This window comes from Diuraphis noxia, unplaced genomic scaffold (assembly GCF_037042655.1).
Source record: "Diuraphis noxia isolate RWA-SAM2 unplaced genomic scaffold, SU_Dnox_SAM2 contig0001, whole genome shotgun sequence".
Lineage (NCBI taxonomy): Eukaryota > Metazoa > Arthropoda > Insecta > Hemiptera > Aphididae > Diuraphis > Diuraphis noxia.
In genome coordinates, this window is record NW_028301711.1 from 50,344,168 (window position 1) to 50,398,489 (window position 54,322).

At 26.5% G+C, this 54,322-nt stretch overlaps 2 protein-coding genes across 4 annotated transcripts; one reads left to right on the forward strand and one right to left on the reverse strand.

Moving 5' to 3' along the window:
- The first annotated feature begins 3,945 nt into the window (after positions 1 to 3,945).
- DNAlig3 (DNA ligase 3) lies at positions 3,946 to 45,957 on the forward strand. Of its 3 annotated transcripts, XR_016189388.1 has the most exons (22): positions 3,947 to 4,140; positions 24,954 to 25,257; positions 25,350 to 25,571; positions 26,315 to 26,433; positions 26,524 to 26,741; positions 26,822 to 26,899; positions 30,416 to 30,575; positions 30,652 to 30,807; positions 31,691 to 31,822; positions 31,896 to 31,975; positions 32,692 to 32,779; positions 32,857 to 32,934; positions 33,893 to 34,016; positions 34,085 to 34,197; positions 36,031 to 36,135; positions 37,324 to 37,470; positions 37,556 to 37,678; positions 39,354 to 39,449; positions 40,659 to 40,741; positions 43,380 to 43,467; positions 44,616 to 44,842; positions 45,692 to 45,957. XR_016189388.1 is itself a non-coding variant. In XM_089215926.1 (21 exons), exons 2-21 carry the CDS (start codon positions 24,963 to 24,965, stop codon positions 44,748 to 44,750), a joined length of 2,640 nt encoding a protein of 879 aa, XP_089072052.1. In that variant the 5' UTR covers positions 3,947 to 4,140; positions 24,954 to 24,962; the 3' UTR covers positions 44,751 to 44,870. The 3 variants fall into 3 exon arrangements, 1 of the variants encoding a protein (XP_089072052.1); XM_089215926.1 differs by lacking the exon at positions 45,692 to 45,957 and having other exon boundaries at positions 44,616 to 44,870; XR_016189389.1 differs by lacking the exons at positions 40,659 to 40,741; positions 45,692 to 45,957 and having other exon boundaries at positions 3,946 to 4,140; positions 44,616 to 44,844.
- LOC107162170 (uncharacterized) lies at positions 6,463 to 18,415 on the reverse strand. Its single transcript, XM_089216530.1, has 4 exons — positions 18,014 to 18,415; positions 7,678 to 7,826; positions 7,390 to 7,588; positions 6,463 to 6,923 (listed from the first exon to the last, which is right to left on the reverse strand). The coding sequence occupies exons 2-4, from the start codon at positions 7,813 to 7,815 to the stop codon at positions 6,811 to 6,813; spliced, it is 450 nt and encodes a 149-aa protein (XP_089072656.1). The 5' UTR covers positions 7,816 to 7,826; positions 18,014 to 18,415; the 3' UTR covers positions 6,463 to 6,810.
- Positions 45,958 to 54,322: the final 8,365 nt, after the last annotated feature.

Sequence of the window (54,322 nt, forward strand, 5' to 3'; positions counted from 1 at the left end):
TCGTCGTTATAGTATTATAATATGTAGAATATAGTCATTAGTCAGTCATTTATATAAAGTAATAAAGCATACACTATATAGGCAATAAGCATACCAGTAAACTGCAATTTCATTTATATTCTTTATTTTACAGACATGAATCATTAAAATAGTATACAACAGTCATCACGTCTAATAATATTTATAATATACCTTTAAATTGTATACGACGATCAATTATGTGTACCGATGAAGGCGAACTGTGCGTACCTACTGTAAACACTACAGTCCACTACGCTTACCTATAGGTTATTCAAAATATGGCCATTGTAAAATATATGCTAAAATACCTTCCAAAATATTCTTAAATAGTTGATTTGTATTTCCAACATATAATGTTTTGTCCTTTAACCTATTCAAACTAAACTAATAAACTATAAGATAATATTATATATTTTAGTTATTTTACTGTCAACACTTTACACATCAGTTCCATCCAAAAACCGTGCACTTATGATTAATTTGGTTCTAAAAAAGTCAATAGACAACAATCACATCACACATAGTGTGGTTCATTGTAGGTAGGTATTTCAAATGGCACATACATTGTGTGGATTAAAGCCACACAATATTTTTAATCAACAAACCTGTAGACATATTATGAACGTTAACAACTTTTACCAAGTTAACCAAAAAGTTTGGAAGAAGCACCAAGTTTTGTTTAAAATAATTGTGATATTCCTCCCATCTAAAATTAAAATATGAATTATGTTTACAAAGAAATATGAAATTGTTATTGAACATTTAAAAAAATATATGATGAATAAATTCGTATTATTGTGATTAGTAGTTATGTGATGGTATATATTTATAAACGCTTTTATTTAAATAAATAAATAAATAAATAAATAATATAATATAAGTAGATATATGATATACCTAATATTTGACTTTTAAGTAGATTAATATAAAGTTTTTGATTTTTTTAAATTCTTGTTTCTGGTTAAGATATTTTTTGGGAGGAGGTATGTTTATTATTAGACATTATAGCCAATACTGAATTTAGCTTTTGATATTTGGCCATAGAGTAATAATCAATTTTTAGAGAAAAAATAGCCAAAAACTAAAATTTGGATTAAATAAAAAATATAAAACATTTGAAAATATCCATAAAACTTATAGATTCTGAACTGAGAAATGAATACATTGATATTGATATTACAATTATGTGTGTGTTCTATTAATTTTTTTTTGTGTCACCTTTTTAGATACCAAAAATGCTTCTATTTTCTGTAACAGCCAACTTTTCGATAGAAAAGTGAAACTAGTCGATACTTTATTGGGTGGTCAATATTAAAAAATTCCCTATAGTTTTCAAAAACATCAAGAAAAACAAACAAAATATGAATGAAAACCTGATATTTTTATAGTAAATCAATTTTGTTTTTTTAGTGTAACTCTAAAAAAAATCAAACCGTAGTTACATGAAATATTCAATGATGATTAACATAAATTCAGAATATTTTTTCATAAGCGTCTGAAATTAAAATTTTGACAAAATTCATAAAAATACGAAAATTGACAAATTATTTTTATTTATTGATTGATTAAATCAACGGACGCAAGTCCTATTGAAGTTTTTAAAAACAAGTGTACAGAGAATGTATTATATAATATATATATATGTATATATTATATAAACAAATAATTGTAAAAAATAAAAACAATATTACGAAATTAAAACTAATAACCTATTTAGTATTAAAATGAATATAATGTGAAATACTATACAGGTAGGTACAATAAAAATAATTGAAAAGTTGTATAACCAGAAGAATCTGGGAAACGTGAAGATTTAAAATTCATAAGGTGTTAAATATTTTAAACATGGTCTAAAAAAACATTAGAACCAATTAAGTAAAAAAACTGGAGAATATAAATGAATGTAACTTTTTAAAAATAATTAAATTATTACATGATTAAAAAAATCCTTAGAAAATGTAGTATCTACTTATAGTCTATAACTTTGCGAATTAGATTCAAACGATATAGGAGTACCTTTTTTTTTTTTTTCCCGTTTTAACCGACGACGCCGCGGGATCTGCTTTTGCATTGCTTAATTGCGATATAGGAGTACCTATCATGTTTTACTTTTCATTTTTGACAAAAAATTGCACAGCAATATTCTATGATGGTACTATTATATTTGAGAATTACTTAAAATATTTTTGCGGTTGTACACAATACATGGGTTCAAACGTAATTTCTATAATTCATCAATTATCATTTTTTTTTTAGATCCTGAGCGGAGCAAGGAACGTATTTAAAGATAAAAGCAAAAATAATTACATTAAAATGTGGGAATTTATAAAAACAATTTGTTTTGAACTGAGTGCATGTATATTGAATTTGAAGACACTTCAAGAAGATTTCGAACTGACTATCCACCAATCAGCAATAAATAATAATAGTATTCCCTGATATCAGTATAAAAGGATGCAGATTTCATTTAAGGCAAGCATGGTTGAGAAAGATAAGAAATGTGTGATACATTTAGTTATTTAACACACTCAGGTCTTTCAACTAAATATTATTTTTTAGATTCAATGCTAGAAATATTTTAAAAGAAGCCTAGCTATACTACTGAAAATAATGATCTTGGAAAATGGTTAACAACATTTTTTTGGATTATCATTTCTATATCATGCAATGAAGCTGTAGATGCTTTTGTAGATGTACTGATGAGTCTGGTTTTTTATATGCTAACTGTGTTTCAAACAATTACATTGAAAATATGACTGACGTACGTTTCAGGGTTTGTGTGTAATAATAATTACTACCACATGTCCACATATATATTAAAAAATTGTTTTTGCTTTTTATATTATTATTGTATCATTGAATTTGTAATTTTAATTGAATAAAAAATATTACCATATTGTCATCGATAAAAAATGTATTGTTTTTTATGAATTTAAAAATACTACGGTAAAGGGAAAAATTTGAAAGATAGCTTCTTTATGAATCTATTTATTTGTAACAATACTTATCTTCTGTTATTATTGTTTTAAACATTTATTTTTATTAATTATCGAGGTTTAACCAGCGGCGTATTTACGGGGGGGGGGGATTAATTCCCCCTTGGTCTTCTTTTCTATTATTAAAGAATTTACCAATATATAACTAGACACTAAATCGTGTTTAGTATTTTTATATGTTACTTTTATGTGTGATATTCAATGGGTCATCCCCTCCCTATAACAATTCTTAAATACGCCGCAGGGTTGAACGTTTGTTTAAGTGAATAATGCTACGTTGTTCTATACATGTAGACTGTAGAGTATAGGGGACAGTTAAAACTGCTGCTCCGCGACAATAATAATTGTTTCTATTTACAGAAAATGACACAAGAAAATTATTGCCATTATTCGCAGAGAAAATCCGAAAAAGAATGGTTTGAAGTTATAGAGAGCGATATGAGAATGACTGGTGTTTGTAAGGAGGATGCTAAGGATAGTAGTAAATGGAAATTGAGGACCAGGGTGGCTGACCCCATTAGAAGGAAAAGAAGAAATTTTTCAATTTTATCAAAATTATAACGTGATAAGATACTATTGACCTACTAGTAATGGCGAATAATATATCATATATTTATATGACCTCAAACGTTTGCATAGTAAGTATGGGGAACCTAGCAATCTAGTTTATTATCTATATCTGCGGAAGATTGTCTTTAGAAGATCTTCTTAGACCGTGGCCGTGAGTCCGTGACCACGAATTAAAATGTATTAATTCATTTATTTATTACGATATCTTAATTCATGACAGTGGCACGCAACAGTTTCTACAATTCTACATTCTGATACTATTGTTATGGTTTGTTATCAATTCATAATTCATAGATTGATAAGGGAATGCTAATAGATGATAACGCGTACGGTAATCATTTATGTGATAACCACTAAACGACGGCATGTAGTTCATAGTGTAGACACTACTCACTAGACAGACAGTTAAGTATGTATGGACTATGGAGAAAATTATTTTCATATTGTGAATTGTGATCTGTGGTATAGACTATTATATACATATTATAGTGGACAGTTGTGAGTAGATAAAAAAATAACCAACTGAAGTACTATCCACACTGGCCGGTGACTGGTGAGTACTTACTGTTTAGTGTGTAATGTATGTTCTGTTTTTAAATTTTCTTGTTAATTCGTTTTCAATCATCAACATTCGAAATTTCGAAATTTCGAACATATTAACATCCATCAGTAACCGTGGACCCTTGGATGTGTGTTTTATACCTTAAACTTCAATAATAATTGTGTTGCACTTCCAATTTTATATTATATGAGAAGCACTAATAGGTAACTCTTACACACTGCTTTTATTATAATTCATAGGTTTAATCTATACCTATTCAGTCTACTTATATGCAAGCTTTGATTTAAATTTTAAAAATCATTCTTCATTATACTATTACAGCCCAACAATTTCATAAAAATAATTTAGTATAAACATTAAACAATTTAATAGGTAGGTACCAAATATACAGTGTGTTTCCTTTTAAAGGTAACACTAAATAATTCTGTCCAGTGACATTTTAGTTACATTTTTAGTTCTATCTGTGTGCGCATTCGCAATACAACTTGCATTTTTTTAAATGGCAACAGGTGTTTTGAATACCATATTCGGATAGACCGAATTTTTTAAAGTCGATTTGGTCCTTTTTACCATAGCTCTAAAATCAAAATTGACTTAATGGCAACCAGTCAAAGTTTCGATTAATATTATTGAATTTTTCACCAATCATACTAGAATTTTATGAATTATTATGAAATTTTATTTATTATTTTTGTATCCGTAATAGGTTTGCAGATATTATTAAATCATTTAAATTTAATTTTGAGGAATTAATTAAAATGATTAAAATGATTTAATAATATCTGCAAACCTATTACGGATACAAAAATAATAAATAAAATTTCATAATAATTCATAAAATTCTAGTATGATTGGTGAAAAATTCAATAATATTAATCGAAACTTTGGCTGGTTGCCATTTAGTCAATTTTGATTTTAGAGCTATGGTAAAAAGGACCAAATCGACTTAAAAAAATTCGGTCTATCCGAATTTGGTATTCAAAACACCTGTTGCCATTTAAAAAAATGCAAGTTGTATCACGAAATGTGTATTTATGTATTCCCTATCCCCTCCCGAAATCCGAATATTAATTCAATGTCACTGGACAGAATTATTTAGTGTTACCTTTAAAAGGAAACACACTGTATACATATTTGTTCATATTTTAATGTTAGATACATTTTGCTCTTCACTAAAAATGTCTCATGTAAAAATAAGTTTTTGCACAAAACTAATTACTGATTTTCTGTTATTATTTTTTAATAACATATATGATATCATGATGAAAAATACTTATAATAATTAAATTGTTATAACCGCATAATTTAAATTCATAGATAAGTATTTCTGCTGTCAGGGAATTTATGTAAAAGCCTTCCTGTGGTGTATACAAAATAGTTGACTTCTTAATTTTGATGGGATTTTACTTACATAGCATCTATAATTTATCGTATATTGAGAAAAATAAGAGGGTCCTTCTTAAAATTAAGGTAGGTGCCCATAGGTGCACATAGGGTGTGAATTTAGGGGGTGCTGAAATAATTTATAGTACACAGACCCATGGGGAGTGAAGCCCCCCACTACACCACCCTAATACTATAATAATTGCATTGCAATAATTATAAATTTTATTAAAAATAAAAATAAATATTTTGTAATTATATTAAAAGTTATAATAACATGTAATCATTAATTATTAATGTTAGACAAAATTTAATTTTCTGTTTGATATTGAAAATGTTTGCATTATAATTTCCCCCTCTATTTTATTGGTAAGATCTCTCTCAATGCTAAGCGTAGATAGCTTGGTAAATCTTTCTATCTTTCTTGGCCCATATTGGTGCGTAACCAGTTTTTCAATCTACGCATAGCTGAGAAGGAGCGTTCACACGTTGACGAAGAAATTGGAATTGTTATTCCCAATAGCTTACAGACATTTGGAAACGAACTTTTATAACATTGATTTTTCATGCCTTCATATATAAAGCTGGCTGGTAGACTATTCATTAAAACCATCATTTCTGCTGATAAACTAACTGTTGATATTTTCAAAATATTCTGATATACATAAACAGATTTATATAATAATATTTCAAAAGATATGACTATGTAATAAATATTTTAAATAGTTTATGCGGTGCTAATTTTAAACCTGGGAGTGCTAAGCACCCCCCTATATGCGCCTATGTAGGTGCCTAAGTTTTACGATCTACTTAAGTGATCTGAAAGTAAAAATAGTAAAATAAGAACATCAGAATATTTATGGTATATGTGGTATCTTGTCTTTTTTAAGCATTATTTTTTTTTTTCTGTTCTCAGTTTATACCACAATATAATATATAAGCACATTCTAGTATATTTTATTTCAAGCACATTGATAAAAAGCTACTAAAATTTAATAATATAGTAATGAAAACTATTTAACTTTATTACATCAATGACAATGTGCATCAATGAGATTCATAATATCTAAATATCTAATCTATTTAACTAATAGGTACATTAAATATTTACTATGTTTTAATTATTTGTATATAAGTATAAATCATAATAATACATTAATAAATTATGATAAGTAAATCTTCACTATATCAAACTACTTATTATTAATGTTATTATTTTATTGGAATAATATATTTTGAAATTAAATTTTTTTTTCCAATAAAATCAAAAATGATAATTTAAAACTGTTGTGGATTATAATATCTTTTTGTCACATAACGGATGAATTTGTCATAGTCGTCTACAGATTTTTTTTTGTTGCAGATCTTAAAATAACATAAGTTTGATTTATCTGTAAAAGAAAATTATGTATTATAAAATAAATAATTAAATAAATACTTAGTGTAGCTATTCATAAATTTATACTATTCAGGCATATCATTTCAGTTTCTAGTTAGTCTCAATTAGAATTTTTTGTTCGTGTCCCATAGCTGTAATTTTTACAAAAAATTATGTTGTGCCATCTATATATTATATTATTATTGTTATTTGTTCTTTATAACATAATATATTGTGATTTCAAATTTGGCTTTGTTAATTGGTCAATTGTCGCATCACAGAAAAAATGTATTTTAAAAAAGTAGAAATTTGATAATACAAAATACTGACTCAATATCAAAAATAAAAATAAATGTTGTCATTTTTGCTTTATTTTGGGCATGTACACTCCCTACTCACCAAATGATGCGCCTGTTACTATATTATGCATAGTATATTAAAATATTCAACATAATTTATGGACTTATGATTTTTCTTACCTCTTTTCTTGTTAAAATGATCAATACTTTTCATATTTTGAAGGTTTTCAAACGTTGATTGCTGTAAATCTTCATTTTTCAGTTCATTCTCTATGAATTTTTCTAAATATTTGCCATTAATTGATGTTAATGTTGGTTGATAAAAATCTTTTATTTTCTCCAATTTATCATTCTCTTTAACAGCATGTATATTCATATCCTATTTACTCAACAAATAAATAAAAAGTAGCAGGTGTAATTATTTGTTCATTACGAATTCATTTTCATTTCATTGCTCATCAGTATTACCTCTAAAAACTGTTTAAATAATGAAATAATATTTTCATTTGATAATTTTGAATCATTACCAAGCTCCAGTCCATTTGAACTGATTACTGTAGTTATCAATATTTGCAAGACTATTATTTTCCACCAATATGTTGACATATTTTTATTGTCTGTAAATAAATTATAAAATAATTATACCTATAAGTTATTAATTTGTCATTCTTAATTGTACATGTTGATACAATTATAGTTATATGCATTTTAATTTGTTCCTAATATTCAAATTAATGTTGACAATCACTAATATTAAATATTATTAAAATTTATGTCTAGGTTACCAATTATAATAAATTATGTAATTAATTAGTTTTAGATGGGTGTGTGACATTTAAAATAAATGATAAGTATGATTAATTTTAGCCTTAATTAAGTCCAATTTAATTCACACGGTGAAAGAGAATAATTAAATGTATAATTCTACACCTTTATAATTTTATTTAGAATATAAATTTACTGTATAGTTAGTGGTATGTCATACATGTGTGCATATATAGATTCTTGGATAGTGTTGCCCATTATGAGAATGTGATCCCTGCAAGTGTTTTCTTCATCTTACAAATGCATAACATAACAAATTTTACGCTCAGCATATCACATTAAGCTCTGTTAGTTTAAAATTTAGAGTGAATTGATCTCTTATAAAAATTAAAGGTAACATTATTATTGAGGGATTCTCGTGGGCTTTTTATTATATTTTAATTTTAAAGTGAGTTATGAGTATTTTAAGATATACAAACAATTTACAATTTTAAAATACTTATAACTCACTTTAAAATTAAAATATAATAAAAAGCCCATGAGAATCCCTCAAAAATAATGTTACCTTTAGTTTTTATAAGAGATCAATTCACTCTAAATTTTAAACTAACAGAGCTACACGTGTTCTGCTGAGCGTAAAAATTGCTATGTTACGCTCTTGTAAGACAGAGACAACACATGCGGGTATAATGTCTTCTTATTACTCACTATTAAGATTTTAAATTGATATTTAGTGTGATTTTCATTGGTAAAATTCTGTAAACTGTAAATGTTGAATTAAAAATTCTCCAATCTCCTAAACATAAACTAAGTACAGACATTACTTTACTTAATTCTATGTTGATAAATCTTCAAGAATATTTATTAAAATACAGTGTTTTTTTGAAATAGCAATAGAAATAATAATAATAATAATAAAAATGTGGCATACCACATTAATTTCTAAATCAAAAATAAATCGAAGAGTATCTCAGCAGAAGAACATTTTAAAATTAATATATTTTATTTAACACCCGATTTAACATTAGATAATGTACTGAACTCATTGATTAGTTTAACTGATGCACACATTTATTTCTCCGCTTATGAATTGATGAAATAATATGATTCTGATTTATCTGATGCTCTTATTGGTCAAATTGTATTGTTCAGATTTTTTTTTTAAAGAAATTACAATTGAGAAAATGTTTAACATGAAGAAATTACAAAATGATCATCAGTTAAAACAATTACTGAATTACTTATAGAGATTTCAACTAAAATATTTTCTGAAATTTTTTATAGTATGTAAGATATTTTTAATACTCCTTGGCACAGTAGCAAAAGCAGAACATTTATTTTCTAAATTAAAATTAATAAAAAAATTATTCATGGAGCAAACAAAATATCAATTAAATATTATATTATTACTTTTATGTAAGTAATTCTATTTTATTTTGACAATACTCGTAATTTAAATTTTAACAAAAATGTATAGTATTTAACTAATTAATTTGCATTAGATTTTATTATTTTATCATGAACCATTTGCATTACATTTTAATTATTACCTGGTACCTCTATATTTAAACATATTATTAATTAAAAAATGAAGGAGAGTTTCTTAATTTTGTGCATGGGCCTATTTTTCAGATAAACCGCCATTGTATATAGTGTGAATCATATATTTTCCAAGAGATATAATAATTGTTAAATGATAAATATAGCACATTGTTATAGTTTATGGTCTATTTTTTTAAAACAGTAAAAATATTTTAAGACTACAAACAAAAGACTAAATAAATCAATTGATAACTTTCTCTTTCATCACTGTATAGTGATGTATGATTATTTGTGCTTTGTTTAAACTTTGAAACTGAAACTTTTATACTATTAATAAGTTGTTATTAACTATTTTATAAAATTATTTACTTGATTAAAAGTATTTGGTATTAGGATTGCGTTTTCAATTACTTTTGTAACCTTTTAGGTGTATTAATATTTTATTATTTCATTTTCATAGAGTTAGAGTATAAAAAATGTAATTTTAAGATGTTTTTATTGTTAATGACAAAGTTAAATAAAATAGCTTGCAAAAACTTTATCTTTAATCTTGTTCTCATTATTTTAGTTTTTCAGTTGATGTCTTTTTTATAGCTTGAATTATATATGTTTTCAATGTGTTAATGTGTATACACACTAAGGCAATAATCAAATATTGTTATTGCAGATATTAGCAAATTGTTGCTTATTTATTAGTTAACCATAGTTCATTTTAGTTCTAGATTTAGTTAAATACATATACAAGTATGTGGCTGCTGTTAATGTATTATTCATAACATAAATTTAAAAACGTTGAATAGTTTATTTTATTTTTTTTTATAACTTATTTTTTCCTTACAATAGGTTTAATCTTATTTACTTGAGGACTTTTATTTTTATGCATTTTGAGAATAATCAAATATTTTTATATATTTCATATTTTTTAAATGTTAGATTTAAATTAGTGTGAGTAAGTTGATAGAAATTGGAAGAATTGAAGAACAAAAATGTTTGTACCCATTAATATTTAATGTTATGATTTCTAACTAATGTATAGTGAAATGCATTGATTTACAATTATCTGCTTTTTAAGTTAGTAGTTTTGATCACTGTTATCTACATTTTGTAGATATCCTTCGTTTTGACTAACATTTTTTTTAGTAGAAGGAGTATTCTATAAGTTTAATAATATATTATATCCCTATTCTTTAATTATAGATTTTCTTCATTTGTTATTTTTAATTTGAGTGTAAAAAAGTTGATAAAAATGTTCAACATGTTAAGTTTTAACGCAATTGTTTGTCAACAGTTTGATTTATCAAAAAAAAAAATATTATCTTAACATTTTAAACACACAAATTTATTTATTATCTCTAAATATAAACAATTTTAAGTTATGTATATACATATATGTATATATTAGATTGATAATTTTTGAGATTTTGATATTTATATTTTCAATTTTGTGTTAATTCAGTGGTGTAAGCAAGGGGTGTTATGGGACTGAAGCCCCCCATACAATTAAATGTATTTGATAATCACACTCATTAACTTAAACACATAACGTAAATTATCTAAGTAATGAAGTTGGTAAAACACTTAATAATAAATAATAATTTTGAACAATTATCCAGATATTTTTGTAGATTAGAGTTTCTATAAATTGTTTAAATAAAATACTTTGCTAGCAATGTAATATTCAATTTTTTAATCTTTGTTAGAATGTTTTTTATTTATGTTACTTCTAAAAGAAGACATTATAACATTGCTGATGCAGGAGTGTTGGCAGTGATGCATACTTGCATGATTTATTATGTGAAACTGCTCTTTTAAATACCAATTTATTAAAAATACAAAAAAAAAAATGGAAGTATGATATAATTTTAATTTCGTTAAACAATCAAATTAAAGCATGTTGAATGATGATTTAATTATATTTTCTTCCTGCTCGTTTTTTTTTTTATACTAATCCTGCTGTGTACGTCAAAGAATTAAGTAAAGATATTAATTTGGAGTTGATTGTTTTTTTATTATGTTACTACGGAAATTGTTAAAAATTAAATCTCCTTATAAATTGTTTCTGTAGGTGCTTATTATTGTGGATGTTTTTTTGTAGGTAGGTATATATAATATAATATATAGGCTTTTACAAAAAAGTGAATAAAAATAACAAGTTTTGTTTGAAATATACAAATAGGTTGTTTTTATAACTTCGCTTATATATCTATACAATGAAAGGTTATTAAAATAATAGTATTCGGTGCCTTTTAAATTTTACTATGTTAAAATTGGCTATTAAATATAGATTCAGTATTTATTTAATGTTTTTTTTTTTTATTAAAAGGACAGTTTTAATAATTATTTAACTTATAAAATGTGTATCGTATGTTTGTTTAATTTGTTAACTGTTATCTTCAAGTAATTTATTGTTTTTGAGACGTATAAATTTAATTTCAAGGACTATTTAAACTGTTACTTTTTTGATTCTGAGAGGAGCCATAGATGTATTTTTTGGTTATACAATGTGTTTGTATTTTTTTGGTTTATTTGGTACGTTTAAATCATTGGTTGGGGAAAAAAAACTGAAAAACGAGAATTTATGCAAAACTGAGTTTTTAACAAAATTAATAACTAGATACTTAAATTACCTAACGTAACTTAAAAATGTTAATTTTTGACATTACGTTTAAGCATCTACAACATCTATAATATCAACATATATTATTATTTTCTATAAATAATGCCGTTTTAAAACATTTATGACTTATTAATATTTACACCTGTTCTAATATTATGAACGTACCTCGGATGTATTAACTTATAGCTTTATAAGTTAATAAAAATAATAATATAATTTAAGATATGATAATAACAATTATTTAATGTACGTCTTGTTTTTTTCAAAAATTTGTTTTACTTGTTTATTAGGATAATATAAAATAAATGATTCTCCACTCAAAATTATTTTAGTAAAGAATGATTTTTCATTGAATTCAATATCTATTAGGGTGATATATAATGAAAACGCATACCTAACACCTACAATAAAGCAAAGAGTTTTCTCTAGGTTTATTCAATGCATTTTTGTAATTCAGCTTAATTTTCTATAGGTCTAAAATTATGTGTTTCTCTTTATTACAAAAGTACACAGTACCTAAAGTTAAAAGCATTTTAAATGATCATTATTCATTAGTTATGATTCAAAATCAAAATATGAATTAAAGAATCCGAGGCGATCTAGATAATGATCTTTATCTTAAAAATTAAAAATTGAATACAGGTCAGTTAACTCTAGTATTAAAAAGGTGAGAAAGTAGTGGGTACGCAAGAAGTGGTGCGTAGTATATAGGTTTCTATACTCAAGATCCGAGATTTTTAAACTTTTATGAACATTGTGCCCCTGTTTACCAATACATTTTTTGGTATCCCTTCTTATAGTTACTAAATTAAAATACATATATAGAAAAATGTAAAGACTTAAATACATTTTAAACCTTAATCGTACCCCTTAAAAAATGTCGAGTACCTCCAAGGGGTTCGCGTACTACCGAGAATCCTTGTTCTAGACTCTAGAGTCTATAAAAGAAAAATAGAGGTATCGCTGTAATGGCTGTGTAATCTAAAATAATTATATACGAAAAACGGTTCTTAGCGAAGCCACTCTGTCAACTAATCAGCTATAGCGTATCTGATATAATGTGTGTATTTTATTCGCTTATGGTAGCAAGTGAGTATCTAGTAATTGTTACAACTTAACATTGAAAAAATAGCTGATGTGTTGATAAATAAAAAAAATGTGTTAGAACAGAGCCTCATTTGCTGTCGGTTAAACACGACTAAAAGTATATTTTATGATATAAATTTATAATGGCTATTAATAGAGTAATTTCTTATTCTAAACACATTAATAATACACTAATACTAGTGCTATTCAAGTACTCATGAATGTTTTTAAATTACAACAATAAGATAACTAAAATTGTTATTATTTGTTTATTTATTTATTAGATTTTATGATTACAATGTCAACTACTTAATTTTATTGACATATACAGAGAAAAAACTAAAAAATCTTAAAATTTTAAATGTTTCTAAATAGCCTAAAATAGCTCCAACAGTTTGGAAATTTGCCATGTGAGTAAAAATGATAAAACAAACAACACTTGTATAAAATGATTGTGGTTTTACGCTCAAGTTTTTTGATCGACCGAAGATGTTAAAAAAAAAAAAAAATATGGCATATGAAAAATGTCAGTATTCGGTAACATTCGGTAAAAATGTTATGTATCTACTGCTTTTTAACATTTATACGGACTAATAAAGTTTGTTTCACAACTAGTATAAGCTGAGTATGAAAATGTGTACCTAGGTATTATCTAATATAGCAATTAACTAAGATGTATGTACCTATTGAAGTTTTTAAATTTCTATTGTTGTTTATATTTGTTTTAAGAATACCTTCATTATTGTATGGTTTTTGTTATAGGTACGTGAAGTACAATTTGTTACGTTTTATATAATATTAAAATGTTAACATTTAAACAAAATTGGGGTTTGAATAGAATTTATAGTTAGTTCAATGTTACGCTAGTCAATCAATTTGTCCAAAGGTAAAGCATTACTTATTCTCAAAATTAGATACACAAAAATGTTGAAATAGAAGAGAAAACAAATTATCCTAGAAGCGATGAGTAATCACTTAGCGTCTCGCTGATCGAAATTCGAATGAAAAGTGGTCCCAATCCTGTGCTGGCGCCAAATAACCAATTATTTTTTTTTACTCGATTGTGAAATCGAGTAAAATGCAAAACATTTTACTGGTACATGTTTTCTATTAAAAAAAAAAAAAACTAAAATTGCAAACTGGCATTTACAGTTCAAAATAAGGATCTGGCTTATTCTTTATAATATATTTGTTCTATTTTCCGTAGAAGTGTCGGGTAATATCTTATTTTAAAGGTATTGCATGAATAGCTTATGCAAAACAATTCAAAATTTAAATATCTTGTTTATTCAGTTATAATATATTATTGTTTATAATTCAAATGATTTTAGCGAAAGGCATTGTGTAAATACTAAATTGTACGTCAACGATTAAATAAGATATATTATTTCATCTAAGAAAATTTGACATTATTTTTTATTAAAAACAAATTATATGTTTTATTTGCTAAATAAGTTGTGTTAAAATATTGTGCTTTAGAATTTAGAGTTAACATTTTGTATTGCATCCGATTTTATTTTATTACAAAAATAAAATATATATCCCAAATAATTACTATAGGTATGAATGTTTATGTTTTTTATCGCACATTTGTCATAGAATTAGATTTTTAAACTTTAGGAGTAGTATTGTTAAAATAGATCTCCTTTGATGCCGGTTAACAAGGGTGAATGATGTTTTAACTGAAAATTTAATTTTGTCTATAAATAGAAAATAAAATTGGGGAATTCGAATTGCTGTATAGTAGGCTTCGTGTATACCTTGCTACCTCGCTATTGAGTAGGTAACTGTTATGAATCATGGATGTGTTAAATTCGAATTCATTGACAAAACAGTATATAAGTATACGTAAAAATTATTCTAAGCGGAGGACATGGATCAGAATCTATGTCAGCATAATTTTTTTTATATATATATGATACCTACCGATCTAGTTGTTATAGTTGTCACAGTTTTTACTATATTTTTTTTAAGCAATTGCTATTTTCTTTTAAGTGCCGTTTATTAAATTTAATAAAAATATTTGGGAACATCCTATAAAAATCGAACACTTAAGTTAAGTTATGCAATTTTTGACAACTAACCACTAGTCACTAGATAGTAGGTACCACAATATTTTATTTACATTATAATTAAAATAATTATCTTCTTAATTTGGTTAATTGAATAATATTTTGCTAATTAAATACCAACCTATCGTAGTCTATATAGTAAGGTATGAAAGGGAAAAAATATACATTTAAAAAAATGCATTGTATATAGAAAATAATATTATATGTATATAGTGGTGAAAAGTAATATACCATTTATATTTATTTTTGAATTTGAACTTTAAAAAAAATATGGCCTTCGTTTTTGATATTTTTAAATTTTTGTAAAACTGTATGACAAATCTATTGTATCAAAAATACATTGTTTATGTATTTGACCTAGAAATAATAGTTACACGTTACTTAACTTACTAGGATTATTCCTTCCTGAATTTAAACAAAATGGATTTTGCGCAAAACTAAAGTTAGATAAAGGTTCTCGTTTTCTCTTGGTTATTTGTGAGCTTTTAGTGCTTTTACTAATGATTAAGAAAAGTAGGTACTAAAATTTCCTTTCATTGACTCCTCTATGTACCAGCTACATCAAAATGCTTATTACCGTGAACCTTTTCTCAAACTAAAAGATTGAAGCAATTTTTTTGATTTGAAATGTGCGGTGACGGACACAAAATATTATCTCGGCGTAAAACCAATTTTGAATCTTTTTTTGTACTTTGAAAGTTATTCTTTCAACTTCATTATGTGTTACAACTTTATTTTATTATACCTATATTTCGTGTAATTGAACATTGTTAAGTACCTACCTATTACCTACTGTAAAACAATGAAATAAATATAACGTATAAATGCTTAGGTAACTTTTTTTAATATTGAAATATTGAAAATCTTATGGATAATTTAGTCGATAAACCAAAGATTCTCAATTTCGAATTTATGAAAACCAGTTGATGGTTTTTGTTGGAAAAAAATATCTATACCTATATACTCTACTGCAGTCGTGTTAATTGTTAGAATAATCTTTTTAAGAAAAACACTGGTACATAGAAAATACATACTATAGCTATACCTTTAAAAAAATGTATTCTACGTAATTGTACTTATGCTGTAAATTTGTAATATTTTATACTAGCTATTTATTAAAACATTTTTTTATATATTAGCAGTTTTGTACAATATTTGATTAATGAATAATATTAGAGTGCGATTAGATTTAGATCCTTAATGAAACAAATTTTTTTTTGCTTTAAAAATAACTAACTGATAACATTGATTAAATACTGAAAAATTATTATTATTTTTAAAGGTATTAACATTAGTATAATTTTGCAGTATTTGATTGTTAGTGATGAGGTGAAAAGAGCGAGTCCCTTGATACCATCGATCCCACCTTTATTCAGTTAAACAACATTGCCCAATTAGCCATCATTTAAAACAATCGCGTATTAATTATTATGTGATGAAATGATAATTTATCTCAACACCTAATACCTAACAGAACATATAAAATAATAACACATTGTATGTGGGGTTGTAAAATTTATTTGGTCAGAATGAGTATGCATTATAGTAAACTATGTATATATCTATATATAGATATCCACTAATTGATCATTTAATTATGTCTGTCGTACACGAGTATATTTTTAACTTGTAAACAATTAAGTTATATATTTTTATGGTTTGTTTAAACATTTATTATTATTTTTTTTTATATTAAACAAATACTCGCGTCTCATAAGCCATTGGGAAACAAGTATTATTTATAACGATAAATTAATTATAATTGTAATGATTAAACATTTATGTTTGTTTTTAAATAAACATATTACATATCAAATTAATATAAAAACATAACTTTTAAATTTTAAAATTCAACAATGATTTAGTATGTTTAAAAATTGTAAATTACCATCGTACCATTGGTTCAAAGAACACAATAATTTTACTATAATAACCTGTTATCTGTGATTATCGAGTACAAAATAATAATTTGATATAATAACAAATTTATAATGATATCAAAAGTGTAATTATATTAATTGTTACATTATTAAACAATTTGTAAAATAGATATATATTATAAATTATAGATTTATAAAAAATAGGTATATACGTATATTTGTATATAAAAATTAATATTCCAAAGTCACTATCTCTCATCTTAAAAGTTAGGTTTAATTAAATTTAAATTTAAAATTTCAACGACTTAACGAAAATGTTTGTACAAATTCTATTCTTGGTAAAATATATAGTGTAGGGAGCGGAAATCTATAATTTTTTAACAACAGTGGTATTTACTTGAACGGAATTTATGAAATTCTTTGATATTTTCTCCTTCTCAGTTGATAAGTAGGTACCTACTGTAGAAATACTCACACATTTTTAAAACACATTAAAATATATATAGATATTGAAATCTTAAAACTGTATGCTTATTGCTGGATATTTTAAAATAATTTTTCAAGTGTTACTTAATTATAGGTATATGACATCAGACATTTGCTCAAAATGTATGAATTGTTTTATTATTTTTTTTTGTAAAACCAATAATCAATTACCTAGGGATATTAGGTAGGTATTAAGTAATGATTTTATCATCAATGTTAAAAATGTGATGAAATCAAATAATTTTGAAAAAAAGGTGAAATCGTACAGAACAGATTTTCGTTTGCGTCTTAAAATTGAAATACGTGATCCTAGTAATCAGACATCGTGTATACCTATTTATATTATATTAATTTACCTTGGTGTACGTCTGTCGGAATTTATTGGCTTGACTGCACTCGTCACGGGATGTATATTGCTGTGGTGTTGTTGCAATATATTTTATTGCGCGTATAATTATTTTTTAATATTTTTATTTTTAATATTTTTCAGAATAAATTAAATTATATGTTATTCATGAGTGGAGCTAAAGAAAAAGAGGTAAAAATTAAATCACTAAAAACGCGTCTCAATAACGTCAATCGTGAATTCGCGACGTCAAGTTATAGGTTTATATAACGATTATTATATACTACAATACCGTCGGCCGGTGAACAATATTTTATTATTTTGATATTATAATCAACTATTGTGAAATTCGGGGAGGGTTGGACGGTCAAAGGTAAAATGTCCACTGGAAATGCGGCGGCATGAGGTTTTATAATGCAGCAGCCGTGGTCCGCCGTGCCGTTAAAAACGGTTGTCACGCCGTGGCGCAGCGGTGGCGGCGAGCGCGAAAAGTCGGCTCCATTCCCAAAGGACTTCCCTCTATTCACTACCCTCATCTCGGTGATTACCGCCTACCTGTTGCCGACAACTATATATTATTATCCGCGATCTTCGCCGAATAACTTTTCGGTTAAAACGCGCGCAATAGTAGCGATATATTATTAATATCACTACTACTATAGTTTAACGGAAGGTCGTCGTACTTATATGCCGCGCCGGTTTCCTAGTCCCACATAATAATATTTACCAAAGGCTATAACGGGAAATTAATTCCGGGGGGGTTGTTGAAAGCCAACAATGTGTGTGCTAATTTTATTATAATATTGTAATAGGTACTAATATTTATTTATGAAATGTACATTTAAAAATTTTAGATTCTGAGCGGAGCGATGAATGTATTGATTTTACCATGATGTGTGTTTTTTTTTTGTGTCTGTCATCACGTTTTGTTGCAGTAAAAATGCTTCGATTTTTGACTTCAGTACCTCGTTCGTTCAGAAAGTGAATCTAGTTGGTACTTTGAGGGGTCAAAAGTAAAAATGCTTAATATTTTTCTTAATAATTGGGATAAACAAACTAAAAATTAAGGAAAAAACGGGAATTTTTACACACAATAAATTTTCGACAAAATCGATTTTGGATTTTGATGTAACTTTAAAATGAATTACCATAGATACATGAAATTTTCACCGAATGTTTATATAAGTATATTCTATCCACCACGCAATTTTCAAAAACTTTCGACTTAAGTTGAACTATTCATAGGCATTTCAAATTTTCGATAATTATTAGTTTTTTTAAAATTAATATCGATAAAAATTTATTTGTTAGGCAGAAAAGCTTGAAAATTGAATACAAGGCTCTTAACATATTGTTACAATAGCAGTTGAAAAATAAAAGAAATTCATAGTCACAATTTTTTTTATAAGCATTCAAAATTTCAATTTTGACAAAATACGTAAAAATCACGAAAATTCACAAATTATTTTAAGCTAGAAATTCATAAAAAATTGTCTTTTTAAAATTTCTCTTTCTTGCAGTTTATCTCTCATGGGAGTACCTGTTATCAAAGTTAAATGCTGTTTAACAGCTACCCTTTTCGCACCATTTTTATTGTCATTTTTTAGGAATCTGTGTTAATTCTTCAATAGTAACCAGGCCCTGAGATATTTGAAGTGAAACTAGAGAAACATTAGTATTAGAACATTGAGGAGTTGAGTTTGAAGTATTAGGAGCTTCAATAACATTAACTGGATCATAGGCGGCACTTGGTAGAAACTTATGTGGGTGCAAACGTTTATGGTAATAACATTCACAAATCCATAGGGAAGTTGCCCCCCAGTACCCCCTAATATATAACTATTGCTACAACAAATGTAGATAGAAAAAAATTTCTTTATTAATAACTATTAATTGGGTCTCTGTATTTCAAATATGTACATGAATATGTAAAAATATTATTAAAAAACAATTTTTTATTTTGACATAAACAATATGATCTATTTTGAACCATATCGCTATTTAGTGACAAATTAGCTTCCTGCATTATTTGATTATTATTATTATTATTTTAACATTTAATCACAGACTTAGATTTTAGTCCGTACAATTAATTGAGTAATCAGATATAAAATAATGAAATGATCCATGGTTATTTTTTATTATTAAAATTACATTATATCAGTATAATAAAATTGTTAACAATAAAATAATTAAAATATTTTTTACTGTTGTTTTGTCTATGTGTAGGTGCAAAATGATACTTTTGCCCCCTCAGAAAAATTGTCGAGGGTGCAACTGCACCCTCATGCCCCCCCTAGATGCCGCCTATGAACTGGATTATCACAATTTAATGTGGCAGCAACAAAATAATTTTCATCGCTGAAAATATTTGGATTCAATGACACAACGCCCGTTGAGGCACCCTCGGTATTTAGTCTCGATAACTAAAACGTACAGCAATAATCGAATAAATTATAAAGATTAAAGAATACAACATTGACGAACTAATATCAATTGATTATCTAAATTATCCCTTAGCCCGTATATGGTTATGGATATATCGTACATCATCAAAAGTAATTTCCATATCAGTATACTGAGTTTAGTCTATAAAATATAAATTATGTTTCGAATGAATATTAGAAAACATACAAACTCCTATAAGTCTCTAGTCTTAATAATGACGTAGGTATACGCCGTTTGTTCACGGCGACGGTGTTCAACTATAATAGTGTGTAATCCGTGTATGTGTGCGGTGGTATTAGCGGTGGCTTGTTCATTGTGATGTTTGATTGGTGGGAAAGGGTGAGCTTTCGGAGTTTGGTGGCTGCTCTCTGACGCACAACTAATATGGCTGTGCTGCTGCATCAGAGAACGTAGTTTAAAGTTTTTGAGACCGCATACCTAATATATTATATATTATTATATAGGTACCTACACTGTACATAAGCATATAATATGTTTGTATATATTATAATTACCTCTAGAGGTGCGCATATATCGACGGCTTAGTATAAGTGCTGCACGTAGATAATATTGTTATATAAGTCACGAGTATATAAAATTATTCAGAGAAAATACACGTGGTTTATAGTCAGAAATAGTATCATATACCTATTGTTTGGAACTCAAAACAGATTTTTTTTTTATAAAGTATACCAACTAACATTTTTAGATTTCTGAGAAGTATAAAACAGTATGTTTATTTATGTTCAAAAAAAAAAAATATATATATATATATATAAATAAATGAAATATAAAAAAAGCTAAAATAATTATCTTAAAAATACTAATTATCGAACGGGCTGGATGAATATATTTTGGATATTTTAAATAGTATTTATTTTTAAGTATTTTAGGCATCCATTTGCTTGATTATTGCAAACAATGAACGAAATTAATTTGATCTAATTATTTGTATATAGTACATAACATAAATAAGCTTTTTATTTGCAGGGGAGGAACTATAATAATTTTGTTTTTAAATGTAAATAATCATCTTTCACCATAACTTGTAAACCTCAAGTGCAATTATTATTATTATCATAGTGTATTAATGATAATAGTAATAATATAAGAGTACAAATATATGATTTTATAAGTTACAGCTTTTATACAATATAATGTAGGTACAATTATTATTAGTTTTATTATATAATGGTATAAAAATTGTAATCATACCGCCTGAAATCACAAGAAAATCTCTCTTTCGTCCTGTCACTTAAAATGTATCGCAAATATTTAAAACGTATATTTTTTGGATTATGTATCGTTACTTGTTAGAGCTTAGGTACCCTTAAAACTTAATAAAATAATAATTTCTGTGCACAAGATATTTGAATGTCTTGGCGTTTAACTTCGTGTAAATAATTTAAAACTAGATCTGCAAGAAACCTCCTAAAGTTTATTATTTTGTAAAAATATATTTTCATTACAATGATATATGTATATGTATATTATATTGTTTTGCGTCGAAATTTTACTAAAATTCGACATTATCGTATATCGTACATACCTAATAACGTACAATAATATGTTATAAGCAAAATAATTTATTGTAGACCATCGTCATTATCCTCAACATAAAAAAAAAAAACAAGCCTGGACTTACTTTAATTATCAAACTAAGACATTTTCACCCTGTACCTAAAATTTTAATTTCTCACCAGCAATGTATTTATGTGTATTAACATTAAATATGAAATACATTTTGATCAAAGATTATTACCAAAAGCTATGATGAAATAAAGCAAAAATTAATATTTTGTAAAATTTTGCATTTTAATAAAATTATAACTTCTAATTGAAATGTAATATGAAAATGAGCGTTCAATTTTTAATTATATATTATTGATATTATGAGCGTTATATAAGTACCTACCTACCTATACTCATATAATAAAATAATATAAACAAAATAATTAATGTCAACATTTTATACTTTAAGCGTCATTTTATTCAAAATTAACCATAGTAGACTTATTATTTTATAATTATTTAGTTGTATGTATTAACACTTGTTTAAATAAAAGTAATTATAGCTCTTTGATATTAGAGGCTACGTAATACGCATCATGGATGATGGGTTTTACACGAAGATCTGACTAACAGTATGAAATAACTTTTGTTTTAAATATCATATTTGAAGTTTTTTTTAATACTTAGTTTTTCGAAAAGTATTGCGACCTGTACCTTTTATGCAATGAAGTCAATAAAAATATTCGAATGCTCGATTGTGCGTATTTTAAGGAATTTACGTATAATCAATATTACGATAATTTTAGTGCCATATAGGTACCACATTACAGTACTTACTTACATACTCTATACACAACAAATTATAAGGCTGTTGGTAGTTGGTACCGACTAAGACATAGGAAAAATATCGGATATAACGAATCCGATGGGCCTGTCCGCCCATGATTTGTGGTACTCACTACTCACCATAATGACACTTGAAATAGGATAAAAAAAAAAACTATCATAAATAGACAAAATATTACTTAGTTCTAAGAGAGATGTAATTTTACATATTTACCCATGTGTATACTGTATAATTTATTATGTTTTTTATGAATACAGAATAATGTTGCATGTATTGAGTTGTAACATAAATCATTCAGTCCGCTAGTTCGCAGTGTTCGAACGTGAGTCGGAAATATTGAATTGAAATTTCCCTTAAGATTTGTTTTCATAAGATCAATTTAAATAATATTTTAATACCTGCCTACACATTATAAATGATAAATGATAATAAATGTACGTACGTATAATAAAGAAATGTTTATTCATAAAACTACACGACGGTAAAGATTTTATGTTAGAAATATAATTGTATTTCGGTTATTGGATGATTGGTTTTTAATTTCAACATTTTGTTATGTCGAAAAATACATCATATAGGAAGGTATTTTCAATACGAATTAAGGAACTAACAAATATTTTGTGAAACATTGTTTATTTTAGTGTTATTATGAAATGGTTGATTATTGAATTATTCGATTTAAAGTGAATGAAATAAAATAATAAAATTATGGTAATTTACGATTGTTAAGTGGTGAGGGATGTGACTGTTTTGATTGGTAATTTAAGCGGATATATTATTATTTTCGATTATTTATTTTTGTCGAATTCTAAAACTCGCGGTCCTAGGTGGTAACTACAACCCTACTGTTTTAACAATTTATTTAATAATTATTTGGAATTTCATATGCAAAGATATAGATATTACAAAAATTATTTAACTTAAAAGTGCGAATTACTTACATATTTTGTAGATTCTTAGCGTAACGAATGCATTTATTTGATATAGTAAAAATCCTCCGATTTTCAACATCTGCATATTTTTTTTGTAAAAAAGTGATTACGTAGATGTATTCTGGAGGTTAAAAATCCCAGTAATTTTGAATGAGACAGGAGAAAATTAAGAAATAATTGGAATTTTTGAAAAAATATATTTTTGGATAACTCAAAAACTAATGTAATCGTAGATACCAAATATTTACATTAGTATTTTACATAAATAGTAATATTATCAAAATATTTTGATTCTTTTTAAGCTATTTTGATCTAACCTTGAGAAAATTTTTTTATATTGTCGATAATAACATCTTTATAATTATTAAGATTTTTGAAAATCTTGAATGTTTAATGCTAGAGTCTATAAAATGCTTTAAAAGCAGCTTAAAAACATAAAAGACACATTGGCATGATTATTTTTTACAAGCATTTAAAATTCAAAATCCCGAAAATTTTCTTTTTGATAAATTATATAATATATACCTAGCTAATAGCTATTACTAGTTTTGAATTTTAAAAGTAATTATTAAATTAAAATAGTTAAATGGTGGGTTGAGTTAAAAAATCACGAGTGTTCGATGTAAATACTTTATATATCATTAACATTCTCCAACTGTGTGTTTGATAAAGTTGCTAAATATATTGAAATACAGTACCAATAACATTTTCAATAAATCACGTGTATTTAACAATAAAAAACTTCATAATTCAACTTTTCAACTAATTGGTATGGTAAACTGATCATTGTTGAAATTAAATGACCTAAAAGTTTTTGATAAAATTACAGAAAATACTGAAAACTAGAGTAATGACATTTTTTACTAACACGTGAATTGAATAACGGTAATTGTTGTATTTCGTGTATCTATTGTTAAAAATATTATTTTAAAACTGTGTAAACTCTGACTGTTTTTTTTTTATTACTATAATGTGTAGTGAGACCGTCTCCTTATTCTGTCTAGGTTTTATTTTCTCGGATTCTCATTTGTCAGTCTCAAACAATGAAATCTCTTTGGTGACTACTTAACTAATTTAATTTCGCTGAACGGTGTAGTCGATATATAGGTTAACTTTATTTTCTTACATTTGCATGGTTATTTTCTCTTTACATTTTCATGCGATTAAATTAAATTATTTCAATTCAATATACCTAGTTATTTATTTTATAGCTTGATAATATGGAAGAACCGTCCGAGGACAAGCTTTTCGTTGCTGAAAAGTCTAAGAGTAACAGGGCAAAATGTAAAAAGTGTAAAGAAGTTTTAAATCAAGGAACCTTGAGGATCGCCAAAGTTGTGGCGAATCCATTTGGTGATGGAAAAATGATGGCTTGGCATCATCCGCAGTGTTTAGTATTAGTATTTTCTAAGCAGAGAGCATCTACAGCAAAAATTACTTGTGTGGATGATATCGGTGGTTGGGATGGACTGTCCATGGAACACCAAAACGAAATATTTACGACATTTCCCGATAGTAAGATATTGAAATAGTTAATTGTTTAAAGTATCCGCATTAGCAACTAAAAATGTATAAATGTAAGTATAAATATTATTTTTGTATTTTAGTTCCTAAGGAGAAACTTAAAACACACGATGATGATGAGACTGACAAAAAAGAAACACCGAAAAGAAAGAAATCAAAAGCAAAAGCTGAACCATCGTTGCCACAAATGCAGGATTACTATTTTAAAGACTTTCGAAAACTGTGTTTGAGTCTCTCGCAAGAAAACAGCCATCTGCAAAAAACTGCAATTTTTAAAGATTTCATCTATGCAATTTTATCCAAAGGTATGTAGATAATATAGGTATTTACAATTACTTTCGGCTTCAATACATTTTTTTTTTTTATTACTTTTTATATTTCGATTCGTATTTTTTTCTCTTAAAGATCTACTGTAGGCATATTACCAAATTCGTCATTGTTTTTTTAATCGAGGGAACTCGTAAAAAGCAAATTAGATGGTATTTTATTACTGAATTATTTAATTAGGTACCTATATAATATTATCAATACACATTATAATCGCGTAAGATATTTGATCTTGTATGCTCAATTCATCAGAAAGTTGAATATTATAAATATAAATTTTTTTTTTTGATTTTTGATAAATTATCTTAAAATTAATATAATATCCAAATATTGCGGATTGTTGCTGCAATCATTCACGCAACGTGATTAAATGTACAGAATGGGTGACAACCCGGTTCTTTATAGTGGCAAAAACCTTGCCACACTTAAACCAAAAACCAATTGCACCTTCCCTTACAGTTAAAAATAAACCTGCTAAATAAAAAATAACCAACCAATGGCCAATGTTGCCTTAAATAATATCCGCGTAAAATTGAAAACAATTTCAACGCATAGGTACCTATGCTATATACCACATTAAAATTGAATACCTATTAGGTACCTAATATTTAATTCTATTATGCATGTGATAATTTGTTGTTTTGATACCGATTTAGGTACCTGCCTATATATTATAACCTTTTTTTATTTTTAATAAAGTTCTAACGGTTTTTTTTTATAGAACAGTCAAATGAGACCCGAGCAGAAAGTATGTTTTTATGGTGTAAAATGTTGTTGCCCAATTCGGAAAAAAGAATTTACAATCTTCAATCAAAACAACTTATTAAATTATTTAGTCAAGTAAAAATTAATTTTATCCTTTTTGACGAACAACAAAAATACGAAAATTTTTTAAAATTAATATTCGTGATATATTTTAATTGTTTAAAGTTATTTAATCAAAATATTAACTCAATGCTAGAAGATTTGGAAAAGGGAGATGTTGCTGAAACGATAAGAATATTCTTTGAAAAAAGTAACAATGTTGATGTGAAACCTGCATCAAAATCAACTTTGACATTAGCTAAAGTAGACAGTTTTCTCGATAAATTATCAGTTGAAACTACAGAAGTGGCACAAACAGCACTTTTCAAATCAATCGCAACGTTGTAAGTTAACCTGCCAATCAATACCACCTAGGTTTAAATAAGTTAAATTTTAGATTTAAAACAAATAATTTATTTTGCAGATGTACTGGTAATGATTTGAAAATGATAATTCGGCTAGTGATGCACGATCTCAGAATTAATTGTGGACCAAAATTCATGTGAGTTTTAATAATAATGTGATACTGTATCACTGATACGATAGTTAAATACTTCTTATAGCGTTTTCCACCATACCGCACTATTGCATCAAAGTGGCGCTGGTACAGTTCACTGATAATTGTCCTATATGCAAGTGTAGATGAAACATAAAATCTATACTTATCACTGATATATAAAGATAATAAAGTATTTAATGGATATTATTGTACTTATCATGATAATGATAAGGTGCACAAGCTCCTGGAGCTCTTGCGATTCTTAATACACTGAGTGCAAAAAACTGGCGTAGTGCATTATGGTATAACATAAAAAAGTCCTCTCAGTGCGCATTAATCTTGCATATGGAGCATAAAAATATGCACTGGTGTAGTCAGTGCAGTGTGATGGAAAACGCTATTAATATGTACAAATTTTATTGGTATTTGATATATCTATAAAATCGACTGTACATATTATACGTGTAAGTGAATTACAAAAATATAAATATACAGACATATATTATGTATATCCAAATTTCTTTGTGGACAGAGACTATATATAATAGTGTTTTTTACAAGTGGTTTTGCTACGATTGGTGGTCACCGACAAGGCCATAACTAAGGGGGGGGGGAGAGGATCTAGAGATCCCGATCTTTTTACTTTTTTGAAAGACGCATACATTTTTATTTCATGTTCTGGAGAAAAATATTTTTCTGATAATTTCGATGAAGATCAAACTTTGGATGTGTGATTAATTTGATTTAATATAGTGTATGCCTATTATAACTTAGTATATTAGACCGTGGATTAAGTACTTTATTGGTTCGTGATCTAAAGGGCATATAATCATCATTTTCTAAATGTTAACACTGATTAAATACAACCAATATATCTATGGTCATCGTTGTATAATATCTGTATCTTAAATAGTTTTCTATTCATCCCATTCACGTAAATACGTGATCACCAAAGCTTTAGTACAGTTTTCAATATTTGTTATCCAAACTTGATCAACGTAACTTGCTTCATTTATGCTATTTAACACTTGTTCGAAGAAATTCAAAATTGGTTTTGGTATGAATAAAAATAAATACAATAAAAATAATGTTTAATTACTTTACTCTTATTTTATTATTATTACTTTCTAGTGGTTATAAATGAAAATGTCATTATAAACACGAATTATGCATAAATCTAAATTTTGATTTACTTTAACTTGGTTATATTTGAAAATAGAAAAAAACTTTTTATACCTACAATAGACTTTAAAAAAAATACTTACTCGAATCTGCAGAAAAATCTTTGGGTTACCATTTAAAAAAGAGTAAGTTGTATTGCGCATGCGCGTACCGAGAGCTAAAAAGTTTGAAATTGGTCTGAAAATATGTATTTAAGTACTCCCTATCACCTCCCGAAAACCCCATTTCAATTCAAGTTCATCCTTCTGAGATATTCAGTTGTACCAAATATCGTGATCACGATGTACCTATTATAAAAAAAAATCTAACTAGTCGAAAATGGTAGAATCCAAGTATGATATTCTGGAGGGTACCATCGCTGGATGATTTCCCTCATCTTGTGCTATATGTTATTTTATATATTATATAGTGTTATGTCAGTCATCTAATTTACCTATTGTGTTGTGAAATACAGATTGTAAATTTTCTAAATAAAAAAAAAAAAGTATGATATTATATATATATTCCTTTCCCTTTTATTTATTATTATTGTAAAATGCTTTTGGCATTTTTGCGGTCAATTGTTATTCATTACCTACAGCTTGTAGATAAGTAAATTCCAGCCATTTATCATCTCATGTCAGACAAGTTACGTATTTACATATGTACCTAATTTATGTATCGTTTTTGATAGTAACCTGTTATCGATAATCGCTTCTGTTACGGTTTTATTGAAACGATAGATTAAATATTGTATTTATATCCTAACATTGTGGACTTAGGTATATGTATATCGTACCTACGTAAGAGTTTCCAAAAATAATATCTAAATAAATCATTGTATGTTTTCATTTGCAATGTAAGGTCTGTGTTTGTACATATCCCTATTCCCTATGCAGCGAATCGATATTTTATTTTCAATTCAAAAGAAAAAAACATTGTTAAAGTTCAAGTTTTTAAATAAAAGTTAAGTTAGGTTTGTAACGCTATCTTGAAAAGTTTAGTTATTTTATTTTATGAACGTGACTTTAGTTGGACGTAATCTGTATTGTTGTTCCAGCTATTTATTGTTACTTTATAAATTGATATTGTTGCCGAAGCCGTTCCGAGTGGTGGGAGGTGGTGTAACAAATTTCCGGTTATGGTAAAAAATATTTAAGTAAAATTACTCTTAAAAATGTATAAAGATTAATGTAAAAGCACAAATATTTTTTTATAATTTTAACTGAGGATATAGTTAGGGCTCGAAATTTGAATACTCTATAAATATGTAAGGATATGGTCGCAGTTAAAATAAATAAATTTGATGTGCATAAAAACATAAAATATGAATTTATTACTACTTTTTAAAACCTTCTTGAATTTTATTTTCTTATACTGAAAATTAAAGTTAATTTTAAATCGTATTCAATATTAAATGATTTTCTATACTAAAGTTACTTACTATTATTTTAGAAATTACATGATTATGATACAATATACAATGTATTTAAAAAAACAAATACAGCATTATGGGCTTTGAAGTTTACCAAATTATATAGATCATGAATTAAATTATAGACTTGGTCATAAGATAAATGTAGTTTTTATTTTGTATTTATGAGATTTTTAGTAGAATGCATATTATCATTGATCAAAATGTATAAATAGTATTTAGAATTAATGATATTACTATTAAAAATTATATTAATCACCTAATACTTGAGTAATAATAATTTAAATTATCTATGCACTTAACTGCTTTACTTAGAAATCTCATATCTGAAAAATGTACGCTTTTATGGTTATATATATAAATCTATAAATATGTAATAATAAATAAATTAATGGTCTGAATTAAGTCATGAGAAGTTAAACACTTATTTATGACAATAATTTTAACTTTTTCAAGCATGTTTTATTGTTTTATTTTTCAAAAAGTACTAATTAAAGTCATTATTTTTTTGTTATTATTTTAAACAGAATATATTCCTAGCCTAAGGCTATCTATATCTAGGGATAGTTGACAATTAAAGTTATTATAACTTTATAAATATTTGTTATAAGTTATGTTTAAATTACCTTAGAAATGTTTCTATTGTCTTTAAAAAATATCATACATTGAAAAAAACAGGAGGTACCTCATTTTTTCTGTTTTTTTTTTTCATTTTGAAATGAAATAAGTATACAGTTATACAAATAAAGTATGAAATATCCTCTTTACGAGAGTAGTAGTATGAATTATATGCTCAAAAGCGGTTAAATTAATTTAAATAAATTCATCCTAGAATGTCGATGATATTGATTGTTGGCATGTGTTTGAATATAATATTTACTTAAATATTTGAGTATTTATAAATACCTATATTATACTTTCAGTTTAGGGGCTCTTCATTCTGATGCATATGAAGCATATCAAACATCACACGATTTAAAATCTGTTGTACAGAAATCGTGTTCATGTGATTCATCTAAGGTAGCTAGTAGTGGAAAAATGAACATTAAATTATCTTTGTTGACACCGATTTTACCAATGTTGGTAAGTTGTTTTCCTATGAATTTGTTAACTTTTATTTTTCATTAACTTTTATCTTTCATGCAATTTATTGTTCTAGGCTGAACCATGCAAAAATTTGGATGACGTTTTTAAAAAGTGTCCTCATGGTATATACTCAGAAATTAAATATGATGGTGAACGTGTTCAACTACATAAAAGTGAAAAAGAATTTAAATTTTTTTCAAGAAGTCTAAAACCTGTATTGGGACATAAAGTAAATATCCTCAACATACATTCACATATAATTAATAAACATATTGAAGAAATATTTATTATAGAGACATAGTGTATTATATAATATGTAACTGTGAATTTCCGCAATTAGTGAGTGCTGAAAACCACATAGTAAATGTCGACATACTAAATTAGTGAATACTGAAAAATTAAAATAATATTAACATATACTTGTGAATATTGACATATGCATCAGGATTTTGGTCAATGTTCAATGTCAATGACATACACAACCATATTTTATAGACTATTATATAAAATAGAAACAATATGTTTAACTATAAATAAATAAATAATTATTATTTTGCCATACAAAAATTATTATTTTAAAAAACGTGGAAAATTATTCTACGAGTACTTATTGCAACATGACATACTTTCATGATACTTTATATTACATTAAATATCAGCATTTCTACAACTACATTTATCTTATTGTGGTGCACTTTACATCACATACACTCTAGCCCACAAATTGATTAATTTGATGCAGAAGCTTGTCTTAAGGAAATTTGTTAATTATGTTGAAATTATCAACTAGTACAATTTCTTTTCTTTATCGATAGGTACTTAAATATGAGATATGATTAGATCAGAATAAATTATATTGGCATTACCAACACTGATCAATATCCAATATCAGTATAAATGTTAACATTCACTAGTGAATGTTTATAAATTGTATACATTTAATAAATATGCCAACATTCACTTATGACTTTGGTGTACATTGACATTAACCAGTGATAGTCAGCACTCACCAATTGAGGACTCACACAGTAACATATACATATAATATTATTCTATACATTTTTGTCAACATTTTAATTATTGAATAATATTAAAAATAAATTTAATTTCAGGTTGATTTATTCAAACAGTACATTCCAAAGGCTTTTCAACATGGAAAAGAGATTATTTTAGATTGTGAAGTGCTTATGTATGACCACAAAACTAATAAACCTTTACCATTTGGTACCTTAGGAATTCATAAAGTATTTTTCTTTTATAAATGTGGCATTTAAAAGTTTAAATTATTCAGTTATTATATATATTTTTTTTTCATAGAAAAGTAAATTTGAAGACGCTAATCCTTGCCTGTTTGTTTTTGACTGTATGTATTACAATGGTGTATCACTATTAGATAGGTAAGGGAACACAAATACCGATACAATGGATTAATGTTTATAGTTAACTAATTTCCCTTATAAAAATGCTATCCTTTAAATGATTTACTGATACATGTACTTAACTGAAATACATTTTAACAGTATGGATGTCCACATGGGGAGATAATTTTAACTTGAAACAAAACAATCACTTTTAGTTTTAACCAATGTTTAGTTTTATATCATCAAAAATATTAAATTATTTAAATTTCATTGGCTATAAAAATAGCTTATAACACTGTTTATTTTTAGTATTTTTACTCTTGACTATTTTAACTTATAAATTCTTTGTGTTAAAAATATTATTAAAAATATATTTTAATGTTCAACACGTAGCTTTTTAAAATTAAAATTAAAATTAAAAACTTTATCGTTGATTTATTTAAAAAGGGTAATAAATATGTTAATAATATTTATTATTATTTATTTCAATGTTAATTTGCTGTAATTTCTTATCATCAATATGTTAAATATCACCCGTGTTTATTTAACTGACAATTCTGAGATTTTCCAGCTTATTAGTGTTTTGTCCATGATTCTAAAATAATGTATGCATAATATTATTTTAGAATAACCTATAAATAATAGTATTTAAGTAATATTTTATTATGTGATGTGGGAGGGGGAAGGAACTATAATATTATATAATATGTACTTGTAAAATTAATGATATGGAACAAAATAATAAATTTCAGAACAATTGTAGAACGAAGAAAAATTCTGATGCAGAATATGACTCCAATCAAGGGACATATCATGTTTTCAGAAGTTAAAGAGTTGCATGTCAGTATTATATATTAAAATATACTATACCATAAAATAATAATTGATGTCTACACATTTTTTGACATTTATTTTAGAACACTAAAGAACTTAAGTTAATGGTTGAACATGTATTGAAACAAGGCCTAGAAGGATTAGTATTAAAGGATCTAACTGTAAGTGTATTAATAACATACAATATAAAGTAAAATGTAATTTATTATTAATTAAAAATCTGATTTTTCTTTTGGTATAAACATTAATTTTAACATTTAAGTACTTATTAATGTATGGATTATATTTTAAAGAGCTCAAGGCAACAACCATGAGTGAATATAAGAGTACCAGGAATCTATGATAAATTATTGGATTCTAAACATTTTTATTTTATGAATAATTTATGTTGCATAAAATTTTTTCTACTTAAATCCTTGTTTCTGGTTTTTATTTTTGTGATAAATTCAATATTACAGTTTAAAAATGAATAGTTTTGTGGATAGTATTATCTAACTCTTAAATTTCATTGAGAATTCAATATTATATTATTCTTTGAATGTTATAAAAAATTGATTTTTTATGTATATCGCTTTTATAAATCTGCTATTGAAAACAGATATTATTTAAAGATATTTAATTACAAATACAAGTCTTATAGTAATGAAAAATATTTTTAGTTTTAAATTTAAATCCTATTTTCATGAATCTAATTTTTATTTTAGTACCTTAAAACTTTTAAGAGGATGATATTCATACTTTTTTTACTCTTAAAAATTAAAATGTAAATAGTGTTTTAAACTTGGTCGTTTGCCATGACATAATATCTAAGTATCTATACTTTATCCCACGAGAGCAGGTACACATCTCTTGATACAACTGATTCCGGCAATAGCAGGAGGTTAAATTTCATTCTCTTGGTTTTGCCACCCCCCCCCCCCCTGAACTTCTGAACATTTAACAATTGTTAGTAAATTGGCAAAATTTGTAGGAAATGTATGACGACTGACAGAAAAATGTATATCTTCTCTACTAGACCGGAGTATAGTTCATAATCTACAATTAGTTAAATAATATATTATAAAATAACTTATTAATATGTATTTTTGTTTATATTTTGTACATTTATTTTAATTTTAGGGAGTTTATGAGCCTGGAAAGCGACACTGGCAAAAAATAAAAAAAGACTATTTATTTGATGGATCAATGGCGGATAGCGCTGATCTTGTTGTTCTTGGTGCTTGGTTTGGTACTGGGAATAAAGGTACCTATATACTATGACCCAAATTTTAAATGAAACATTGATATTTATACTGTGTATTAAATAAACAGGTGGTATGATGTCCATATTTTTAATGGGTTGCTATAATGAAGCCAAAAAAAAATGGTGTACAGTGACAAAAGTACATGGTGGTCATGATGATAAAACACTAGAAAGATTACAGGTAAAGAAGAATTTAATTTAAGTTTTAGTGTAGTCACTTTGAAATATTGTAGTAGGTATATTATTGATTTGACGCCCATAAAGTGTTCTAGTCAGGGCCGGACTGGGTAGGCCCGGCCCACTATCCCAAATATAATAGCGGCCCTACTCACTGAGTCTCTGACTATAGGGGTAATTAGTTAAATATAATACAAATAACTAATTTATTTCAATAACTATATTATAATATCATGATAACAGTTTTAATGAAAGCAATGAAGAATTTTTTTATGATTTCCAAGACATCTTGAAAATCAACCTCTTCCAAAACTAGTTCTTCTCCTGACATCATTATAAAAGCCTCTGTTCTTGGTTCAATGACGAACATAATCTATTTTTTATTATCTTTAGTGCTAAATGTACGTTCACAGTTAACTTGACTGACTGATAAACTTAAGACAAATTCATATGCAGCATATAAATTTGAGTGAGCAGTAGAATGCATATTTAGTGAGTATAATAGTTTTTGAACGCAGATCAAACATTTAGAACGGTCATAATTTGATTTTGATGATTGTTTACATCCTTTAGTTAAAAAAAAATTATATTAAAACAATTAAATTAGGATAAAATTTAATTTAGTAACCAATTTTACTAATTTGAAAGTTGCACTTACCATTTTTTCCAAATTAATGTTAAATTCGTTCCATTCCAATGAAAAATTGAGATAGTATATCAGATAATATGAACGTATAATAATACCACGTTAATCTATTTTTAGCAAAACTATATGTTTATTTTTCCCAGGAAATGATTTATCGATACACGCTTGAGATTTGAAACGATACTGACTTATTATAACTTATAAATAATAATAACTATTATACATAATATTATACTAAACACTACGTCAAATTACGCGTAGGTGTGTCTATGTAGCCTATGTCTCATATCATATTATTATGTCAAATTACTATATTTTAATATTTACTTATCTACCGATATAATTGTACATAAACAGTAAGTTACAAGGCATCGGCCCAAAACCCATCCAAAGACAGCGGCCCACTGTCCTCTAGGACAGTAAACCACTGGGTCAGTTCGCCCCTGGTTCTAGTATAGGTTTATACAGTCATAAGGATGACGTCCCACTACATGCGTGTAAAAGTGTAGTATGTAGTATGTATTATTATTTTCATATTATTTTGTAACTGAAACATGGAATATTTATTGATAGATTCATCAATATTATCAAATATCAATGATTTAAAAGAAATAATTTCAGAATATTGTCCAGGAGCTCCTAAACCTCTAGAGTCCTGGGACACTGCTTTAATTTGCTTTATGGTAGGTATGCCACAGGTTGAGATATTAATATTATTTATTATCATTACAAAATAAAATATTAATTTTCATTAACTTTTTTTTGTTAAACTAAAATTAATTAAGTTAATAATTAATGGATATTATAATTTTGACATGTTTCTAGAACAATACTAGAATTTCCCTACTCATAGTTTATGATAGTAATAATATCAAATTTGTCATATTTGTCAATTAGTTTAGTTAGAGATATGTAATTTACCTGTAAAAAATTGTCAATAAAAGGATACCCACCCTACGTGTTACTTAAATGTACCAAATATTTGGTAATCTTAAATTTTATTTTGTTCACATTTTCAAATGAAATATAATGTATGGCCATTTCTATAATTTTCAAAACATTTATAGAAATCTATTAATTTAGCTCAAATAAAGGCTATTAGGCTAAAAAAAATTTATTCTATCGTAGTTGATAAACTAGTAAGTAAACAATAGCCTATGTATTGTTAAATATTAATTTTTATTTATTTAGGGTGAATTAAAAATGATCAAAATTAGTAAAGATCCAGAAAAAGTTCCAGAGTGGTTAAAATGCACTAAAACTATGATTCCTGATTTTGTAGCTGAAGATCCCAAAGTATGTATGAAGAATGCTTTGAAAATGGAAGTACTATATTGGTTTAAAAAAAATAATTTATTTATTTAAACATTTTTTAGCTTGAATAAAAAATATAATTTTATTAAAAAATATTAATTGAATAAAAAAAGATTAAGTTAGAATAAAAAATATAATTTAAGACAAAAATATAGTTAAATTAAAAAATATATTTTGAATAAAAAAGGCTGAGTAGAATAAAAATAAGATTTTAGATTTTTTATCAAATTAAAAGTTATTTTTATTAAATTCATATTTTTTTATCAAGTAAGGTATATATTTTTAATTCAATTCAAATTTTTACCAACAAATTTTTTAATCAAATTATATTTATGTTTAACCAATTTTCAATTTACTTATTTAAAAAAAAAAAAAACTAATGTTGGATAGTTAAAAAGTGGGGATCCAACAAATTCCAACAAGTGTCCAAAAATTTTCTAACAAGCCTGAGTAGAAATTGTTTTCGAAAAGTTTTAAGTACTTTGTAGTGTCAACTTCACATACCTGAATTACATATCATAAAAGTTTTTCATATTCAGTGACCTTAGTGTTCAATAATTAATAATGTTTGTTTTGCTTTTATGATTTATAATTTCAAAATTTTTGGAAATTTAAAATCTAGTTAATGAAAATTGTTTTGTTAAAAAACTTAAAGCTCTTTTGAATCAATGGCTTTCAAATTTGTCTCTAGGTTATTCCTTTGATTATTTATCCTACCTGATAATCATAAAAAACTGAATTACGTACTTTTTTTTCCAGAAAGTACATAAATTAGGTGTTTTATTTATAAGAATATAGGAAAATAATATTATAAAAGTACTTATTTATTTAACAACATAAGTTATTGTATGTGGTAATGAGAAAACTAAAAGTAATTTTTGGATTAATGTGTGTTTTATGTTAAAAATCAATCTTTGTTTAACAACAACAAAAATAATTTTTACTCTTATAATTTTAACTCTTGTTTATTATTACAGATTAATATTATACATAATAATTGCTTACAAAAGCAAATAAGTTTAATTGGCTTCATTCAATATTTTGCCAATATGTTAGTGCGAGGCTTGTTGTGAAAACCTAAAATTCTGAACACGTTTCTTGACATAAATATATTTATTTATTATTTAACTATAAAAATATATTTCTTTTAACTTTTTATATTATTTTTAGAAAATGCCAGTTTGGGAAATTTCAGGAGCAGAATTCTCTCAAGCTGAAGTGCACACTGCTAATGGTATATCAATTAGATTTCCTAGAGTAACTAAAATTAGAAATGACAAAGATTGGAAAACTGCTACATCATTAACTGAATTGCAAGTAAGTCGATACTTTATATAAATATAGGTGATTGTATTGTTTGAATATATTAACTTTTTTAAATTGTATATAATTAATATTTTAGAATTTATACGAAGCATCCAAAGAGACTAACAATTTAAATATTTTTTCAAACCTAAGCTCAGAAAAGAATACTAGTTCTGACAACGACTCCCAGTCATCACCCGATAAAAGAAAAAAAATTAAGGTACAGAAAATTATAAATTAAACAATTTTTTAAATTAATTAATGTAATATAGCATATATTTGAAATTTTCACTGTCGGTTAGAGAAACTTCAATTTAATACAGTATACAATATGCATTATAGATGTATGTTAATGATTTAAAGTTAATACAATCGTATATATATAAATAAAAACAAATATATTTATTATAATCAAACAGCTTATTGCATGTATCCTTTTAATTTTTTCTGTTTGTCTATGAACCCTAAGGATATATTATAATATTGATGTTGCTAACAATTTTTTTTTTATTTATTAAGATTAAAATGTCTCAACATATAACATGCTATATAAGTCAGTTTACAAATTAAGATTACAAGATATTCTATTACTGATTATAATTAGTTTAAAATATTGTGATAGGTATATACATTTAAAATTAGTATTTGTGGTGGTAAATTATAGTTGATCTTCGTCTTCGCATTGGTTTGGTGAAAACGTGGTTTTAAACGCCGATTTTTCGTTTTCATTCCTAAATTGTAAAACCGTGCGCCATTGGATGTTTTGAGTTTTGCATGAAAGTTTTGGAATTGTATTTTTATCCAGTCTTGGAGAAGGGGGATTCCTGTGTAATTGTGGATTTGTCTCTTCCTCATGAACCATGATGCTTTGAGATGTATCATTAAAAATTTGTTTTGAAGGATTTGGATTTTGTCTATTTTTGATGAGGAAGCTGCTGCCTAGATTGGGCATAAGTTATCAATGGTTGGATTATTGAGGTGCATAGTAAAATGGAGATTTAATTTGGAGGGTTGATTTTAAGTTAACTAGGGTATATAGTGTGTTTATTTTTGAATAGCCTTGAGTGAGCGGAAGTCGTTGACGGTTTTTACATTTACTTTTATTTTATCGTTCTTTGATGTGGCAGTAAAATCATTAATAATGACTTCCAAAATTTTAAGTCGAAACTGTGAGAATTTTGATGTAGGTATTGGTTATGAATAACGGTGGTATTTTAGGAGTGCTATTATTTGTTTGTGATTGAATATTGTAATTGTTTTTATTTTTTATTTGTGAAGTGCATTCATCGTCGTTGCAGTAGTCAATTCTTGATCGTTAATTACGATGGTATCGGATAATATCGCGTAGCGATTTGGTGTTGGGTTGATGGTACTTTTGGCTGGCAAGACGAAGGTTTTTGTCGTATTTCTCGGTTATCTGAGTTTACTGTCGGAGTTCAGAGTTGCTGGACCAGAATTTTCAGTGTCTGTGTGTATTACATTATTTTTCCTAATAGTTTTGCGTTCTATTTTAGAAGTTGATTTTTTTTCTGGTCTCATTTTATTAGTGTGTGCTTGGTTATTAGATGTGTTTAATGGGCTTTCGCCTGTAGGCACGGTTTGGTTTACGATGTGGTGATCATCTAGTGGACTTTATACCTAAGATATTATTGATATACATACATTACCAGTTTGATGGTGTACGGCGTAATTTCTGCGATATACTGTTATCGGTAGTTATTAAAAACAGTGCGTGGATGACGTGTGGTTTCCTCTACGGTATCCAGCACTAACTGTGCTAACAATTTTAGTTACATAAGTTAACAAAGTTCTAATATTATGCTTTACATTATAGTATATTATGTGACCCACAATTAAAAAACTTGTGCAATAACAATACGTTATTTTTATTCTAGAGATCTCTAGAAACAGCTGTTACAGAATCTTCTCCATTAAAAATGAATATTGATGTTCCTGCTAAAAGAGTTAAACTTTCTGATGAAAGCAGGCGGGTAAGATTTTTCATTTGTTAATAATTTTATATTTTATTATCAAAATATTATTTCGTGTTAAAGTACATTTTAGTAAATTATAATTGAATAATTTGCATTATCAAAATGTTTAACGCCAGTGGCGCACACTAATGGGTTTTTGGGTAGAAGATGCTGAATTTTTAGTGGGTGGGTTCAGGGTTGTTCCACTAGTCTCAAAATATCTATTGTGTTTGAAAATAAATTATAAATTAATACAGCCTATATTTATATGTATCTAGTGAGTATTTTATCCTCTATCCTTAATCTGTTACATCAGTCATCAAGTACTTAATAAATTATCCCACAGATGTTTATGAATTTTGTAAAAATGTGAACACATTTATGCAAATAAATATTTCCTTAAAGTATTTTTGCTAATTTTTAATTGCTGTAAGAACAAACAAAGGACTCATGTTTTTCTAAAAATTGTTATCTTTATAATCATTAATCATACTTAAAAATAAAAGCAATTAAATATGTTTAGATAGCATGCTAACATATTTTGAAAATTGTATCATGTCTAATGCATAATAATTATATGTATAAATAATTGGTAAATATTAAATTTTATTAATTTTTAAATTACAACAAAATAATAAAATTGATTTTTTCAAAAACTTGTTTTACTTAAGAACGTTTGTTTTCCCCTTATTTTAGATTCTGAGCAGGTTGATATTTTCTTGATTATTTTGTAAATTATTGAGAATTTTTATTTTTGACTTTCCAAAAGTACCAACTAGATTTGGGTTTTTTTTTTTATCAGAAACCACTTTTAAAGTTAAAAATACGTTGTTTATTTTAATTTTTATTACTATTTTATTATTAATGTAAGATAGATAACACAAAAATGTTTTTAGTTGGGAATATAAATTGAACTAAAGAAAAATGTATATATTTATTTATTTATTATAAGATTTAAAGAGTGCATTTTTACAATTTAGTTTTAAATTTAATACATTATAATATACTGTAGATAATGATATTAATTAAAAATGCTTCGAAAATTGGAACTTAGAGAATATTGAGCGAAGACCTAACTAGTCTTGTTTTTAAAACAATTTGGTGGGTGGTATATTTTCCATTCAACATGGTACCCTTATTTATTTTTGAGTGTGTGCCATTGGACATTAACCCATACACAGTTTACAATATTAGTGTATGTTTGTATTTTGTAATTTTTACTTTTAGCGTTTGCCTGATTTATTCACTGGAATCCGTGTTGTTGTGCCAGATTCGATTTCTAAAAATATTTTTTTACGATATTTTATTGCGTATCCTTTTTAAACCGTTACCTATTTATGCCTGTTACATTTATTTCTTACGTAGGTAGGTACCTATACAATATAACGATTACTGGATAAATATAGAATTAATATGTAAGATGTATAGGTATGTAGAATATATGAGATTTTCTGTGTACCTACGTCCTACTGCATGCCAGCATCCGGAACTACAAAAATCCTACATTATATACATATTATGTTTTGAATATCGATCACAGTGTGTACATTTAGTAGCTATTAAGTTATAAATAGTTACTTTTACAATTGCATTCGCTGTGAATGAACGTTCTCAAAACTTGTTTCTGTACATAATGAACCAATTGAATTATTAGTATGAATAAGATTAATTAAATTTGAATTTTTATTCATACAATAATGTCTATTTTTGTTTTTATTACTTAAAATTATTTTAAACAACCAATTGTAGTTCGAACGAAGAACCAAACCCGGAGACTTGGAAATTTATCATTTCGATTTAAAAAAAACCAGTTTGCGTATAGAATATACCTAATATATGTAGATTTATAATGATAATAATTATTATTATTATTTATAATATATTTTATAATAAATATATTATTCATTACAGGCATAATATTGAATTCAGTTTTCTAAATATACCCAAAACTCTCTACATAACAATTTTTTTTTTTTATGGTACGATAAAATTTCCATTAAACAAGCGTTTCTATCTTGTGAATAAATTTCGTATTAATATTACACAGTTAATTTAAAAAGGATTGAATACATTTTAAATTAGGTATTGTAACTTATTATAATATCACTCGTCGGTCAGACATATGAATATATGATAATGCCCAATGGCGTGTTTGGAAGTATGGTGCGCTAGTACCCTATAAGTACCTAATACTATAATACAATTAAGTAGCTTTTCATTTCAAATAACATTTTACAACACACAGACATAATATAATAAGTCTACATAGGTGACGTAGTCAAAACATGATTTGTACAATGTTAATGCTAAAAAGCGAGGGGGTGTTTAATTTAATATCATACATTTGTATATTGTTTGTAAAACTTAAGCCCCTAAAAAAATTTAAGTGACTTATAATTGCGCGTCTCGCGGTAAAAATATCTACTGAATTGTGACCCATTAAATTTATTTTTATTTTTTTATTTTTTTTAATTTGTTTTATGGCAGTTGTGAAAAAATATTTGATATTTTTTTAATAAATTCGAATTATTTAATTTGTTGTTGTTATTATTAAACAGTCAACAGGAATAATATATGATAAAAACTGCTTAAAACGATTAACAATAAAACATTAATACTATAATAATATGTACTATGATAACATATGCTATAAACTTAAATATCATGATTCTCGATCATTTGATCATCGCCATTAATGAATGCGCTACAATGATACTGAAAGCAAATGATTGTATGATAGAATTGGCACTTCTTAAAATAGTAAATATTATAATCGGGCCACAACTCGAATACAACGTATAAAAATCTGGCCTGCATTCGGGTTAGTTATTTCTTCGAATCCTTACAAATTACAATAATATAACTATAATATGTATCCAAAATTTTACTTTTAACACTTGCTTTATATTATATTATTTATTTTATTTTCACGAATATTTTATTAATGTTTCATGTTACATAGTAAAATAATTAGCGTAACGTGTGATTAAAATAAAAATTCATTATTGGTTTAAGTATTGCCATTGATTCGTATAATAATATGTATAATCAATGGTATTATTATATACATAATTTTTTGGTTAGTTATTTAGTAACCCCAGTTTTTAAACCTCAAACACTCAAGGCGTGCATTAATGGAATTCAAAATTTGACGCCCCGTGTAATTGAGGTAACCCTCACATATACACGATTAGAATACCAAACCGTTAAATAGGAGAAGTAAATATGTAAATTAATGAAAAGTAAAATAAGCGGGTATGTGGGTAACGCTCAGCTATAGAGTATAGGTACAACTAGTTGTCTAGAGAGTCACTGTAATGATTGTCAGCCTAAAATATTTCTTATTCAATTTTATGATATTATGGTGATTAAAGTAATTTATTTTGTTATTAGGCATTAATACTACCGATAGTAAGGTAGGTTAAATTAATGTTTGGCGAAAAAATTGCATTTAAAAATATCATAATATAATAGAATTTATGTAAATCGCATACAATATATAATAATGTAGTCTTAAGTGAACCTATCCATGAATAATATTTTTAAATTGCAACAAAATCACTAAAATCGTTATTCTTGGTTTTAGTATCTATATGATTTCGTCCAAATTCAAACTTAAAATATCTGTAAAAAATAGGTATATTGAACATTTTATAATTTTATGACTACAAAATAATTTTATAATTTTTGTGATTTTGATAAATTTCAACACTTTAATGTTAAAGACTTATATAAAAAAAAAACAATCACGCCTAAATAGATCTTTAATATTTATGTTTTGCTTCTATAACAACTTATAAAGGAACCTTCATTAAATTTTCAAGTTTTTTGACCTAACGATTAATTTTTATTGACATTTATAGAATAAAATATTTTGATATTGTAACTAATATTGACAATGAAAAATTATTTTGTTTAAATTTTATTTTTCTTAATACAAAAATGTAGCTACGGAGGTACACCTTTAAATTCAACGGATGAATTATCACCAACGCATATTATAATTACAAAAACAGAGCACAATCGATCATCTAAAGTAAGTGTTAAATGTTAATACTTATTATACTTAAATACGTAATAAATAATCAGTTTAAAATTTTTAAATACGTTTATTACTAATTACTGATACTTAGTATTTTAGGTTTTGTGTGTAGCGATAAATGTATTGTGTTTGTAAACATATTAATTATTTTAAATGTATTGTGTCACCAACACTTGGGTAGTTTACATGCACCAATTTTTGACACTATTACATTTTCTGATGAAAATAGAAACTTATTGAAGCTTTCGGAAAGTCAAATTTTAATATTTAAAGTGGAGTTTGAAAACTCCAGGAAAAAACAAAATTAATGAATAATGAAAATTTTTACGCAAAACTAATCTTTGGAGAAATCCATTTTATTTAACTCAAAACCTAATAACCTTAGACACTTGAAATTTTCAAGTTTGTAGGAATACAAATATAGTTAGACCCATACATTATGTTTTCTTTATTCTTATTAATTCATTACACAAAGAGTTTTGTAATACTCGCATATTATATATCCAAAGGAATAACAATTACCTATATTTCCCTATTGTGACATTATTGCACCAAAAAATTTTAATATATATAATAATTAATAAGTTTTGAAGCTCATCAGGCCAATTATTTTTATTAATATGTTTTTTTTAATTGAAAAAGTTAACTTATAAATATTATAAAATATAAAATGATACATTTTCGAAAATAAATAGTTAATTTTAACGGAGAAGAAGTTATTCTCTTTAAGCTTCAATCCCTCAACGTACCAGCCCAGACAACAATTTTATAACTTTGATGTTAAAATAAAATTATTTTCTTTTAACTTACCTATCTTGAAATATCTTCAATGAGCATCGTTAAGATTCTTAGATCATTAAAGAATATTCTATGATAAATATTATATTATCAATGTTTTGATTAGTTGAAGAAAACATTGTTATTACATTAAAATTGCGGGTATCTAATTTAATAGTATAAATGTCTCAACGAACCAGTGTTAATACTGTTCGAAGAAGTGGTTAAAGGGGATGTCTTATTAGCGCCATGACGCCATCGGTGCTAGGGGGACTGAGTTACTTCCGTATCCCACCACATTGATAGTAAAAATTCATCCGAGCTGTATTATAACGAACAATATTATTTCACGTCTGTTAAATTAGAAACCGCTGATGGAAGAGGAGGAGGATGAGAAGAAGAAGAAAAAGAAGAATCTGAGTGCCACCGCCGTGTGCGCACAATGGTTTTGGGACAGCATTCGAAACGGAAAACTATTGCCCCCAGAAAACTACCAATAATACAAATCGAGTTTTACTCTGCCTCGCACCAGTGTATTTTTGTTTGTTTATTATTATTATCATCGTGGTTTCTTCAACCATTCGAATTATCGGTGAATATAATAAACTTATTTTACATAATATTATGTTGTCATTAGTGTCACATTGTATACACCTGCCGTACAAACACGATTTAATATAATACCTGTGTCCGTAAAATAATTAATTTATGTGACATATTATATTATATGACTGCATATCAGTATATCACTGTACATTATAGGCACTATGATGTCATCAGGTCGACAATGTGCGTTATTATTTCGTCCGTGGGCAATACTGTGCACATATAACTCACAATAACGCGATGCAGCAGCAAAAAACAAATTGGAAACGAAATAATAATATAATTTGGACCATGCCGCGATAATAATATTATACTGTTATTTTCGTTTACGTAAAAACATTATTGTATCGGACGGGTGTAAGGTTCGCGATAAGATGGATAAACTGCCAAGTTTCCGTTTCATTGTGATTTTTTCAATTTATCTTGAAGTTTCTGGTGATCAATTTTGTTTTGTCGGCTCGGAATCATCACTGCCTATATCTTGTATCACTCCTGACCGTACTGGATCTGTAATACTCTGTATAATAATACACGCCGTTCGAAATAACTGTTGTCAGACTTAATAAGTATTAAAATTTAATACCATATAAATAAGTACATAGTGTTAAACGCGTTGCGTTTGCGACGGTCTAATGGTGTAAGAGGGCGCCGCATGGCCATTTGTTTTTTCGTCTTACAAACCTACAATATTATGGCAAATTTTCCTTATGTCACAGTAATACGTTTTACTCTGTAATTTGTTAAATTAGAGTGAATGTACCTCTTATACAATTTAAAGGTAAAAATATTATCTAGAGCATCTCAGAAGATTTTATTGATGTTATTATTTTATTAGGTAACAAAACAAAGTCCGCGGCTTCTATGGTCATTGGACGTATATTCAGAGGCGTATTTAGGCACAGGCCCTATAGGCCCGGGCCTAGAGCGGCAGCATTGGAGGGCGGCAAATTTCAACAATTTTTTTTTACAAAATTAGAAAAAGTATTTTTCATTTGATGAAATCAAACTCAACTAATTTTTGTTCGCTCAAAATTAATCATACTATTATATCTACATATATCTCAATGTATCTTTTTTAATAAAATATTATAATATAATAAATTGTATATTTAAATACGTTTTAGAAATAATTGTTGGAAGGATGGTGGTGGGAGGAAGGCGGAGAATTGGAAAGTGCCTAGAGGCGGAAAAACCTTAAATACGCCACTGCGTATATTATATTATACAGCATTATACATGATTAGAAATTTTTATACATAAATAAAAGAAAAAGTCGTTTTGTTAATATAGATTAAATTTTGTTGAGTAGTCCTGTGCTGTGAAGAAATTCCGGAGTCGTTGTGAGATTGATCTGCTCGGGACTGAGTGATTCGGAGGGCTGGTCTGGAAGGTTCAATTTTCTCCTTTCTTTTTTGTATAGCATTGTCATTCCATCATGAGGATGTGTTTGACAGTAAGAGAGGATCGACAGTATATAGGTACATTTAGGGGATAATTAAGTTTAGTAGCACTTACAATACTTTTTTGAGTATGAAGTAAGTTTGACATGACCATTTTTAAATGGTTTTTTTGTCTGTACATTTTAAAAATATCATAATTTACTAAAAAAATAATAATTTAAATAAAATCCTTTAAATTTTATAAGATGTAAATTTAAACTAATATTAAAAATCACAGAGTAAAATGTACTATTGTGAACGTAACATTTGCCATGTTCTACATATTGTGTGTTTTTAAGGAGACAACATATTATATGTCCAATCCGCGTGACGTCCCTTAATCAGTTAAAAAATTAATTTGTTTAAAACATTTTAACTTGCCTACTTAGTTGAATTGATTTTGTTAAAATAACTTAGATTTTTCAGTCAATATAAAAATAATTCATCAAGCTTAAAAATATATTTTATACAGTTTTAAAAATGAAAATAAACTAACAGGTACCTATACTATTATCTGTTATTACTTATTATCAGGGCTAGGATTTGTATGCAATAAACAATTGTATGTGCATTTTAATTTCTATCTTAGATTTTATATTGGCCATCATACTTGTATTAATTGTGTTTATCTTTCTCCGTCTAACTATTCAATTTTTAATCGCATACCTATCGTACCATATATAGGTTTGTATTAATAAAAATAAAATTTTTGTTTGACAAAAAAACCAAGTTTTATACTTTAATCAGCAGAGCTAGAATTAAATATGAAATATTAATATTAAATTATAAATATCAATTACCAAATATACTATAAAACATGAACTTTTCGCATTCTTATAATCGAAATAGGTATGCAATAATATTTATTTTATTATATTATTTATAATTTATTGCATTAATATGCATTTTATCCAAAATATGCAAAAACATGCAAAATAAAAACACCACCGTTTATCTCATCATGAGGTGATTCGTGGACATTGCTGACAAAATCAATAATCAGAAGTCGCAAAAAAAACAAGTTGTTGCTTAACAATCCTAGCCCTGCTTATTATATATAATAAACGCCTAGTTTTCATATGCACGCCTATACATAAATTTAATATTATATTATACTATACCGTACCGTCTACAATAAGAGACACTTACAGAAAAAAATGTCAGTGAGTATAATTTGGTATACCTAATTATAATATATGTAATGAAGAATAAAATAAGCAATACATACTAAATTAATACCAATTATGCTGATTTTAATTTTTTTTCTAAAATAAAAGTAGATATTCTGAATAAAATCGACACAAATTGTTTGTACCTTTTTTAACTTTTAATTAGTAAGTACCAAATTGGTACTATTACTACTAATAATAAAAATAATAAATATTTTTTACGTTTATGAACCTACGACATCCATTTTTTCAACTTTGTGGTTTAACTACTCTTAATTTTGTAAAAATAGTGGAAATATTTTTAATCACTTTCAGATTCAGTTTCTCAAAACGAACATTTTCTTTTGAAAAAATATCCATGTCGCGTTTAACATTGTTTAACTGAATTTATGCCAAAAACACTTTTTGGGTAATAGTTAGCTAAAAATTCTTCGATAACAAAATCGAGAGCGAAATAGTTTATAAAATGTTTAGTGGTTACAAATGTATAATATTGTGTGTTATTGTAAATGTACAATAATACATTATCAAACCTCATTGAGTGCGTTACCACTCTCTGGTGCCACCGTGTTAACATTGCCGCATATTCATATTATGTCAAGTGTCAGCTTAAATCATCTATATGAAATCTGCTCTATAAGCTGATTCACCTATACTAACTTACCTTTTTAATATACTATAGTACTATACTACCCAGTACCCGTATTTATAAATATCTATCTATCTATTATAGTTTTATGTTAATCTTATCTGTCCATTATCGCGTCGATTAAAACATTTTCTAGTTTTTGTTCTGTGAAACAGTGAAGCATCCTACAATACTATTTCCTACTCATATATTTAATTGTGTTTGTGATTCAATTACATACGAACGTATTCGTTTCGTAAACGTATTGTCTCATCAACGTCTTTGAATTATATAATGCCTTAATACACGAAATAACTATGCATCAAGGTCTTATAATAATTATCTATTAATAATTTTAAATAATAATATTATGTACAATTAATATTTATACTTTAGGATAATAGAAGTATAGAAATATCATTGATTATAAAAATTATATAAATAATAAAATAATATGTTGTATATATGTAAGTTATTAACTTCTCCGAGTTATTTTCGAGAATTTACCCCCTCCCCCTCTGAATATCGGACACCTCTAAATAACGGACAAAATTACGACGACCGAGAGTTTCTAGTATTTAGAGGTTTCACTGTATTTTTTTGATGGGCAAGTTCATAATTTTTTTTAACTCAGTTAAGTTAAGTTAAATTTAAATTTAAATCAAGTTAATGTTAAGAGTTAATTAAAAATGTTCTATCAATTGAATTAAGTTAAGAGTTAACCAAAATTTAATATTAACTTTTTAACTCAAGTTAAGTTAAAAAAAGTTTCTTGTTTTCTTATAGGTAAAATAAAAATAATCGGTACCTAAAATCGTTCATGTTATTAGACCAAAGAACTATTACTATTTTATGTGTGCAAAAGCTAACAGTACACAGTTTGTTAGCATACTTATAACCATATAAAATGTGTACCTACCAGCAATTTTTATTCCTACAATAGTTCACAAAATTAAATTAAATTAACTTAACTTGTTTAAATGTAAAATTAACTCAAGTTAATTAAAAGTTAATTCAAAAGCTCCTAAAGTTATTAATTAAGTTAATAAACATAAAAAAAAATAACTTATTAAGTTAAAAAGTTAAATTAACTTAACTTTAACTTATTAACGCGTTAATGCCCAGCCTTGCTGTTTAGTATATAGGTACGCCTTTATTAAATTAGATGCAAAAGTATCGATAATCTCATTAATAATTTTTTTTCTATATTTATTAAAGCTATAGATCACTGAATTTGTTTTAGACCATAATCGTCCTAACTCCTGATGTATGTTTTTATTCTCCGCATACGCCAAAAGCTCGTACATGTACGTTTGCACACCTCATCTATATTTCCCCTATATATTTATATAAACACATACCTATATAAGTATAAATTATTTTACGAGACAATTTTATTTTTTATGCTAATATTTGGATTTAAATTGGGATGGGCTGAAGAATAAAAATGAGCAAGGGGGGACTAAAAACGTCTGTGTGGTGCTTAGACCGTTATATCACCTCCCTCCTAGTTATACGTCGATGACAACTGATTATGGATACAATATATAATATACATTTACAATTTTTTGTCGATAAAATATTTTTACCCCTATCAAAATACTTGAAAATTGATTACAAAGTTTCTCATAAGTTATTCTTATAGTGATTAAAAAATTATAAGAATACATGGGCACAATTTTTTTTATTAGCATTTGAAGTTCAAATATTGACAAAAATTCGTCAAAACCATGAATATTTTTTTTGTGTCTGTCATCACGTTTTGGGGCAGTAAAAGTGCTTCGATTTTTGACTTCAGTATCTCGTTCGATCAGAAAGTGAATCTAGTTGGTACTTTGAGCCTTTGATGGCTCAAAACTAGAAAATATTCAATATTTTTCTAAATAATTGGGATAAACACACTAAAAATTATGGGAAAAACAGGAAATTTTATATCTACCGTCAGTTTTCGACAAAATCGATTTTGATTTTTGATGTAACTTTAAAACAAATGACCATTGATACATGATATTTTCACTGAATGTTTATATAAGTATATTCTATCCACCATGAATTTTCAAAAAATTTTGACTTAAGTTAAACTATTCATAGGTATATGCAATTTTCGATCATTATTAGTTTTTTTTAAATTAATATCGATAAAAATTTATTTTTTGGGTAGAAAATCTTGAAAATTTAATACAAGGCTCTTAACATATTGTTACAATAGCAGTTGAAAATTAAAAGAAATTCATAGTCACAATTTTTTTTTATAAGCATTAAAATTTTGAATTTTGACAAAATACGTAAAAATCACAAAAATTCGCAAATTGTTTTAAGCTATAAATGCATAAAAAATTTCTTTTTAAATCTAAGATTTGAAAATTTAATACAAGATTCCTTACAAATTTTTCAATCTTTATCACAAAAAAAATGTCCACCGGAAATTCAAATTAAATTTTTATTAGCATTTGAATTTAAAATATTGACAAAAATTCGTCAAAACCATGAATATTCGCAAATTATTTTGTAGTTCAAAATTCATAATATTGTTTATATTTATATCTAAGGTTATAAAATTCAACACTAAGTTTTCCATAAGTTTTGCTTCAAATAGCTATAGAGAAAATTTGAAGCGTCATTATAGGAAAAATGTTTTGAACGTTTGAGTTTTAAATTTTTATGAAATCGCGTAATGATAACGATTTATCCTCAAACCAGGTATATAAATGTATATCTATGATAATATAAGGTATTATGAATTATGATAACTACATGCAATGTTTTTGGAAAAATTGATTAACCATGCCTTATTCAAAATGCGTCCTAATTGAAAAATAATATATTTGTTTCAAAATATAATATATGACAATATTTAAATATAATATATCCTAGACTGACAAATCATCTCCGTTCAGAATCGTTTTTCGTATACAATGATACCTATCATTGCATTCAAATCTAACCTACCCTAGTCAGAGGTCCACCTCCCCACTTAATATATGTACAGCAGAGCGATTACCCACTTTCTCGCTTTTTTTTTTTTAATAATTTACGTATAATAGCACATGACGTGTCTTCGGGTCGAACATTATGTTTCTAGAATAACAGACTCTATATAACGACTCGGGACGCTTAATTGTGTTGCTTTTCAAAAACAAAATCGAAAAAATTTACGATATTGTATTTAAAACATTTTAGACTCTCAGGTCCAAATTCATGATCAGTAATTTTTGTCCTTTTTTTGCATCTGTTTTTCACCGTAGATTTTATAAAACATTTTGAAAAACCTGCGTTCGTCGAGATCTGTTAGCATAACAAACTCGTGTTCTGTGTAAAAAATAGCACTGCATCTATATGTGGTATATTTACTTAAATAAATAAAATAACGATTTGCGTGGTCCTGCGTATTTACTTATTAGAAAATATTGTAGACACAAACGAAACGTTTACATTGTATTCACATAGATATATATATTATATATATCGTATAATATGAATGTTTGTGTAAATAATCTGTTGGAGTACATTACATATAACACGCACACACAATACAACCAGCAGGCGGACCACAATCGGAATTCCAGACGAGTAAATTTGTTTTCTACGTGCTATAACGACACGATAAGTGGGTCACCCGTTCGGTGAGCAGGTCAAGTTGAAGGCACTGGTTCAGTGTGGCACGATCCAAGATCTCTTGATCTTGATCGTGAGCCGTCGCCGAGGCCGTGTGACGTATACACGTCGGAAGCAACGGCGGCAACGGTCGCCGTCAACAAGTGTCTGCTAAACTTGCGACTGTATCGACGACGACAGGTATTATAGTATAGGTAGCGTATATTATCTACATAGGCACTGACTATGTGCGGCCTGGGGCAACATTTTACTCTGTTCCCCCCCTCCCCCTCACGAGAGGGATTGTAATTACAATGTTCTATCTTCGACCGATCCTTATTTATTACACACTCATAATACTGATGATTATGTTAATATTTTTGTAGAAAGTGAATAATTGGTTATATACACGTACATTTACAACAATATTCTAATATTTGAACACAAATTGTTATAGATGCGTGTTTGATATAGGAAGTAGAATACGTATAAGGTTCCTCTCACAGTAATTTACATACCTATATAAAAAATACAAAGGCATATTGTTTTTATAGGCGTTATATGATGTTCGAATCTTGACGTAACCTACGTCAAAGACCTGCCTAATTTAGTAATTTGATATCTAAAGAAAGATAAACGATTTTTATCCATAACCATTTTAGTTATAGAAAATCTAAAAAATATTAATCGTTACGATATGAAAGGTTTTATCATTATACCTATGTATATCTATAATATTTTCTATGCATATTGGAATTTTCAAAATATTTAGACTAACTTAAGTAAATTTTTATCGTACTACGTATTTAACACTATTCTGCGGTACATATTATCTATGTTTACTTTAATGTTTAAATATAGGTACCATTAAATCATATTATAAAGACAGCGACCGAAATATTTTAGATTAAATTACTCACTTATAAATTATGATATAACACTTAGTTCAAGTTTAACACTGTCAGAAACCTAATCAATAACAAGGTACATTTAAAATATACTACAAAGCAAAGCGAGTGTTTAAGTTTTTTAAATGTTATTTTTAGGTTGTACTTTATGAAAAATGGAATCGCTGGAAATGACGCATCACCGGCTTTTAGGTACCTACCTACGAGAAAAGTATCTATATTATACATAGAATATAATTTTTCAGTAAAATAGAACAAAAAGATTTCTGTTTTGAGTCATAAACTATGTCATATAACAAAATTAAGTTACAGCTATAGGTACAATATAATGTTATCTATAGGTACCTACCATTATATTTGACTTACTATATGAAATTTTGTTTGATTTATAGGCTTAGTATTTTAACTCAGAAGTATAAACATAATTTAATTTATTGTTAAATATGGTGAATTTAAATATTAATAACTATTATAATAATAATAAACCTTGATATATGTATTGATTCATTGAGTACCTAACTATACTCGTATAATAATTAATAATCATTTTAATTCTTATGTTTAATAAAAAATAATGGATACTGCAGTTAATGGAATATATACCTGGGTGGCTGGGTATATTTACTATGACTTTATAAGTTTACAACAAAGTATGTACCTACATTTGTATATTCTTAAATACATAATGTTTATTTTTGTTTCTGCAAAGGTAATTAGTAATTAGTAATACAGCAATTTACAAGGTTAGGAACTCATAATTTTAGTTGAAAACCCCTCTTGGTGAAATTCACAGCATGCTACTTACGAGGCGCAATGTGCACCGGATTGAACTCGTTGATTCAAAAACAGTTATGAAATAAAATGTTAGATTTACGCGTACCCATAACATATAGTAACATTCAGTGTACGGTGAACTACCATGACCCAACATATTGCATCATTTTAATTTGTATACATACTAGGTATTAGATATTATACGAAATAATATACGAACTGTAGTCTGTAGTAGCAGATTTCGATCAGATTAAAATTATTCTACATTTCCGTTTGAACTGAAGTAAATTGAACTATATATGTAATAATATATACAAACACAATAGCCATGGTTAATTTTATGGTTCTCCACTTCTTAATTCTGGACATATTTTCCATATAAGTACAAACATTGGAGACAGATTCAACTACAGGGATTATAAAAGCCGATGTAAATTTAACGTCTTTATTTTCGTAGGTATTCATCTTATCAGACGACACATATTATGGTTTATACACCAACAATTCGTCCAGTATTAATAAAGTAAATCATGATTGTAAATAATAAAAGTATAATAATTATATTTTTTTTTTTGATTTTAAGATTTATTTAAATACGTTTATAAAATCATTTTAATTATTCCACATTTCGTCTAATTATAATGATAATAATGTAATATTAATTAAATAATTGAACTAAATATAGTTTGTTTTTGAGTCTATATAGAGCAAACAAAGAAACATCAATTAATCATTTTTATATAACATAATAAGGGTCATAATATTTTATTGATTGGCAATATATGTATGCGTTATATGCGTTATTTTATGTGCAAATCGTGTTATATATAGATAGATATAACGTAGGTATATGAATATTATAAATTTTTACTATGAATTAATTTTAAAATGTTCAGAATTTTGACGAAATTTGTCAAAATTCTAACTTTGGACGCTTATAACACGCACAAACAG

What these genes read in the sequence shown, in the direction of transcription:
- LOC107162170 (XM_089216530.1), bottom strand. Translation starts at nt 7,815, where the DNA reads ATGTCAACATATTGGTGGAAAATAATAGTCTTGCAAATATTGATAACT. An exon ending in TATTTAAACAGTTTTTAGAG is followed by an intron (nt 7,589 to 7,677) that starts GTAATACTGATG and finishes TTGAGTAAATAG; the next exon opens with GATATGAATATACATGCTGT. An exon ending in TCATTTTAACAAGAAAAGAG is followed by an intron (nt 6,924 to 7,389) that starts GTAAGAAAAATC and finishes TTTCTTTTACAG; the next exon opens with ATAAATCAAACTTATGTTAT.
- DNAlig3 (XM_089215926.1), top strand. Translation starts at nt 24,963, where the DNA reads ATGGAAGAACCGTCCGAGGACAAGCTTTTCGTTGCTGAAAAGTCTAAG. An exon ending in TAGTATTAAAGGATCTAACT is followed by an intron (nt 32,935 to 33,892) that starts GTAAGTGTATTA and finishes TTTTAATTTTAG; the next exon opens with GGAGTTTATGAGCCTGGAAA. An exon ending in CATCATTAACTGAATTGCAA is followed by an intron (nt 37,471 to 37,555) that starts GTAAGTCGATAC and finishes TTAATATTTTAG; the next exon opens with AATTTATACGAAGCATCCAA.